This window comes from Phacochoerus africanus, chromosome 4, assembly GCF_016906955.1.
Source record: "Phacochoerus africanus isolate WHEZ1 chromosome 4, ROS_Pafr_v1, whole genome shotgun sequence".
Classification (NCBI taxonomy): domain Eukaryota; kingdom Metazoa; phylum Chordata; class Mammalia; order Artiodactyla; family Suidae; genus Phacochoerus; species Phacochoerus africanus.
This window is the reverse complement of record NC_062547.1, coordinates 141,167,867-141,228,814: the sequence shown is the minus strand read 5'-3', so window position 1 is coordinate 141,228,814 and position 60,948 is coordinate 141,167,867. Positions and strand designations below refer to the sequence as shown.

The window sequence follows — 60,948 nt, the reverse complement described above, 5'->3', positions numbered from 1 at the left end:
CTTCAAACACACTGACACTAGATGGGAACATCTAGATGAGGAGAGCGCACTCACACATCCAGACACACACACCAAACGTGATACACAGCGTCACACTACGAGTGATACATACCAAGTCACATCCAGAGATCTTGACACCGAAACAATAAATGCAGAAATAGGGCAAATTCAGAGGCATACTAAAATTCACAAGCACCTGCACTCACACACCTCAGGAACACACTTTTTGAAGGTAGATCTTAACACACAGGCGCAAATTATGAACATACGGTTCCCAGGCTAAGGGAAGAAAAACCCTGCCCATTGGCGAAATAAAAGAGTGAAATCTCAGGGTCCAAGAATTTCCTCCTCCATCATCTTTGTTGCACTGCACCCCATACATTCCTCTAATCCACGCTTCCTACTTGCAAATCCCGATATGCGTATTTTTTTTTCTTTTCTTTTTTTTTTTGGTCTTTTTGCCTTTTCTATGGCCGCTCCCACGGCATATGGAGATTCCCAGGCTAAGGGTCTAATCAGAGCTGTAGCCGCCAGCCTACGCCAGAGCCACAGCAACATGGGATCTGAGCCGCGTCTGCGACCTACACCACAGCTTAAAGCAATGCTGGGTCCTTTAACCCACTGAGCAAGGCCAGGGACTGAACCCACAAACTCATGGTTCCTAGTCAGATTGTTAACCACTGCGCCACGACAGGAACTCCTCCCGATGTATATTTTTAGTGATGCTAATCAAGGTACAACATACACTATGTGTAAAAAAATTTCCTAATATGTATACAATATATTTGAAATGGGACACACAAAAAAATAGTAATTTCTTCCCCTGGGGAAATAAAACGAGGGACTGAGGTTTACCTTTTTACTCTTACAAAACTTTAATCTTTAAGAAACCACACATTTAATATCTGCTAAAACTAAAGGGGAAAAAAAGTTCCCTCCATATAAGTCTTGAATCCAAGAGGGGTCCTCTTTAGCGCCATTTCATCCATTAAAAATTTGCTTTGGGGAGTTCCTGCTGTGGCACAGTGAGTTAAGAACCTGACTGCAGTGGCTCCAGCAGCTGTGGAGGCGCGCGTTCTATTCCCAGCCAGGTGCAGTGGGTGGCAGGATCCTGGATAGCCGCAGCTATGGCGTAGGTCACAGCTGGAGCTGGGATTCAATACCCGGACTGGGAACTTCCATATACCAAGAGTGTGGCTGCAAAAGACAAACTAAAAACCAAAACCCAAAGAACCCAACCTGCTTTTGGAGTTCCTTCGTGGTGCAGTGGGTTAAAGATCCGGCATCACTGCTCTGGCTTGAGTTGTTGCGGTGGCATGTGTTTGATCTCTGGCCTGGTAATTTCCACATGCCACAGGTGCAGGAAAAAAAAGTTGTCAGTTCAAAGCTCCAAAGAGGAAGGAGTTCCTGTCGTGACTCAGCGAGCAGTTAAGGAACCCGACTAGCATCCATGAGAAGGAGGGTTCGATCCCTGGCCTCACGCAGAAATTTAAGGATCCGCCATTGCCAAGAGCTGTGGTGTAGGTTGCAGATGAGGCTGGATATGGTGTTGCTGTGGCTCTGGGGTAGCCTGGGAGCTACAGCTTCCATTTGACCCCTAGCCTAGGATCCTCCATATGCACCCCCACCGGTGCGGAGAAAAGTCCAAGGAAGTAAAACTGGGCTGTTGGTCTGCCTGTCAATCACTTTAGCAGTCATTTGAAGATCTCTACTGGGAAGAAGGGTTTGGCTTTTCTGCCTGCTAGGCAAACAGTGCCAAGGAGATGGTGCTGCTTTACTGGTCGGTGGGGTATGATTGAATCAAAGAACCTGGAAGATAAACTATCAACAGGAGGCTAGAAAAGGCATGAACAGGAGGGAGAACAAAATCAGTAACAGAGTTAACATAATCTGTAGATAACTGTGACACTTAGAAGTGAATCATGGAGGAGTTCCCGTCGTGGCACAGTGGTTAACGAATCCGACTAGGAACCATGAGGTTGCGGGTTCGGTCCCTGCCCTTGCTAAGTGGGTTAACGATCCGGCGTTGCCATGAGCTGTGGTGTAGGTTGCAGACGCGGCTCGGATCCTGCGTTGCTGTGGCTCTGGCGTAGGCCTGTGGCTACAACTCCGATTCGACCCCTAGCCTGGGAACCTCCATATGCCGTGGGAGCGGCCCAAGAAATAGCAGAAAGAAAAAAAAAAAGAATAAAAAAATTAAAAAAAAAGTGAATCATAGAGATGAACTGAACTTGTTACTTAGTAACACAAGTTGAAAAATAACCTTGGGGAGTTCCTCTTGCGGCTCAGCAAAAAGACTAGTTAGTATTCCTGAGGCCAGAAAGACCCCCTGCTCAGTGGTTTACCGATTCAGTGTTGCCTTGAGCTTTGGTATAGGTCACAGACGCCGCTTGGATCATGTGTTTCTGTGGCTGTGGAGTACGCTGGCAACCTCAGCTTCAATTTGACCCTAGCCTGGGAACATCTGAACACCACATGTGTGACCCTGAAGAACAAAAAAAGCAAAAACAAAAAAACCTTTGATAAATTCTGGTTTAATCTGAACCAAAGTTTATGCTGTTTTTCTCACAAAGGGATGAGATCTCAATTCCCAGCTCAGTGATTTTACCATTGTGGTTGAGAGCTTGACGGGCCCAACTGTTCATGCTGTGCCTGGACGGGGGTGGTAATGGTCTTATGAAAGGAAAACACTAACAGAATGAAAGCTACGAAGTTTACCAATGAAGAGGAAAGACACTGCAAGGGAACTATCAGAGTCGAGTTTTAAAATACAGTAGAAATCGAGAGTTCCTGTCGTGGCACAGTGGAAACGAATCCGACTAGGAACCATGAAGTTGCAGGTTTCATCCCTGGCTGTGCTCACCGGGTTAAGGATCCAGCATTGCTGTGAGCTGTGGTGTAGGTGGCAGATGCGGCTCGGATCTGGCGTTGCTGTGGCTGTGGCGTAGGCTGGCAGCTACAGCTCTGATTAGATCCCCTAGCCTGGGAACTTCCATGTGCTGCAGGTGTGGCCCTCAAAAGACAAAAAACAAAAAAATTTTTTTTCAAAAATAAAAAACCACAGAAATCCATCTGTTTCGTTCTAGAAGTAACAATTCTGAAAGTTGAAGTGGGAATCAGGAGAGGATAGCAATGCTCAGGATGCCCATGAATGGGATTCCACTAAACTGCCACCTCCCTGCAAACTTTAGTTTTTATCAAAACGCATAATGTGTAAATCTTTTAAAACTCAAACACTCCATATATAGAGGAGAAACTGGACACATGTAAAGACACCTAACCACGTTCATAGCTATATAAACAATCAGGAAACTGAAAAGCAAAGAGGTCTCTTGTGGTACAGCTGGTTAGCTTTGGCACTGTCATCTGCAGCAGCTTAGTTTGCTGCTTGGGGTGGGTTCTGTGTCTGGCCTGGAAACTTCCACTTTCGGCAGGCATGCCCCCCCTTCCCAAAAGAACAAAAAACAAACTGAAAGCCAATCAACAGAGAATTAGCTAATTACAGTGTAACAGAATACAAGTGATGAAATAAAGCAGCTAGGACGGTAAGATTTGTAGGAAGTTGTAGATGTAAACGAAAGGTTTTAGCAGAATGGTGATACGGCCCCACAGATGCAGAGTACTGAAGCCCAAGGAAATTCCACTCCAATCTAAGACAAGCCTTCTCTTGGTTTTGCACAGCTCAGCTACTTAAAATGAATCATGTTTTCAATAGTTTCACCTACCATTACACCAACAACCATTTTAACTGCAATGCCCTTCCAAAGGCTTTCACAATACCACAAATTTAAGAGTGCACACATAAACACTACTTTGCCCTTGTGCAAAGGCAGGCCATTTCTGCTGCTACAGGTAAATCCCACTTGGATTAGGTTCATAGAACCAAAATATCAATGCTCCCATTGTTAGGAAGCACAATGAAAGGATCATTGAAATATCATTAAACCTGTATCTAATTGCAGTTCTTCACCCCAGGTCTACAAATGCTATTGGGGCATTTTTACCTGTTATACTGCCCCCTTTTCATTTTATTTTCATACTCCTGACCGTACATTTGGCTTTAGAGTTTTTAAACTGTATGAAAATCATCTGACAGAACTATAATTTCACGGAAAGGCCAGGGCTAAAATCTTAAGACAGTCTTTAAGAAATTACCCGACCGTCCTCTCACTGCAAACATTTTCAATCTAGCATCTCCTATCTTAAGTCTTTTACTTAATAACTAGTACCTTAACTGAGCTTTGGCTTGTATGTAGTATAAGTTCATAATTCAGCAAGTCAGATACAACTGGAGTGATGAGGTACCTACTTCCATTTGGCATTTACTTGAAACTGAAATTAGCTGTTCCAGACTTTTAATTTTCTGAACAAATAAAGGACTGACTTGGGAAAGCAGTACCTAGGGTTCTGAAATGGGTGCCTCCCATTAATGACTCTAAAATATGCTTTGCTTTGTTAAGAGTTCCTGCTGTGGTGCAGTGGGTTAGGGATCTGGTGTTACAGCAGCTCCAACTCAAGATTCAATCCCTGGTGCAGGAAATTTCATACGCCGCAGGTGCAGCCAAAAAAAGACAGATAGCTTTGCAAGGGCCTCAAATTTCCAACACTTCCCTTATTTATAGTTTGTAAGGGTAGCAAAACCCATACTTCAAGCAATAGTAGCTACCCAAACCAGGCATTTGATTAAAACTGCCTAGCAACACTTCAGCTACAGGTGTGAATAGGTAATAATTCTCTAAGTGTGGCCTCTACTCTTGACATCAACGGTAACTTTTGAAAAATGTAAATTAAACACCCACACTACACCTGACAAATTAAAAACTGTAGCAACATGGCTCAACAATGTTTAAATAAAGGCTCTGGAGTTCCCGTCGTGGCGCAGTGGAAATCAATCCGGCTAGGAACCATGAGGTTGCAGGTTCGATCCCCAGCCTCGCTCAGGGGGTTAAGGGTCCAGTGTTGGCGTTAGCTGTGTGTGGTGTAGGCCGGCAGCTGTAGCTCCGATTAGACCCCTAGCCTGGGAACCTCCAAATGCCGCAGGAGCAGCCCTAGAAAAGGCAAAAAGACAAAAAAAAAACAACAAAAAACGAGTGTGGCCCTAAAAAAGACAAAAGGCTAAATAAATAAATAAATACATAAATAAAGGCAGGCTCTGTGATACATGCTAACATCTGAGAACCACCAGCTTTAAGAATTCACAAAACAATTTTGCTTGTACAGCATGTTGCCTAAGAATCTCTGCCTTTACCCCTGACAGTCAAAGGCCTTGCGTCAAGAGTGCAAAGGCACTTTAACGCCGGCTCAAGAAACAGCTTAGGGTCCATGGCAGGGAATGTAATCTCAAACGCATTACCATAGGGTATTTGAGCTTTCAGCCCTACTAGGCCATATTCTGTGATCTAGAGTTTCTACAGAATTCCACTACACACTATGAGCCTCTTGTCACATTTTTACTCATGATGTTATCTTTCAGTTCAAAGTCATTTAAAAACACACTGTATACAAAGATGGACAGGAAATGTGTGTGCTCTTCCTCTTTTATAAACTTAATGCCACAGTAACACTTAATAGTGTTAACTTTTCTTGTCTCCATCTACCTAAGGAAAAGGAGTTAGGAAGTTCCCCTGTGGTGCAGCAGGGTTGATCCCTGGCCTGGGAACTTGCATACACTGGGGGTGCACCCCCCAAAAAAACCCGAAAAGGAGTGAAGAAATTCAGAGAATGGATATAATCTTTAAAAAAAGTTCCTTGGAGTTCCTCTCATGGCTCAGTGGTTAATGAACCTGACTAGTAACCATGAGATTGAGGGTTTGATCCCTGGCCTTGCTCAGTGGGTTAAAGATCCTGCACTGCCATGACTTGTGGTGTAGGTCACATGCAGCTTGGATCTGGCATTTCGGCGGCTGTGGTATAGGCCGGCAGCTACAACTCTGATTAGACCCCTTGTCTGGGAACCTCCATATGATGTGGGTACGGCCCTAAAAAGGACAAAAAAAAAGTTCCTTAGCATCATATATTTAACATCTTGAATGTAGGTTCCAGTGTACTCTATAGCCAGAAATTCACCTTCCTCATTAAGAAAATTTTAAATAAAATTAATACTTTTTAGGATACACACTACTACACAGCTGGCCAACTCAAGCCTCACCAGGGTTATTCTCAGATGCCAAATTTATCAATAGGTTTTAAAAAATGTGGGGAAAAAAAAAAAAAACACCCAAACATTAAGGTGTTTCTGAAAGTTCCCTTCACCCAGAATTAGTGTCCGATTAAACTAAAAGCTAAAATGGTGGTGGGCAAAATTTTTTAAACTTTAGTCAAAGTGGAATCACTTATTTAAATAAAGGTTTGCCATAATCTCGGAAATAGCTGTTACAGATTTATTTATTACTAGAAGCTTATGAGAGCCTGCTTTCTAAATACTATCAAATGAAGATATTAAACATTCTTTTCTATAACTTGGCATATAGAACAAATTAGGACCTAAGGAAAAAAGCTATCAACAGAAAACAATCAGGGATTCCACTGTACACATTAACAGTTTGCATAGCCGCTGTTAGTTAAAAGCTGCAATTAAACAAAAATGGGGTAATTAGTAAAGGCAAAAATTAAACTACAGAAGTAAACTGGCAAGGATTTTTTGTGCATGTTACATTTTAAAGTGTCATCTACCCTTCAGCATTAGATTATAAAATTTCATCCAATTATTTGATATATTCTTTAATGCACTTGGACCTGTTTCAAAGAGAACCCTTAAATTCTTATTTTTATAAAATTAAAAGTTCATTTGACAATAATCTCTTATATCAATAGTCTCAACATATTTTGAAAGGCTGGTGGAACTAATTCTTGCTATTACATATTATTTCTAATTCTATAGCTAAATACTTAGACATGTCTAAACATGAGTTTTTGCCATTTCTTCACCCTTATAGCGTTTTAAACTCTCAAGGTTTTAAGAAACCAAGAACAATTATGTAACAGGAACAAGAAATCCACCAGCACCAAAAGCTTGAAAACTCAGACCTTTAGTAGCAGTCTTTAGAACACTCTAGATTAAAAATGTAATTTGTTAAAGCATGCAAAAAAGTGTAACAGTGAATAAAAACCACACCTGACAAATATATTGGTTAACATTTCAAACATGTATAACCAATGAACATGGCCTATTTTTTTTTATTGGTATTCACTTCAGAAACTTGAATCCACAGATATAAGCAGTATATAACCAGAAAGTTACAAGTAAACACAGATTATACATGCAAATTTCTGTTCACAAAGGTCACATGTGCAAGTATATGAATTAGAAGCGTGCGTCTAAGATTATGGCCAAACTGTTTTTAAAATGTAGAAATGTAAAATTACATCTTGAAAAGATGAAGAGATGGTCTACACACTTCAAAAATCAAATGTTGCTTATACCAGATGTATGACAGCTACAGGATTCAAGTGACAAGCAGTAAGATTTCAAGAAATTAATACTGGTCAGAGAGAATGGGAGTATTTTTACAGTTCACTGAAAATACATTGACTACTAGAATACGAAATCTAGCAGGGAACTTAGGGGAAAAAAATTACAAAATCTAAAGCCAATTACTTAATATTTCTTATTACCTAAACAACAGCATGACATTAAAAGAAAACTGCACCTGTATTTTAATTACCAATCTCACATTAATGAAGTTCTCCAAAAATGAAACAAAACCAAAAAAGCTTCAAACTCCAAATGAAAAGTCTGCAAGGCTCAGGTTAAAATGTGGAATGTTTCAGATGAAAGTAATAAAAATACAACTGGTTTTGTTCTTTATTGAATGGAATCAAAACTTTTGACATTTCTTTGAAGCTTGGAACTACTAAATTTCATTTCTTTGAATGGTACTAACTTATCTTTCTTAGTGGTGCAAGTGTCTTAAGTAGCTTACAGAGTCAGTCTCTACAAAGTATTTCTGTTACCATTCTGATAAAACAAAAACAATTCTTCATTAACTTAACCGTATATGTATTTTTGCTATAACACTTAACACATGAACAGACATCTATTATTTTTCCACTAAACAAAAGAGTACAATAGCTTCTTCTAACTATCAGTAATGTATTTAAAAAAGGTTAACATTTAAAAACAAAGAACCATTATTTTCTTTGAAATTATTAAGCTTCTTGCACATCTTAAGCTTCCTTCTTCTGCCTGCGTTCTTCTGCCAATTTATTCAGAAATTTCTAAAAAGAAAATAGAAAAAAATGTACAAGGATTAAGTCAACTAAGTGAAACATAACAAATGGATTTACTCCAAAATAAAACACTCTTGAGTTTAGGGACTCGAGTCTAATATTCAACCATAAACTTATCAGTATTTCTAAGATTCAGTTATTCCTATTAGGCAGTGTATAAAAGTAAACTGGACACCACAGTAAGGCATGGGAAAAAAATGGTAAAATATGAAAAAAGGTTATACCAATGCGCAATTAAGACTTAACTTACAGAAATGAGAAAACAAAGACTGTTAATAGTCACAGAGAACTAACTGCTACCAAGAACTTAGATTTTGTTAAAATGACAAGTATTTTATTCATTGACACTTCCATTAGGCCAAGCAGATAAAACATATTAAATTGCTGCTGAAACTAACCACCGCCAATACTCTAGTAGCTTTATATTATAAATCAGTGTTATCTACTATAAAGAGTCATCTACAGGAGTTCCCATTGTGGCACAATGGAAAAAAGTCTGACTAGGAACCATGAGGTTGGAGGTGTGACCCTTGGCCTCGCTCAGTGGGTTTAGGATCTGGCGTTGCCATTGAGCTGTGATGTGTAGGTCACAGACACGGCTCAGATCTTGTGTTGCTGTGGTACAGGCCAGCAGCTACAGCTTGGATCCAACCCCTAGCCTGGGAACCTCCATATGCCTCGGGTGTGGCCCTAGAAGGCAAAAAAAAAAAAAAAAGTCATCTACAACTATGAGTCCTTTTTTTTTTCCCATGTGGGTATCTCAGTTCCCAGACCAGGGATTGAACCTGGGCCAAAATGGTGATAGTACCGAGTCCTAATTATTAGACTAGACCACCAGAGAACTCCCAATTACGAGTTCTTTAACTCAAACTTTCAAGTTTCTCCCCATTAACAATTTCAATAGTTAGTCATTATGCCACCTGAACAACAAATTTCAAAAAACCCACATAGAAAATTGATATTTTTGGGAGTTCCCGTTGCGGCTCAGCAGAAACGAATCTGACTAGGATCCATGAGGTTTCGGGTTCAATCCCTGGCCTCGATCAGTGGGTTAAAGATTCCAAGTTGCCACTGAGCTGTGGTAGTTCCCAGGTGTGGCTTGGATCCCAAGTTGCTGTGGCCGAGGCGGAGGCTGGCAGCTGTAGCTCCGATTAGACCCCTAGCCTGGGAACCTCCATATGCTGTAGGTGTGGCTCTAGAAAAAGACAAAAAAAAGAAGACCAAAAAAAATAAAATAAAATAAAAAAATAAAAAAAGAAAAAGAAAATTGTTATTTTTATGCTGTGCTTTATTAATTTATCCTTTTAATCTTTATATCCTGCTGGCCATAAAACTCACTGAAGAGTGTCATTAATAAGGGATAGGGGAGTTCCCGTCATGGCACAGCGGTTAACAATCCGACTAGGAACCATGAGGTTGCGGGTGTGGTCCCTGCCCTTGCTCAGTGGATTAACGATCCGGCGTTGCCGTGAGCTGTGGTGTAGGCTGCAGACGCGGCTCGGATCCCGCGTTGCTGTGGCTCTGGTGTAGGCCGGTGGCTACAGCTCCGATTCGACCCCTAGCCTGGGAACCTCCATATGCCGCGGGAGTGGCCCAAGAAATAGCAACAACAACAACAACAACAGCAATAACAACAACAACAACAACAACAACAAAAATAAGGGATAGGGCACTCGTCTCCAGTACCTTCCAAACTACAGCAATTACAGTCTAATAACCATTTGAGAATACTTGAGTAACTAATCATATGACAAAATTTGTAACATTTAGAATTATAAATTTAGGAGTTGCTGTTGTGGCACAGCAGAAACAAATCTGACTAATATCCATGAGGGTGCAGACTTGATCCCTGGCCTGGATCAGTGTGCCGGGAATTCGGTGTTGCCATGAGCTCTGGTGTAGGTCACAGACGCGGCTCAGATCCCATGTTGCTATGGCTGTGGTACAGGCTGGCAGCTACACCTCTAATTTGACCCCTTGCCTGGTAACTTACATATACCCCACCTGTGGCCCTAAAAAATAATTAAATAGGGGAGTTCCCGTTGTGGTGCAGTGGTTAACGAATCCAACTAGGAACCATGAGGTTGCGGGTTCGATCCCTGCCCTTGCTCAGTGGGTTAAGGATCCGGTGTTGCTGTGAGCTTTGGTGTAGGTTGCAGATACAGCTCAGATCCCGCGTTGCTGTGGCTCTGGCGTAGGCCAGTGGCTACAGCTCCGATTAGACCCCTAGCCTGGGAACCTCCATATGCCGAGGGAGCGACCCAAGAAATGGCAAAAAGAAAGAAAAAAAAATTAAAAAAAAATAATAATAATTAAATAAACATATGAATTTAGAAATTACTGAATTATCATTCCTTAAAGTGTATTCTATAAAGAGGCTCAATAGATGTTTCTAGAATTCATTAAACTGCTTAAGGCCCATCAATAAATAAGAATGTTATCTTCATTGTTGTGCTGGATCCACAGATCATACTATATACACACCTTTTAATTCACATAAAACTTATGTAATCTGCTAGTTTTCAGAAAAGAACTCTCCTCTTTTAGATTCAGCCTTACCTTTAATTTCTGATAATGAGGAAGGCTGCTGCAATGAGTATTCTTTGCAACTTCTTCATTTGTATAAAAGAGTGAACACAGCTTACAGTAAAACCCTGTTTTAGGTATCACATAGTCTATACCTAGAACACAAACATATATTCTTACAAATTCAGTAAACTAAAGATTTTAATAGTGTTCTCAAATCTTTTTTTCCTGTCAATATAATTTGAATGATATGATGTTTACAAGTCCAATATGACCTAAGCTAAAAGAAAACAAAAATCATGACATTGTTAACAGTTTGTACTTAATTGACATTTAAGGTCCCCACCTAATTGTTCTCTCAAAAAAGTTAAAATATTAACAGTTAAACAAAACAAAAAGCAAGTGATAGTCTCAAAAACCTTCATGAGGAGAAAAGAGAACATACTATGGAATGGTAACAAAAGGTAATACAAAACCAGGAAACATGTGGAAGAAAAAAGAATGTATTAAGATTTACAAACTGTCCTGCATAGAAGTAAATTAAGAATGTTATCAGAGCTTATGTGAGACCAATTTTTAAAATCTTCCTAAGAGTTTGGGCAGGGTGAGAGGGGAAGAACAAAGCCTTAAATCTCACCAACAGGAACATTGGGCTGATATGGTCCAATTCTATACTCATCTGGGATTGTATAGTCCTCCTTGTTTTCATCGCTTTGGCCGTCCGCATTTTCACTTGTATCTTTGTTAGGATCATCAGCATTCTCAGCAGATTCAGCGCCTGGTTCTGTATTTTCCTCATTTTTAATTCCATTTTCCAACGCTGCTTCGTTCTCTTGGTCAAGTTCCTCGATCTTGTCCACCTTAATTTCAACCAAACCATCATCATTTTTGTCACCAGATTTAAATGTCATGCCCGATTTACGAAGTTTCTGAAGTTCCGAATCTTCCTCATCACCAACCTCATCTAGAGTGACAAAACCTTCCATACTCCCTGGGAAACGACGCTGTTAAGAAAGACAAATTTACTCTGCAACAATTATCCTGCAGCATCCCTTCCATTTGCTTTACTTGAAGGGAAAGGGATAGCGTCTTTGTCTTTATTTTCTTAAAAGGGAAAAAAAAAAGCAGCTTTTTCCTTTCTCCCCCCAAAAAGCACTACTCTAAAACAAAAACAAAAAGCTACAAAAAACACTTAGCTTGTTATGAAAGCTAAATGATTGAGGACTTGCCTCATGCAAAGAGCAGAAAATAAATACGGGGAGATGTTTGTATTCTACATCTTCTGAGACCATTATGCTGCTAAGGAATCTATCAAAGAACTGATCTGTTAAAGTTAAGCTGAATGATGTCCTTTGGGAGAAAATATCTTAAAATACTCCTGTTTAGGAATTCTCTTGTGGCACAGAGAGTTAAAAGATCTGCTGGTGTTGCTGCAGTGGATTGTGGTATAGGTTTGATCCCTTATGCCTGGGTGGAAACTTTCATGTGCCACAGGCACGGCAAAAAAAAAACAAAACAAAAACAATAAATAAAATTAAGAAAGAAAGAAAGGAAGGAAGAGAAAGAAAGAAAGAGGGCAGAAATGAGTCAGACTAGGAACCATGAGGTTGCAGGCTCGATTCCCGGCCTCGCTCAGTGGGTTAAGGATCTGGCACTGCTGTGGAGAGTGGTGGCAGCTGCAGCTCCAATTCAACCCCTAGCCTGGGAACTTCCAAATGTTCTGGGTGTGGCCAAAAGAAGCAGGGGGAAAAAAAAATCAGGCTCTGGAGCATAATTGCTTAGGTTTGGGTTTAAATTTTAGCCTGGCAGAGCCTCCTTACCTGCCTGCTTGCATCTCTCACGAGTGTCTTTTTGCCTTTTCTAGGGCCGCTCCCGAGCCATATAGAGGTTCCCAGGCTAGGAGTCTAATCGGAGCAGTAGCTGCCAGCCTACACCAGAGCCACAGCAAAGCAGGACCCGAGCCACGTCTGCAACCTACACCAAAGCTCATGGCAACGCTGGGTCCTTAACCCACTGAGCAAGGCAAGGGACCGAACCCGAAACCACATGGTTCCTAGTTGGATTCGTTAACCACTGCACCACAACAGGAACTCCACAAGTGTCATATCTTAATAAACCTACTTCTTGCCTATCAAAAAAACACATAAAATTTGGCTCTGCCATTTATAAGCAGTATAGCTATAATTTATCAAATTTTAACATGCCTCAATCTCATTCATGGAATGAGATAACCAAGTATCTATGGTGGGAGTTCCCATTGTGGCTCAGTGGAAACAAATTGGACTAGTATCCATGAGGATGTGGGTTTGATCCCTGCCTGGCCTGGTCACTAGGATGGGGATCCGGCATTGCCTTGAGCTGTGATATAGGCTGCAGATGCGGATTGGATCCCATGTTGACGAGCTTATTTGACCAACCCATCAACACATGAAGGTAAATTATTAGTTTTCTATTAGTTGAATACTGCTTAGAAGGAACGGAATGTAATTACAAAAATCTCATTTCAAAATGGACCTCCTCTCCCCTCAACGTAAGGGGCTCCAAAGGCATTTTAATGTTCTAATCCTTAATGTAGTTGGTAGTCAGTACACCATGGGTTTTGTATTACTATTCATTTACCATATATGTATTTTTATACTGATATTCACCTTAAATGCTCTTATATGGGGCACGTAGTCTTAAAAAAAATAAAAAAAGGTTTAAAAACCTATTAAAGTATCTAAACAAGCTCACATTTTTCAAATAGGAAAAAAATCTTCCAAGTACAACCATTTTTGGCAAAATATTTTAAGTGTCTTGGGTCAGTTAACTTACTGAAAATTTCATATCCCTTTTTCAAAAACAAGCTAGGAGTTCCCGTCGTGGCACAGTGGTTAACGAATCCGACCAGGAACCATGAGGTTGCGGGTTCGGTCCCTGCCCTTGCTCAGTGGGTTAACGATGCAGTGTTGCCGTGAGCTGTGGTATAGGTTGAAGATGTGGCTCAGATCCCGTGTTGCTGTGGCTCTGGCATAGGCCGGTGGCTACAGCTCCAATTCGACCCCTAGCCTGGGAACCTCCATATGCCGAGGGAGCAGCCCAAAGAAATAGCAAAAAGACAAAAAAATAAAAACAAGCTAGATTATAAAGGCTGTCTCCTAGTTCTTATACACTAGCACTGCTAAACAGAAGCGCATGTAGTTTTTAAGTCTTTCTCCTTCAATTACTAAAAAGTTCTCTTTGTGAACCGACATTTTTCTTTTGCAATTTAGTCCTACTTAATCTATTCATTGCAGAGTTAGATTTCAACGTTTCCATATGGTTCGCATCTAATTTTTTCCTAATATAAATGACTAATTCCCTTTAATGTGACATTAAGAAAAATAATTTCAAACATTTATCTAATCCAGTTTTCAACTAAAAAAAGGTCAATATACAATCTTTCTTTACCTTTTTAAGCTTTTTCTTTGATGCTGCTGAAGCACTCGCATTTGCATCTTTTTTCACAGCTTTGTCTGAAGGTTCCTTTTTCCCATCAGAAGCCACATCCCCTAAATTAGCAAGATCTGTCTCATCTCCCACTGAACTGCCACTTTCTAGCAGTGCTGCTGCTTCTTCTTCATCTACAAGTAGCTCGTCTTCAGATTCAAGCAGCATGCTAGGTTCTTGTTCTGCCTGGTCATCCTTTGTATCTTTTTCACCATCTTCGCCTGACTTCTCTTCTTGTTCTTTACCTTCTGTTGTACTTTCAGTCTTCTGGGAACCATCAGTTTTGGATTTTTTATCACTTGGAGATTCTTTGCCATCTGGAGAGTATGATCTTTTCCTAAAACCAAAAGATAAACCTGAATTAATTCTCTTGAGTTGGAAAACAATAGTTTAACATACTAGTGTATATAAAGACACACACAAACAAAATGAAATTACCGAGATTTATCCTTTTTCAGTAAGTCAATGCCTCTGTTGGGAATCTAAAAGACAAAATTTTAGGAAGTTAAATAAACTTGTTAGAATTTGTAGAATGGGAGTTCCCGTCGTGGCACAGTGGTTAACGAATCCGACTAGGAACCACGAGGTTGCGGGTTCTGTCCCTGCCCTTGCTCAGTGGGTTAAGGATCCGGTGTTGCTGTGAGCTGTGGTGTAGGTTGCAGATACAGCTCAGATCCCGCGTTGCTGTGGCTCTGGCGTAGGCCAGTGGCTACAGCTCCGATTGGACCCCTAGCCTGGGAACCTCCACATGCCGCGGGAACGGCCCAAGAGATAGCAAAAAGTCAAAAAAAAAAAAAAAGAATTTGTAGAATGCATAACCATCCAATTAATAATTGATAACCATTCTTTTTTTTTTTTTTTAATTTTAGGACCGTAGCTGCAGCATATATACTTTTCCAGGCTAGGGGTCGAACTGGAGCTACAGCTGCCAGCCTATGCCACAGCCACAGCAATTCCAGATCCAAGCTGTGTCTGTGACCCACACTGCAGCTCACAGCAACGCTGGGTCCTTAACCCACTGAACCAGGCCAAGGACTGAACCAGCATCCTCATGGATACTAGTTGGGTTTGTTGCCACCGAGCCACAGTGGAAACTTCTGATGATTAATCTTTGTAAACAGTCAAGTTTTTTTCAATCTCTGTAACCAAACCTAAAAATTTAAACTGCCTACAGTTCATTACAACCCACATTTCAATAGAGCAGTGAATAATGTAAACATTTTTGGGAGTTCCCACCTGTGGTACAATGGGTTAAGGACTTGGCATTGCTGCAGCTGTGGCTCAGATTTGATTCCTGGCCTAGGAACTTTTCACATGCAGTGTATGAGGCCTTTTAAAAAAAAAAAAAGGTAACAGAACTCTGTTTAAATAGAACATTAAATAAAACAGATGTAATAAAAAGTGCTTTGTCAAGAACATCAATTTAGAAACTTCTGTACCAATGCCAGAAAAAAAGGTTACTTTCTTTCAATAACCAAATTCTATGTTCTTAGCCTATAAAATTTTTATAAAAATGCTGTGACTGGAGTTGCTGCCTTGGCTCAGTGGTAACAAACCTGACTAGGATCCATGAGGATGCAGGTTCGATCCCTGGCCTAGCTCAGTGGTTTATGGACCCAGCCTTGCCATGAGCTGTGGAGTAGGTCTCAGATGTGGCATTGCTGTGACTGTGGTATAGGCCAGCAGCTGCAGCTCCAAATGAACCCTTAGCTTGGGAACTTCCATGTGCTGCGGGTGTGTCCCTAAAAAGACAAAAATACTGCGACTTGAAAAGCATGAAAATAAGCTCTATGCTGATTTGAATCAAATACTACATACCCTCAGTACCAATTTTTTATATTTTTCAGACAGATCAACTTTTACACATCTCCCTTGAAACCAAAGGGCCTTTTTCAAACAGTGGTCGACCATTGCCATTGCATCTTCTCTGGTCTCCATCTCAATAAAGGCCTGAAAAAAAAAATTAGTGGGAACATTATTTTTCGAAGAATTGTATAGAACTTTAGATCTTTTTATTTTTTCTACTTGTTAGGAGCATTTAATCTAATACAGAGATAGCGGTAATAGATAACAAAAAAAATCAACCTATAAAATAAGGACAATCTGTCAGATTTAAAAGGTAGCTTTTCTAAATACAAAACCACCTATAAGAAGTTCTTCTGCAGTATACAGACGGCCAGTAAGCACATGTAGAAATGCTCAGCATCACTATTAGATAAATGCAAATCAAAACTATTATGAGATACCTCTTTGCACCTGTCAGAAGGGCCATCATTGATAAGTCCACAAATAACAAATGCTGGAGAGGGTGTGGAGAAAAAGGAACCCTCGTGCACTGCTGGTGGGAATGTAAACTGGTACAACCACAATGGAAAACAGTATGGAAGTTAACTTAAAAAAAAAAAAAAAAACCTATACACAGAACTACCACATGACCCAGCAATCCCACTCTTAGGCATTTATCTGGGCAAAACTTTCCTTGAAAAAGACACATGTACCTGCATGTTTATTGCAGCACTGTTCCCAACAGCCAATACATGGAAACAACCTACATGTCCATCGACAAGTGATTGGATTAAGATGTGTATATATACACAATGGAATACTACTCAGCCATAAAAGACAACAAAATAATGACATTTGCAGCAACATGGATCAAACTAGAGACTCTCATACTAAGTGAAGTAAGTCAGAAAGAGAAAGACAATTACCATATGATTTCACTTATATCTGAAATCTAACATATGGCACAAATGAACCTTTCCACAGAAAAGAAAATCACGGACATGGAGAACAGACTTGTGGTTGCCAAGGGGAGGGGGAGGGAGTGGGATGGACTGGGAATTTGGGGTTAATGGATATAAACTATTGCCTTTGGAATGGATAAGCAATTAGATCCTGCTGTATAGCACAGGGAACTATATCTAGTCACTGTGATGGAGGATAATGTGAGAAAAAGAATGTATGCATGCATGTGTGACTGGGTCACTTTGCTGTACAGTAGAAAATTGACAGAACACTGTAAACCAACTACAATGGAAAAAAGAAAAATCATTAAAAAAATAATACAAAAAAGAAACACATCTGGGAGTTCCTGTTGTGGCTTAGTGGGTTAAGAACCTGCCTAGTATCCCTGGCCTGGCAACTTTAACATGCTTAGGGTGTGGCCTTAAAAGGACCAAAAAACACACACACAAAAAAACAAAACAAACAAAGAACAAAACTTAAAAGTGGAGTTCTCTTGCAGCTCAGCGGGATAAGGATCCAGCCTTGTCACTTCAGCAGCTTTGGTTGCTACTGTGACATGGGTTTGATCCCCGGCCCAGAACTTCCACATGCTGCAGGTGCAGCCAAAATAAATAAAAAACTCTTAAAGCACTTTGATAATCTTTTCAAAAACTTCAACATATATATTACCTGACTTTTCATCCTCATTAGTATATAATTCTTTATTTTTCCATAAGGCTCAGCAAGCTTGAGGACAGCACTGTCAGAATAGCCAGAATGAGGTAAATTGCTGAGATGTATCACACGTCCAAGCTCTTGCTTTTGATCAAACTTCTGGTCTGGCTTCCCTTCAGGTTTCTTTAAAGGGGGAAAAAAAAACCTAGTCAAATATTCGTAGGTTGTGGGATGGAAATCCTATAAAATTGGATTGTGATGATCATTGTACAACTATAAATGTTAATAAATTCATTGAGTAATAAACAACGACAAATGTCGGTAGGTATGCCATAATTTTTAGTTAATAGATAACATTATTGTAATTATTAGCAAATAGTTAATAGGTTAGTAAATATTAAAATAATGCATTAAATGGTTGGTGATACAAATCTGAAAAAACAGGTTATTACCTTTATTCTTTTATACTTCTGGGATAAATGAACTCTCACTGGCTTGCCAAATACTAATGCTGGTGTGGTTGTATAATAATCCACTGCAGCCTGAGCATCTTCTGTGGTTGCCATTTCAATGAACGCCTGAAAATCCAAGAAATATTATTTCCAAAAGACACCAAACAAATCTCATGTTGCCCAAAGACTTCCTGGATATATTTAATCTTAAATAGAAAGTAGTTTTCAGCCATAAAAAAGAATGACATAATGCCATTTGCAGCAACATGGATGGAGCTAGAGAATCTCATACTGAGTGAAATGAGCCAGAAAGACAAAGACAAATACCATATGATATCACTTATAACTGGAATCTAATATCCAGCACAAATGAACATCTCCTTAGAAAAGAAAATCATGGACTTGGAGAAGAGACTTGTGGCTGCCTGATGGGAGGGGGAGGGATTGGGAGCTTGGGCTTACCAGACACAACTTAGAAGAGATTTACAAGGAGATCCTGCTGAAAAGCATTGAGAACTTTGTCTAGATACTCATGTTGCAACAGAAGAAAGGGTGGGGGAAAAATGTAATTGTAATGTATACATGTAAGGATAACCTGACCCCCTTGCTGTACAGTGGGAAAATTAAAAAAAAAAAGAAAGTAGTTTCAAGAATCTAAAAGCAAAACCAAATAAACCAACAATGCTAATTTATTATCCCATTAAAAATCATCTCAGATTTTATTAACTCCAAGATACTAAAGCTATCATTGATTATAACTAATGAATTTGAAATTAAAGCCTAGCACTATCTGGGTAAAAGTTTGAAATGGCTTTCCAAAGAATTATCCTTATACAGCTCTTATAGTAGTAACATAATAATAACGACAATGTTACTACTTAAGAACCACAACTTAAAAGTTACTAATAATCCATTAGTACTAGAATTTATTATTGATTGGTTAGTTCAACTATTGGCCTTTTCCTATACTACATTCCATATTGATGATTTAAGATCACATTAAGTTCTTTCCTTAACACAAAATTATGTAACCCTTTTAGGAACTATATTAATGAATAAATACCACACTTCACTCATACCTCATTAATTTTATTTAGAATCAGATGATTTGAAATAACTCCAAATGGTTCCACCAGCTGTAATAGTTGGTATCTCAAGTTTTTCCCTCGCTGGAAATCCATGATGTGAACAACTCGGCTAGTTTCCTATCCATTAGGGAAAAAAATCGAATTAGCGAGTCTCCTTGGAAGCAATATGAAACAGGTTATGAATTAAAACTTTTATAGTTTACAGTCAACAACAACATACTAAATATTTGAACATTCTGGAAAACTTAAAAATTATAAAGGAAATCAAATGTCACTGGAGTAAATCTCAAAGTTTCAAGAAAACAGTACTTGCACTGACATTTTTATTTTGTTGCCTTTTAGGGCTATACCTGCAGCATATGTAAGTTCCCAGGTTAGGGGTCAAATTGGAGCTACAGCTGCGACCTAAACCATAGCTCACGGCAATGCCCCTGACCCACTGAGTGAGGCCAGGTATCGAAGCCGCATCCTCATGGATACTGGTGGGATCCATTTCTGCTGAGCCACAACAGGAATGCCTATACTGATATTTAAATAAACTACTGCTTACATAACTGGACAGCCAAGTTCTTAAACTCTGAATTAAAAGTGAGATCTCTAAACTAGGGCAAATGAAAATAGTTTTAACTTTTATCAAATATGTCATATATAAAAGCCTGACGGTTTTCAAACCCTATCAACCTTCCTATATATTAAAGATTAGGACACATCAATTAGCAAGGATTTAAGTCAGACAGCTAGTAGGAGTAAAACCAAGAGTTTTGTTACTGACCACTCTGCCTTTTTGCATGTGTCTTGGTCCTTGCAGGTTTCCATTTCCAGCACCTTTATGAGGAAAAAGTATATTTTTCAGTCCTGTAATAATATATAGGCTATTTTAATTGAAAACCAGTCAACTTCAAAAAAAAAAAAAAGAAAAAGAAAAAAAAAGTACAAATATCATGAATACCATGTCTTTCTCATGCACTTTTTTTTTAGTTATATTTTAATGACATTTCTTTTACCTATCATCATTGAGTTTCTATGGTAAAAGCTCTTAGAGAAAGGTAACATGAGTTTTATAATCACCCAGATTTCCTCTTGGTCCAACTGCTGGTCCCCCAAGATGAAAAGAGGGAGGTGGAGGTCCCAGAATTCCTGGTGCTGGATTTGTAGATTGCTGCAACATGAATGGATCACCCCTAGTAATAATATAAAGACATAAAATATAAAGCATGATAAAGAGGTCCATCAGAAATAATTAAGATTTACTATTACAATACCCCTTGCATGACTATGATTCCAATCTTTGGGGGCATTTGTGGACGAAGTAACTAGGGAAAAATCGATAACAATAAAACAAATATTACTAAATAAAATAGTTTCTAAAAATTCTTTCACCCAGTGACTTTTATCAAATTCTCATATTCAATAAAGAAATGAAAAAAAATTTCATTTATGAAATCTTGAAAGTTTAACCTGAGTTCCTTACACTGATCTCTCCTTTACAAACCATAGTTTAAAAATTTTAACTTACATTGTGTGTCCTGTATCATTGTCAGGATTCCATTCTGGGTAGCTTTAAAAAGACCAGAAAATTAACTTTAAAATAAAACTGTCCTTTTCACAAAGTAGCCTTGTTTGGCCTTTAAAATAGAGATTATTTATTAGTAAAGTAACATGAGAGTCTAAGAGTTAGAAATATTACAGTTTAAAACATCATATAGATAGCTCCCCAAGGGAAAATTACAGAACTTCAAATTAATCCAAATAAATGAGAATAAACTTGTTCTTTGTTGCTTAAAAATGTAGGTAATGCATTATGCAATTAAGATTTTCCTGTATTTGTTAATTCACAAAGAGGAGAAGTGTCGCATGAAGGACTGGAAACACAGGCTATATAGGGAAACAAAGATTGACCATGGATTCTTTCTCCAATAAATACCAAGGCAGGGAGTTCCCGTTGTGGCACAGTGGTTAACGAATCCGACTAGGAACCATGAGGTTGTGGGTTCGATCCCTGGCCTTGCTCAGTGGGTTAAGGATCCGGCGTTGACGTGAGCTGTGGTGTAGGTGGCAGACTCGATTCAGATCCCGCGTTGCTGTGGCCCTGGCATAGGCTGGCAGCTACAGCTCCGATTAGATCCCTAGCCTGGACACCTCCATATGCCATGCAGGAGAGGCCCTAGAAAGGCAAAAAACAAAAAAACCAAGGCAGAATTGAGTTGTGGCACTAGATTGAAAGGACAGCTCAAACAGAACACAGCATATGTGAAAACTGCCAGTCCAGCGAACAACCAACAATTGGAACAACCAATAATCAGTATCGTGTGTTCAGGCAGGGAGATTCTTTCGGAATTCGATTTCATTCTAACAGCTTAATTTAAACTCAGAATCAAAATTAAAAGCAAAAAAATACACCCTAAAGGGTTTCCCCTGAAACTAACTTCTAATAATGTCCCTCTTCCATATCTTCTATATTCTCAGAGCATGTATTAGTGTTATTGAAAATGCTCTTATCTCTTTCAAGTATCAACCGCTTCAAGTCTATTAAAAATCCTTTCAATTTGTATTAAAAAGAGCCAATGTTTATTAACCCTAGAAACATATATATCTATTTTTGCTTTTTAAGGCTGCACCTGTGGCATATGGATGTTCCCAGGCTAGGGGCTGAATTGGAGCTGCAGGGGCTGGCCTACGCCACAGCCACAGCACTCAGGTTCAAGTCGCTAGTCTGTGACCTACACCACAGCTCACAGTTCACCCACTGATGGAGGCCAGGGATTGAACCCACATCCTCATGGACACTAGTCCACTAAGCCACAAGGGGAACTCCCTAGAAACAGTATTAAATAACAAAGTACCACTATCACTGCATCTAATATTCTATATACAATCCCAGATCTAAACACTGTTTATAATTAGCATTGCCTGGACAGCATCAACTATGCAGTAATAACAATGTGGATATACAAGTAAATGATGAACTCCCCCAAACCAATCAATGGCTGTTTCTGATTCACAGTAAGGATGCTTTAAAGGTATTTCAAACTCCTACATTTCAAGAAGAAGCTGGCATCGACGACTGTGACTTGCTCCATTGATATGTTGACTCCACTCCTGCAGCAAAGTAAATTAGTAGAATTAACAAAAATAAAACTAAGATATTTTTATTTGAACCACTCAAACTCTAGGATGTTAATCTACATGCATTATCACAGGCTATACAAACATCTGTCCATTCACTGATCACAATTACTTCAAAACCATTTCTCTGAATTCTTGTAGCTTGATCCTGCCCTCAAATACGCCATGCACATTCTTGGAAAAACTGGGTAACTTGGTTAACATACTAACAGACTTAACAGGGAAAAGACAGAGTTAATAAAGATCAAGAGTGGCAACTGACCTCGAGGATCAGTAGGCATATTAATTTCTGTGGTGGACCAAACTGAATTTTTATGAATTGTTTTTATAGAACTCTAAATATATGTGCTATAAATGTGAACAATTAGTTAAAAATATTATCTTTAAATTCACCCAGCCTTTGAGGTATGTTTCAAGTGTATTAAAGTCATAAAAAGCCAAGGTGATTCAACAAGAGTGTCTTTTCAAGAAAACGCTCCCCATTTATCAAAATACTAAGCTCCCAATTATTATTTCCCAAAAACAGAGAAACAAATTTCAGGAGTGTCCATTTCCAAATTTTAGAGAGGAAAACATTGTATTTCTTCACTATTTGCTCCTTTGTGATTATTTTAAATTTTAAAGGATTTAATTTTTTCCTATTTTATTCAAATAAATTTTCCTTTCTTTTGTTAAAAATCCACATCTAAATGATTAACCTTTTATGCAACATAAGAAAGAGGAATGAGGAAAAGTAGGCTCTGCTACCATATACTGCCTAGGCTCATTTCCCAAGGTGCCACTTACAAGATGTGAATCCTTGGTACAAATTATTTAAATTCACTGTGATTCATAATTCGCCTAAGGTTTTGTGAAAAGTCAATGAATTAATAAAGGTAACCTGCTTATCAGAACATTGCCAGACACATAAGAAGTGCTAAATGATAAGGAATTTTTAATTAAAAAGAAAGAAAAGAAACTATTACACTGTTTAAAAAGCTATATTGTTTTACAATTCCTGCTTTTCAACCATTATTGTTTCACAAATCCCCACAAAATATAAGGTAACTTTTCCAACACCCATACTACCTAGTACATCATATTTGGAACATAAAACATGGTCAGGCAATGTTTTAAAAAGGGTGTCTCACTTAGAGCTGAACCAGATTACAAGAGATACCATTCTGAAGCTTTCCAAAGTTACTTTATAAATGGGATTTAATTTTTTAAAATTTAATTTACATTTTAAGAGTTTACACACATTTCTATGCGCTAGTAAAATTAACTAAAACCCTGTGAAAGAGGTAAAATGGAACATATCCAAACAGAATGGCACTTCTCTGAACTTGGGGAGCTATCTTTCAAAGCTAGACTGTCTTTTAAAAATAATGGCCTATATAGCTCAGGAACTGGACGAGATCTCTCCAGCTGGCTCTACAATCAGATACTTGGGATGTAAAAGGTTTGTACTTGCAAAGCAACAGATCAGAGTTGTTGGAGGCCACTTTAAAAATGGCTGTAACCAAGAGGCGCCAAAGGTAAAGTGCACAAAATTCAGAAGCGGGATTAAACAAATACGTTAACTTAGAATTTTCTGAACTAAAAACATTCAGATTTAAAATATCCTTGAGAAGTAGTGTGTTGGGAGAGGAGGAGAAGTTATTCTATTAGGCATGCTTCTAATTAGTAGGAGATGGAAAGGCTATCTATCTGGTTGAACCAAGTTATTTATATCCAATCCCCCCATGATCTTATAGGTTCAAACTTGTGAAAGTGTGGCTGGTCTTTCACAGTACTACAAGTAAGGCCAAGATCAAAGAATCGGTCACATACCTCTCAAGCCCATCGATTACTAATCTGCACTACTACAGCTGATCTTTTACTATTTGGTCTAAGGCGAGATTAAGAGCCAAAGGGGTTTTTTAAAAAAACCTTTATCCTTGGATTCTACATTGAGGTTAACTCTCACGTCAGATTAATAAAGAATAAGGATTCACTTTTCAAAACCAGAAGTTCTACAGGAAAAACTACATCCACCTTGATGTCACTGAGATACCTAAGTTATAAGTTATATAAAGAAAGGATAATTTGGAGAAGCACATCTGGAATGGCAGAATAAAGGAGTAACTTAAGGGCTTCTAGAATACTAAAAGGAAAAATATGAACTCAAGTGACAAGACAGCGAAAGGGCTGTAGTGGGCAGTTTTCTTTAAGTGAAAGGAATTTTCAGGCAAGTTTGAGATTGTGTAGAAAAGCAACTTGACATTCTAAAATGACCTAGAAAGAAATAAAAGCAACACCATCACTGAAAGTCACTTAAAATATCAAAAATAATGATGACAAATTAGATGTTTTTAACCTAAAAGTTTATTTCATAGTAAGAAGAAGTTTTGATCATATAGACTATTTAACGTTAACACTTACTGAATAGAACAGATTTTCCAAGTTATGCAGCAATACCAGAGAGCAGGATAAAATGTTTTAAAATTTTTCATTATCTACTTCCACCACAGGAATTTCCCCTAAACTCACTGATACTTTATCAGCTATAAATGAGAAAGCTCCTTACTAAAAGTGAATATTTAATTATTTTTAAAATAATGCAGATATATTACCTATATTAAGGAAACTAAAATACATTATTAAGAGAACCCAAGTGCTTAAAAAAAACTTCTTAAAATTGGTTAACAATTTACATTTACCATAAATTTTGTCCATCAAACAAAGGGCTTCTAAAATAATTCTTAAATGTTTCTTAATTTGTGACAAAATAAAGAGTATAGCTAGGGCACCTGCATTTTTATGGGTTTTAGGTACCTCTTGCACTAGGTAGGGTGCCTTACTCTTGAATCCAAAATTTCATCAAATATTCAAAAACTGTTCTTTTGTCAATTTAGATCCATTTACTACCATTATTTATTAATATCCCTGTTCAGGAACTAAAGGTAGCAACATTTGGAGACAGAAGTATAACTACATATAAAAATAGAAACTTTTTTCTGAGTAAGTCCTTCTTGGTTTTCTTTTGTGTTTATTTACTGAACTTTTTTCCTATGTGTAAGCAGCCAAGTTAAATTACTGCTCAAAGTCATGAAAAGGAAATTTCCAACAAAAGCTTTTGATTTATGATGACTCTAGTAGTAAAGATTTTAAATAACCCTTACAAATCACTTTGAGACACTGCAACTAGCAATCTTTCTTGGAATTAAGAGAAATCTATTTGAGAATATTAAATATTGCCATTTCTGCAAACAGGCAAGAGGTAACAAAAAATTTTGAAGTTTAGTACTGAACTAAACTATATTCCAAGATATACGTAGTGTATCCAGCAAATCTGAAAAAAGACATCAAAACAGCTGCTAAGTACAATTTCCTAACTGCTATAAGTTATATCAATGAAAATTAACCTGAATATAAATTTAGCATTTGAAGTTATTTTATTTTGATGTGGCTTAAAGATTAAAACATTCATGTGTACTCAACCTATTTATGCATTAATTCAAGAGATTTTGTATTACAGAAATATATATGTATATTTAGGTAGGAATTGCTTCTTAAAGATATTTTTCAAAGTACTCTGTAAATTCAAACAATGTACGTCTCTTCTCTTAATAATATGAGACTAAAATCCTAAGATCCAAACACAGAAAAGGGATTGACTGGTAATACTTTTTAAAAGAGTAAAAATAAAACCTGTGATGACCTATGATTTAGTTTACTCAAAAATCAATACTCACTAAAAAATACATTTAAAAGGTATAGATATGAAAAGAAAATGTCCCTTCCTGATGTTACTGTAAAGGAAAAAACCTGTAACAGAAACCATCAAATCAGTTTCATGGCACCAGCATGTTCCAGTTAAGTATAGCACATCAGGAAAAATGGATGATTAGATTATACAGATCAAGCTAGCGGACTGCTATAATGTTGACTTTAAGTCAACTGCACTGTATTTTGGGGGGAAAAAAACCAGTGCAAATGATTAGCATTGAAAATGTTAAAAGAGAAAAGGACAACAAATTTAAAGGGGCATTTTGAAAAAGTTCCCATTTTGCCAGATGTGATCATTAAAGCAAAGGAGAATTAGATTTTTTTTTCCTCAAATGACTATACCAGAAGTCTAAACCTAAGTCAGAAAAAGAATATGCTTACGAGGAACACAGAGTATGATACTGCAGCAGTTGATTTTTCCCAAGTCTCTAAAGGGATAGATGCAATATGGGATAATAAAAAGTGAGTTTGGAAGTATGTCTAAGAAAGTTGTGGAAAAGGAGAAAAAAAATGATGAAAAATTTCAGTTACAGTATGAGAGTTTGTGTTAAAGGTGAATTAAAAAAGGAAGAATGAACTACTCTAAAATATGAAATATACTGAAAACACCAGGGCTCTACATTAACTCTTTCCCTGTAGCCACAGATAAGGAAAAAAGGAGAATTGTTCAAGAATACATCTTTACTACATACAAATCAGTTATTAAGACAGATGGAGAGCTGATATCTAGCATCCTGAATGGCAGAGCACATTGACTGCAAAAAAAAAAAAAAAAAAAAAAGACAAAAAGAATAAAAATACTTAAAACCATTCAACAAAGCAGACAAAAAACCTGCTTAAATATATGATTAAGAAGAACATATTGATGCCAAAAACCAACAAGATAATCCCAGTGGATGACAGTTTTGTGGCCAGAAGTAATCTAGGCAGATTGTATTAATGTAAAGCCCTGGTTTAAAATGCTCAAAAACAATTACCTTCCAAATAAAGTAAGTGTTCTCAAAAGCATAAAAATTCTTGACCAACTCAGTGTCATCAGACTACAGAATTAGAGTAAAAGATATAGGTAAATACAGAATAGGCACTACAATGTAAAAGAAATTAGAAGTATCTGTTGCATTAACTCACCTTATTAGAATGAACTGGCAAATCACATATAGAGCACAGATGGGGATAACCCTTCGGTAAGAGTCCATGGAAGTCTTCAATATTGCTACTTGGAGGAGCGCCCCTCTTTTTCTCAAAGAGAGATCTCTCTTGTAAGGGGCCAGGACCACGTCCCATTCTCTCATACTCACTGTCAAATTTATGATAGTTATGCGAGGTCTCACCAAAAAAAGAATCATCCCTACACCTTTCTCCATCTCTTAATCTGTCATCTTCATAATCCATTCTGTCATAATAACCAGATTCTTGAGAACGACTTCCATGGTCATAATCAAGCACTGGGTTGAGACTAGGACCACGATCATCAAAACTATCTCTTCTAAAGTGCCTTTTTTCTTCCCAATCGTCCCTAGGTACTCTGTATGGTGGCTCCCGTGTAGCAGATCTGCCATCTCTACCATAACTCAATGTAGGGCCTTCTTCAGTTCTCCTCCTTTTAAGCTGTAGAAGGATCTGGGGCAAATTCTCAGGAGTAATCTTGTCCTCTGGATAACGACTCAGTTCATCTAAGTCTCTAGCAGACAGACCAAAGCTGGCCAAAATGTTACTGGCCTGGTCTGCATCTCCACGGTGTTGAGAAGACAAAGGGAGCGGACCTCTACTTCCAATGTTAAATATAGACTGCAAATTATGGGAAGAAGTACTAGCAGAAGACAGTGCACTATGAGCTCCTTGTTGATTCAATGAAGAACTCATTCCAAGATTCATTAAACTAGCAAGGCGTGCAGTACCCTGGTTCATCCTTCCAAGAGATGCTGGCATACTTAAAGACTGGGTAGCAGCAGCAAGAAGGCCTATTCCTGCTGCAGACAGGTCACGCCCATGACCCTGCGAGTCCCTACCGAGAGATGACTGCTGGAATGACTTGGACATTGTAGAACTATCTCTTGTCTAGTTTATAGATTAAAAAAAAAAATTTTTTTTAAGATGGCCAAAAAGAAAGCTCAAACTAGAAAACTAGGTTAACTTTGCTTCAAAAAAATGGTAACGCCAAGAAAAAGGATCAATAAGGACTGTAGAATCTTCTTCAAGCTGAGAACCAGCAGACAACTCTGTAGAAAAATAAGCAATTTTAGTCATAAATCCCTTTAAGTAGATGCCGTTTTTTTAGAAAAAAAAAACTTATGCATCATGTTGATTAAAAAAAAAAACATTTTAAGATCTCAAACTTACAAGGAATTACATATCTTAAACAGATTTCAGATGTATGCAGAGCCTGCATAGATATTTAAAAAGTAGTCTTTCACACTAAAGTTTAACTATTAAAGGGAATTTCATACTGAATTTAAAAACATTTCAATTGAAGGGTTAGATGTCTGAGTACATCAAAATTTAGATAAAAATATAGATGGGTTTCTTCTTTTAGAAGAATAAAAATACACCCTATAGTATGATGCTTAAGTTCCAGTAGAAGACTAAAAAACAAAAAATCAAGGTCAGCAAGTCAAAGATGAATCAGTTTTATTCTGCTTTAGGAAAATGAAACCTATTAGCACTATCAGAAAGAACCAAGTAAAATCAAAAGTAAATGAAGCTTAGGTGTCAAGTACCTAGTATAAGACCTAAGACCAAACACAATAGTTGAGACCTTTATGCAGCAAAATCAAATTGCAGTAAAAGACAGATGTGAAGAAAAATAAGGGATTTCCTACAGTTTAAGGATTTCTGCACAAATTTAAGCTAAATAACTAACTGCCTTCTTATTGTCCATCCTACATCAGGCAGTTGCTTATTTCATTTCTAATCTCGTAAGGTAAGGAGAACTAAGTATGGTCAATACAGAAACAGGAGACCTCCCAAGAAAAAACCCAGGTACAGGAAGTATAGGTGATTTAAAGAAGTGAAACTCCCAAGGTAGCAGCCGTTAACATTCATTTAATGCTCTGGGCTATGGCCCCTCTAGAACTCAAAAACAGGTTAAAATGAAAACGAGATCTTGCTTACATAGATTTCTGTAAACTTTTCACAAGAATAGCCCAGTCACCTGCAAAATTTAAATTCTGAACACAATCCTCCAAGATGTGAAAATAATGAAATTTCCATTTTCTTTCTTAAATCATTATTTTACCTCAAAAAACTGTTACATAAGAATTTGCAAAGTATTTACGTATGATCTCATAAAACATCAGCCAAGTGATGTACACAATAAATGTCCCTGATGAAACAATTTTATAATCACAATTACATACAGAGGTTAATAAATCTTAAATTCTTTGCTACATAACTCTACTAGAAGGCACTGCTCAGTTAAGTTTCACACGTTTGATCACCCATAACCCAAGAAGTGTTAGTTTAAAATATTAAACTTTATAAATGTAAAAACCAGGCAATATTCAATAGTTACAAGTCTATTATGGGACTAATTCCACCAATGACAGATTAAAGTAAGGAAACACTGGACGAAAACAGGGTAGAAGTATAAAAAAAAGTTGCAGGCAAGACTGTTAGATTTTACAAAAAGATGTAACAAAGTTAAAAAGACACAGAAATGCTATCAGAGGTGACTGGAATTACAGAAGATGTTTTGCACACCAAGGAAGATGAATTTGAGGAAAGACACCAAAGAAACTAATTCTAGATAAGATCCACTATGTAAACTACTTACACTTAAAGATTTAATAAAGACAAGAGTAAGTGAACATTGTTGGATGAAGGTTTCTTTGATATGTCTTATAAATGCCACATAGAATGGCAGGTGAAATACTGTGTAAACATTGGTTAGGACCCTCTAAATACTCACGTATACTTAAAAAAAAAAAAATCAAAACCATTAAGAGGGTTTTTCGAAATCAAAATTTCACAGTATCAAAGTTACTATTAATTGCAACTTTGCCCTTCATTTGATAGTCAAAGCTTTGAATTATTGAAAAGCCAGTCTTTTGAAAGAATCATTCTTTTCCCTTTGGGAAATTATACTGTGGCATTATGATCATGTGTAAATTTTTTAATTTGATCATATTTTAAGGAAATGATTATTGCATTACAAAGATCTCAATTACTTTCCTTTAGAGCATATATGAAAATGGTGGATCTGCAAAAAGGAAAGGTTAAGAGAAGTAAAGGTAGAAGATGATAACCTTAAGACAAAAACAAAATGGATGTCAGAAAAACTAAGAAAAAGGGCAAGACAAACCATGTAAATCCCATGACAACTTGTAATTTATTAAGAATACCTTAATAATTTTGTAACTCAAGAATTTCAACTTAAAACGCAGTTTCACTCACAGACATGAGAATAGCATTACTGAAAAGGAACTTAAGTCAGACTTTTGGTTAAAACAAACAAAGTTCTTAAAAATCTTTTATTAGAACGAAGAAATTAAGAAAGGCAGACAAGACAGCACCAGTACAAGAGCATTTATAAAAAGTTCCTTTAGTATTTTTGGGCAATGGTAAATGTAAGATTAATAAGTCACTTTAAAAGGCTCCTTTAAGACTGCCTATGAAAGTACAATAATGAGCCATTTACTAATTTAAAGATTTTTCTGTTTAAAGATTAGCTTCTTTTACTGCCTGTTTTTTTACAGTTACAAAACTACCTTTTCATAGATGTTAATAAAGTTTGAAAACAGTTCCTTTGAGACAACTAATCTAGAATGTAATATCAAGACCCAATTTACCCATTTAAATTCTTTGTACAATAAATTCTAAACACCCATTAACGCAGAATCTTTCACTTCCAAAAAACAAGTACCTTCCCCCTCCCCCCAAAATCCGTAAACACTATTAACAAAAAGCATTATCCATAGTTAGGCTTCACAAACGTCATTTAACCAAAACCTGATATTCAAATTCTCAACTAAAATTCTCGTTTTTGCAAACAATTTGTTTTAATTTTATGGATGCACCTGTGGCATATAGAAGGGATTGAACTCAAGCTGCAGCTGTAGCAACGCCGGATACACTGCGCTAGGCCAAGGATGGAATCCATGCCTTCTCAGCAACCTGAGAAACCCAAGTCACTACAGTTGGCTTCTTAACCCACTCTGCCGCCACATAAGGACCTGTTTTGTATCAACAATTCTAAATAATTAATCTGGAACTTAAACCTAGTTCATGGTACAACTCTAAGTGCTACTGAAGATGCTGGCTTCACATTCAACACCTGAACAAATATCTGTATGTATGCTTAACAAATAAGTTTCAGTTAATAATACTCAACCCACATTCCATGCTATCTGATACTCTTCGACGAATTTATTTTCTTCTCCAATTAAAAGAAATGGAACTCGGGTGTTCCCACTGTGGCTCAGTGGGTTAAGGATCCAGTGTTGCCACAGCTGTGGCGTAGGCAAGCAACTGCACCTCTGATTCACCCAATAGCTGGGGAACTTCCATATGCTTCAAGTACGGCCATAAAAAGAAAAAAAAGAAATGGAATGCTAAAATACTTCAGAAAAAACATAAGCTTAACATACCCAGAAAGACTATGGAGATCAGAAACAAAAAAGTGTTCCACGTCTAGATTTCCTATGTAGGATTACCTTTTAGTCCTTTTACATACTCTTTCAGAGAGTTATTTAGCATAAGGTAAAATGAGCGTAAGCAGACTTAAGGTTTTTATTTTTATTTTTTTGCTTTTTGGGACAAAACCTGCAGCATATGAAAGTTCCCAGGATAGGGGTGGAATTGGAGCTGTAGCTGCCGGCCTATGCCACAGCCACAGCAACGCCAGATCCCAGCCCAGCCAAGTCTGATCTACACCACAGCTCATGGCATTGCTGGATCCTTCCTTCACTGAGCAAGGCCAGGGATGGAACCCGGATCCCCATGGATACTAGTTGGGTTTATTACCACTGAGCCACAATGGGAACTCCCAGACTTTAGTTCTTTAAAAGGTATTAGCCTATACCACAACCTCAGCAACACGGGATCTGAGCTGCATCTGCGACCTACACCACAGCTCAGGAGAATGCCGGGTCACCAACCCACAAGGCAAGGCCAGGGATCAAACCTGCATGCTCAAAGATACTAGCTGGAATCATTTCCACTGTGCCACAACGCGAACTCCAAAATAATCACTTCTTAAAAACAACTAATTTTAAGACAGTATAATCATAAAGGCTTGTAAAAATACTCAAAAAAGAAATATCCACATGCTAACATTACAATAACCCTTTTTTAATATACACATATATGTATGTGTGTGTATTTATTTAAAAATCGACAGTGCAAAACACAAGCCTCATTTAACAACAAAAAGACGTGCAAAATTTCTTCTTAAAACAACACAAACGAAAATGTGAGGAGAATGTTCTACCATTATAAAGAATAAATTTAACACAGCAAAGGAGACCATCTTCATTCCCAAATCATCTTACAATAACCCTTTAATCGCACATAAAAATTTAACAAGCAACAGCTGAAAACAATAGTTTCTTACACTATTTTCCCCTTCTAAATTAAAAACACAAAAGGGTGCAAGAGTATTTCATTATTCAAGTGAAAATATGCCAAATATAAGTAGCAACCAACAATACCAGTACATTAAAATTTCCTCACCATGTCACCAACAGTTAACTAACTATTAGTAAGTTAAAGAAGAATAACTGGGAAAGGTAGCTGCTTAAGTTTTGTCACCAATCACACAAAACCATTAATTGCTGGTCAGAACTTTAAACCAAGCATCTGACTCATGTCCAATTAAAAGTACAGGGTTAGGTTAACTACTCCTTATTTTATAATTTCTCACCTATTAATTTTTCTTTCTTTTTTGGCCTGAGGCATATTGAGTTCCCGGGCTAGAGATCAGATCCTAGCCACAGCTAGGACCTTTGATGCAGCTGTGGCAACCCCAGATCCTTAACCCACTGTGTGGGGCTGGGGATCAAACCTGCCTCCTGAAGCTCCAGAGATGGTGCCGATCCCAACCCATTGAGTTCCCACATTCATCTCACCTATTAATTTTATAATGACTTTATAAATAACATAGTTCCCATTTTAAAATAAGTAAAATTTCATTTTATTGTTAGCTTACATCACCGTATCTTTTCCCTGTACATATAAAGCCACAGCAACTCAGGATCCGAACTGCGTCTGTGACCTCTACCACAGCTCATGGCAATGCTGGATCCTTAACTCACCGAGCAAGGCCAGGGATCAAACCCATGTCCTCACGGATGCTGGTCGGGTTTGTTAACTGCTGAACCATGATGGGTTTGATTTTTAAAATGTTTTTTAAATGTTAAAATAATTAATTATGTAGAGTTTGAGCCACTTTAAAACCTTAAATTTAGTCTATGTTCTTTAGTGCCATAATTTCATCTCAGTATGGCGTGTCTTTGAGTGACTCAAAAAGTTTTTTTTTTTTTTTGAAAAAATAAAACCACTAATCAATTTAAATAAATCCCTTAGGAAATAAAGTCCCAGCTCTTTTTTTAATTGTAGTTGACTTATAATACTATATTAATTTCAAGGGTATAGCATAATAATTCAGTATTTTTGCAGATTATACTCCATTATAAGCAATTACAAGATAATGGCTATAATTCCCCATTCTATACATTTTACCGTTGTTGCCTATCCAGCTCTATTAATTTCAGTTTTGTACTACATGCCTCATCACACACAAAGATAAAAATATTAATACTTGTTTTCCAGCCTTCTTTGGCACACTTTATAGTTGTAAGTGCTTTAAGACTATTGGTCTTAATCCACCTGACAGATTCAACTTCTAACCCACTTCTTGATCCTAAGGCTAACAGTCCCTTCAGCTGCTAAAATAAAATCTTCATTGTAATCTGTAGAAAGGATTCCTTTATTAAGACTTGGAATATTTTTCTTCTTCCTAGGCTTAAATTTTTTTCCTAGTGACTTTACCAATTGGACATTAAATATTTTCAGATTTGAAGCAATACAGAGAACTGATTAGGTAAATTCATACTACAGGATGGAAAGTTATTCCATTTAATGGACAATTCTGACTCTTGACACATGACACTAACTTGACTCTCTTCTTTACTTAAAAAGCAAAGTTTGGAGTTCTCATGGCTCAGTGGATTAAGAGTATCTGTGAGAATGCATTTTCAATCCCTGGCTTTGCTCAGTGGGTTAAAGATCCGGCATTGCTGCAGCTGTGGCTTGGATTTGATCCCTAGCCCAGAAACTTCTATATGCCCGAAAAAGAGAGGGAGGGGAAAAAAAGGGCAAAATTTGTGGTTTTCCTCAAGACACCATCCATTCTGCACCCTTAAGATTTTCCCCTCCACTGGCAACTTTATGATCTACTCTCTTGGTTTCGACAAACATGCATGTAAATCCTGATATAATCTGAGATTTTTAGAGCCTAAATATCTGAACTGAATCCTAGTTCTACTACAAAATAGCTGTGTGCTCTAGGGCAAATTACTTAGTATCTGTTTGTCCTGTCATACATAAAGTGGGAATAAGGAGTTCTCTCTCTCTTTTTTTGTTTTAGGGATGCACCCTCAGCATACAGAGATTCCCAGGTTAGGAGTCGAATCAGAGCTGGACCTGCCAGCCTACGCCACAGCCACAGCGACACAGGATCTGAGCTGCATCTGCCAGCTACGCCACAGCTCATGGCAACACCAGATCCTTAATCTACAGAGCAAGGCCAGGGACGGAACCTTCACACTCATGCATTCTAGTCAGACCCGTTTCTGCTGAGCCACGACGGGAACCCCATCTCTTTATTTTCTTTTTAGGGTCACACCCACAGCATACGGAAGTTTGCCGGCTAGGGGTCAAATCGGAGCTGAAGATGCTGACCTATACCACAGCCACAGCCACGCTGATCCAAGCAACATATTCAACCTAAACCACAGCTTGCAGCTAGGCCAGGGACTGAACCCTCAGCTGCATGGATACTCATCAGGTTTTTACTCCACTGAACCACAATAGCAACTCAGGATTGCTCTTGTGGCACAGCAGGTTAAGCATCTGGTGTTGTCACTGCAGTGGTTTGTGGTGCTGCTGTGGAGCTGTTTCCATCTCTGGCCCAGGAACTCACATGTGCTGCAGGTGCAGCCAAAAAAATATATAATAATAAAATGGAACAAAAACAACAACCATTTCATAGTGCCTGGCACAAAGAAAGCAACTTAGTGATCATCTCCTTTAAGTAATCTGATCCTCACAACCAATGAGAAAACAAAATAGAAGGACTGACCCAGAGACATATACACCTTTCACTTGTACTGTACTCCCTATTTCACATATCAACTATAATATTTCATCAATTGCTACTCAAAGCCAGAACTAAAATTTGAACTTTTTTTTTACCCAAGTAGAAGTCAGCTTTAAAAGAACAGATTTAAAGACTGGTAGTAACCTAGAGAAATAAGATTGAAAAAGAAAACTGGATTCTACTGCAAGTGAACAAACAAAAGCTCTTCCTTTTCTATTTCCACTCTACCTTTAAATTACCTGCTCATTTTTCAGAAATGCAGTCCTTACCCCTCTATCTCCTCTGCCGTAGCCTTACTGGAGATACTCAGTCCTATCTTTCAGATGAACTTCTTGTATTCATGTTCACAGCTTAAAATACAAGACTCTTAAACCACTGCTCATTATTTTACCCTCTCTTCAAAAACATACTACTCCCTACTACTCACCACATGAAGTTCACACTATGGTTTTCAATCCCTTTCACATATATCCGTTACATTCTACTTCTCTAAATATATTTTCTACCACGTGTCAACATCTTAATCAAAATCTCTTTCTATGAACAGTTACAGAAACTGCTTAGTACTTGTTCAAGTAAAATTATTAGCTGTAATACATCTCTTTGTTCTCCATTTAACACTAGTAATTCTCTTAAGGCCCAGCACACCCCTTGACATACAAACCACAGCGTATACAAACATCCCAACTTTAGAAAACACATTAACAATACTTCCGACACCTTCTACCAACCAATTTCCAATGACTCCTCCTCCACTTCTGCGGTCTCTTGTTTAAGTTTAACCGCTTAACAGACAACTCTTTTTAAAGTATTAATTTTGCATCTCTTTTTCTCTTTTCCTTTCCTTCTTTTTGGCAGTGCTCATGGCAAGCCTGAGCTGAACCTGTGAACTGAACTGAACCTGTGCCACAGTAGCGATGCATGCCGCTACAGTGTCAATGCTGGATCCTTAACCCATTTCACCATAATGGAACTCCAATTTTCTAAAGCTTACACAAACTAGCTTAATATGTATGTACTGTTCTTACTTTCTTTTAAGAACTGATTTGCACATGAATTAAACCTGTATTTTCACTGCAATATAGATAGCATTATGGTATCTTGATATGCCATTAAGGTATATGGTACATACACTTAGCCATTTTGCAGAAGATGAACATTTAGATAAACGGTTTTCACTTTCCTGTCATTATCAATAATGCTGCTGTGACTATTTTTTGGTGTCTTCTGATGCTTAAGTGTAAAACTCCATCCTCCATTGTGCTTTTCCAGACTATCACAGTCCACACAAGGACACATAGCTAAGCATTAAAATTGTTCTAGTTCACATCTTTTCACAGCAAGAATATTTAAGTAAAACTGTTGTGGGAAGTGGGTGATCCCTTGTCTTTAAACATTAAACATAAGTTTACATGGGTATAAGCTCTTATCCTATATGTGACTATACCAAAAGAAAATGCTTAATACTCTTGTTTTCCCACAGAGGGAAAAAACCATACAAATCACCTTGAAAGATCAAAAAGTCATCTACCCTCATTAACAACCTATGATACTGCAAATCAAATATCCTGAGACTCCAGTATGCAAGTGTGCACTTTCCACACTTGCATCTACTGCCTACCCACTATGAATCTACTACAGAAATTCCCCCCTGCTTTGCTCTTCTTACCCAGCAGCATCTATAAATATAGCAATAGCTAGGAAGAATTATACTTCCAACCTCTACCATGGGAATCCTCTTTTTTTCCTACTAACCTGTTTCTGACTAAACTAGCACCAACAAAACACAGGCTAGCCACACTGTGGACAAAAGAAAGCCAGAAGTTATGGCATTTAAAACTTTCCAGAGAAGTTCTCTGGTGGCTCAGTGGGTTAAGGATCATCATTGTCACTGCTGTGGTGCGGGTTCAATCCTTAGTCTGGCAATTTTTGGAAGCCATGGGCATGAACAAAACAAAATTTCCAGTAAATAAAACAAAACAAAAATTATACCAATTAGCCTTAAGCTTTGGAATACTTTTTTGAAATCTTTAAATAAATTTTGTTGTTGTTGTTGTTGTTGTTATTTCTTGGGCCGCTCCCGCGGCATATGGAGGTTCCCAGGCTAGGGGTTGAATCGGAGCTGTAGCCACAGGCCTACGCCAGAGCCACAGCCAACGCGGGATCTGAGCTGTATCTGCAACCTACACCAAAGCTCACAGCAACACCGGATCGTTAACCCACTGAGCAAGGGCAGGGACAGAACCCGCAACCTCATGGTTCCTAGTCGGATTCGTTAACCACTGCGCCACGACGGGAACTCCAATTTTTAAAGTTTAAATTTGTTTTATTTTTGGCCTTATCATTGGCAGACGGAAACTCCCGATCCAGAGATTGAACCTGTGCCACAGCAGTGACAAAGGCCAAATCCTTAACCCACTGAGCCACCACTAAAGTGCAATAATTAAAACTGGCTAAAAAAATTTTTTTGGTCTTTTTAGGGCCACACCCGTGGCATGTGGAGGTTCCCAGGCTAGGGTTTGAATCGGAGCTGTAGCTGATGGCTTCCACCACAGCAAAGCAGGCCTGCAACCTACACCACAACTCACATCAATGCTAGATCCTTAATCCACTAAGTGAGGCCAGGGATTGAACCTGCATCAAGGATACTAGTCAGATTCGTTTCCACTGAGCAACGATGGGAACTCCTAATAATTAAAATTTGTAAGTAAAAAAAATTTAAGTTAGAATGTTTAAAAATTTTAAAAACTTAGTACACTTGCTTGACAAAGTTTGGGGTGGACAATACTAAACTGTGGGTGGAGTGGAAGGGTTGTAGACAGTGTAGGGTTTTATGATTTTTGTTTTTTAAATTTTATTGGGGGATAGCTGATTTACAATGTTGTATTAGTTTCAGGTGAGCAGCAAAGGGAATCAGTCACACAAAAACATCCATTCCTTCCCCCCCCCCCATATAGGTTATTACAAACTATTGAGTGGACTTTCCTGTGCTATACAGTAGGTTCTCATTAATCATCTATTTCATACAGTAATGCATATACGTTATTCTCACCCTCCCAATTCCTCCCTCCCCCTAACTAGACAGGGTGGTTTGGGTCCAAGGCCAGGGATCAAACCCAAGCCACAGCAGTGACAACGCTGGATCCTTAACCCGCTCACCAGGGAACTCCTTACAATTTTTAATGTTTATGGTTATTTCAAAGTTAACACGGTTGGAAATCACTTTAATTTAGAATTGCTGGAGTTCCCTAGTGGCTCAGCGGGTTAGGGATCTGGTGTTGTCACTGCTGTGGTGCATGCTGGATCCCTGGCTCAGGGAACTTTTACATGCCACATGTGCAGCCAATAAAAAAATAGTTTCTAGATACATGTGAGTCTTTTCATTGGATTATTAGGACAAAGAGGTCTGAAATGTCTGACAAAAAGGTTTATAGGTAGGAAAGTTGTTCAGTGAATAAAGGTAGAGCAGAAAAGCCATTGATTTGAAAGTACTTCATTTTGGAGTTCCCCTTGTGGCGCAGAGACTGAGCTGTGGTGTAGGTTGTAGATGTGACTCGGATCTGGCGCTGCTGTGGCTCTGGTGTAGGCCAACAGCTACAGCTCCTATTCGACCCCTAGCTGGGAACCTCCATATGCCGCGGGTGCGACCCCAGAAAAGGCAAAAAGACACAAAGAAAAAAAAGAAAGAAAAGAAAGTACTTCATTTCTTCCCAGTTAGTACTATATAGTCTACTGTAATTTTCCCATCATTACTCTCCTCTTAAAACACTGTTTTAAATAGCTGTATAGATTTCCACTTGATGGCCACACTCTAATTAGCAGATGTCCAAATATTGATGCTTTCAGATTTTAAAAATATGCTTAATAACCAACATTAACATTTATTTACACAAATCTTTGACACTATTCCCTTAGGATAAATCCCTTTAAGTGCAGTTCTTCCATTTTTAAACCTATTTACTGTAACATGCAGAGCCTGAATCAAGTATCCAATCAAAATGCAAGGGTTCTAGAACACACTGGCAGCAATGACATTAGTTAACTACATAACACCATTTCCTTGGTTTTAATTCTGTAAACTTAGGGATTTGAATTACCTGTTATTTCTAAAATTACGTAAAACTCTTTGCATTCTCTAATTGCTAGAATTAGTTTATATATCAATTTGCAATACTATTTAGCATTTAAATTTCCCTAAAAGCATTAGTAAAATTACTATGTTTAAAGACTTTAACATACACAATGTTCACGTCAAGGGTGGTTAAACCCTTCAGAATTAATCAGTTCAAAATGTTCCGTAAAAGCAACTCCACTTAACAGCCAAGAAGATTAATAAAACGTGCAAACTTCCTCTCTGCATAAAGCATACACTAATGTTATCAGCACCCAACGGCGCAAAGGAAGAAATGTAAATTTAAGGCACTTTGAACACAAACGCTTCAGGCTAAGATCTCTTTTCCAAACCTTACATAACCAGCCAGAGAACCTTAAGGTAGTTCAGTTCTTCAACTATGTTTAGGTTTAGTTAAGCAGAAGAGTCACGCACTGTTTTTGCAACAAAAATCTGTCCTCCCCGCCTTGAGTTCCAAAAAAATAACTAACGTTAAACAATTATGTCGATAGACTCTGTAGATGACTGAGCCATTTAGTTTTCAAAGGGAATTTTATTTGGAACACGTATGCAAATAACCCAAAATCTCATTTTTGCCCGCGGAGTACAACTGTTTAAACGTACCTGGAAGAAAACTGTGTTTTGCTGTTTAAAAAAAAAAAAAATCTTTAACCACGCTCTGGTCAACAAGCCCCAGCATCAATGCAAAATCTCACGACGACGACCTGGGAAATCAAGGCCTCGCACACTATTCCAGTGCGCTTAGGACTAGAATTTCGGAATCGCCACAACCGTTCTAGAAATAACTGGCTGGAAAATTGTAACTGATCCAACAGGACTATTCCACAGAATAGGGCCAGCGAGCACGATACACAGCTAGGAGATAGTCCTCCACCGTAAATGGGAAAAGTCCCTGCAGAACACAGAACGCGGCACAGCGCCGGCAGTGAAAAGAACAACGATGCCGCGACTCCAGCACAGTACCCTAAACCCTTTGTCTGGAAACCGGAAGGTCCCCACGCCACACCAGCCTCTCTCGAGGCGCCGAGACCGAGAGTATTTCAATAAAGAGGGAAGGAATGCGAGGGGACTCCCTCGCAAGAACCAACCTCCTGCCTCGCCGCGTACTGCACAAGGCTTTATCCACGACGCAACACGAAAAACAAGCGTTAACGTTTCATTTTTCGGCCATTTTTCCGCGACGGCGGGTGGGGAGGGACGGGGTCTGAGGTCCGGCTAAAATCGCGCGCGCATGTGTGGGCGGGGGACGGGGCCGTCTTAGGGGGCGCTACGAAACGATGCGCGAGGAGAAGGGCCAAGGCCGCGACACCGAGAAAGAAACGCTGCTCAAACGGATAAGCTTTTCCGAGTCTGCGAAACCCTCCATTTTGGAGGGCGCAAAACTAGAAAAAGCCAACATACCTGGGGCCGGCGCTCTCCGAGGCCTTCGCTAGCTTAACTAACCTCCCCAAACGGCAGGCCCCCTACGGACAGTCAGTCCCTCAGGCCTCGAGCGCTCCTCCTTTTCCCTCAACGCTGCAACCCGCGTGTAACGGGCTCGTTGTCCCGCCCCCGCCCACAGCCAGGTCAGGACGCAGGAAGCTTGGCCGATCGCCTGCCCTCGGCTCCCCCCGACGCTCCCACCGCACCCTGGGCCCTTGGCTGGCCCAGTGTCTCCCTCCGGGACCGCTCACCTCCGCCGCTCGAGGAGGCTGGTTGCGCCGCCACTGCGCTCCTAACATGGCGGCCGCCGATCAGGCGGCTCACATACGCAGCGCGGAGGGAGGCAGAGCGGGAGCGAGCAAGAAAGGCGCGCCGCCGGCTCCCCGAGGCCCTTGTCGCTGTCCCTGCCTCCTCTCGGCGGACACGGAGAGCCCCCGGCCACCCCACCCCGATTCTTACCCGCTTCACGCCTACCTTAAGAAAAGGGAGAGGAAAAAGGAGAGGTACCTCTCTCCAAGCGAGCGGGACGCTGAGGCTCCCACAATCCCCCGCAGCAACGGCGCTGGTAAGAGGTGGCAGCGGCGGCTGCTGCCCAAGAACAAACCCACTCTCGCGAGAGAGCTTGCCCCCACCCACCTCGGGTCCCGTTTCTGCGCGCGCCTGGCCCCTCCCCCTACTCAGCGCGCGCTCGTCGCTCGCGGCCTCGGCGGCGGTCGTTGTTCTTCAATCCCGCAGCAGTGGCGGGGACTGGAGAGCCGCAGTTTACGCGTTCGAATCCCACAAAGGATTTCTCCCAACTCGCCTCTAGATTGTATAGTGCAAATTTTAAATTAGGGTATGCGTTAGAAGCGAGTCTGGGGAGTGCCTGGCTTAGACTCGATTTCTGTCTTCTCTGGTGTTCTTTAATGATTTGCCAAGTAGTAGGTAGAGCGTGGAAGTGGGGACTGATACCATTGCGGCTAGTTTTTAATCTTAGCAGTTCCAAGCAGTTGGTCACTGAAAATAACGAAAAACCTTATCATCCTGAAAAGACGGCTGCTGGCATTTGGTGAATTTTTTCCCCCTGTTTTGAACACCTGGAGGCATAAGCAATTTCCAGGCCAGGGATCAGATCCGTGCCACGGCGGATCCTTAACCTACTGTGCTGGACCAGGGAATGGAACCAGGACTCCGGCGACACCTTTACCCTTATGCCACAGAGGGAACACCCATTTGGTAAATTAGAATGTCAACTCTTGAAACAAGTCCCCTATGAGCAAAGGAATATAGGATGTGTAAAAAAATCTGAGAATTGTAGATAATGCTGGAGGAAGGGGCCATTTGTCTGGGGTTTCAAGGTTTAATTTTATGGCCAAACCCATTGCATATGGAAGTTTGCAAGCCAGGGTTTGAATCCTCTTCCCCACTGCCCCAGCGACTTTCACAGCAACCCAAACCGTTGCAGTCAAGATTCTTAACCCACTGTCCTACAGCAGAACCTCCAGGTTTCAAGTTTAAATGCAAAGGGACAGGCAGTCACCTGACACCTGAGGTAAATTAATGAATACAAGGCAGATTAATAGCCCTCAAATTTTTAAGTTTTTTTTTTTTGGATTTTTGAGGGCCATGGCATCTGGAGGTTCCCAGGCTAAGGGTGGAATCGGAGCTGTAGCTGCCAGCCTACGCCAGAGCCACGGCAACGTGGGATCCGAGCCACGTCTGCCACCTACACCACAGCTCATGGCGACGCCAGATCCTTAAGCCATAGAGTGAGGCCAGGGATTGATCTCGCAACCTCATCGTTCCTAGTTGGATTTGTTAACCACTGAGCCACAATGGGAACTCCATCAAATTTTTAATTTTTAAAAGTGTGCTGAATCAGATTCGAGCACACTTTGAAAAATCCTTCTGGATCCATTGTCAAGATAGTGGAGGGTGCAGTGTTGAAGAGCAGACATGGAGAAAATTGAAGAGATCATTTAGGACAAAAAGCAAGTCTCACTAACTTGATAGGATATGGAAGATGAATGAATGAATGACTACTCTGTTTAAGGGAACTGGTAGAGAATTACCCACCCACTGGTGGCTCAGTGAGTTAAGGATCCAGCCACTGCTATGGCTAGGGTTAGATCGCTGACCCCTGAACTTCAGCATGCCCCCCCAGAGACCAAGTGAGTACATTTGGGAGAGGGGAGCAAAGATGTGGAAAGAGGAGAGACACAAATTGTATTGCCTTGCCAGCCAAAATATTTAAGGGATAAAGTGATCGACAGGGTTACGTGCTACCAGGAGGTCACACTAGGACTAAAAACATCTACACGTGGACATTTTCATTGCATTGCTCCCCAATAAGCGGGAGAAGTCAGACAGGAAGTGCTGAGTGTATGGAAAGCAGTAAGATGGAAACAACTGAATACAGAAAGTTTAGCTATGAAGAGAGGAGAAAGCAAGGTGGAGGAAGGCTTTTGTTTTACTAAATATGGGAGAGTGTTGACGACAATTAAAACATTTGCCAAAAGTTATCTTAGCAAAGGACTGGTTGAAAATAAACAGGTAGAGAAGGGATAATTCATACTGGATGCTACTCAACGAATGTGATCTGCATTTAGTGTAACAAGAGATATGGCAGATGGTTTTCATTAGGAATTAGGTGACTTCAATTTTCTGTGACTAAGCCATCTGTGGAGAGCGCCAGAGTTGCAGGAGGAAAAATACTAAAATAGCCTTTGTGAAGAGTTAAACTAATCCCACATCTCCAAGAATATTGTATGATTTTCTATAGGCTTTGAGAAAGCATTCCACAGAAGATATCAAGAACTGGGGTCGCTTGAATGAGCCCACTAGTCATTGGTATGAAATTTAAGGGAGAACACACATCTTTAGTGAATCTTGGGTCCTCCTTCAATGGAAACCAGATCAGCTTTCTGTTGATTCCAAATGATTTTGGATAAGAGTTCCATTTATGTTGTCCCCAACTTTGACTGGAAAAAGAGGTTCTGCTTTTCTGGAGAAAGAAACATGAATGCATCTTTGTTCAGATATACACTTACCATGCTTTTATACAAAGCTGTTAATGCCATTTGGTGATCAAACAAAGAAAAGGCAAACTTTTTCAGTTGAGTAATTATTTATTGGGGAATCTGGTTTGTGGGTCAACAGCAAAAGACATTGGAAACCACTGGAAATCATACAAGATTTCAGTCATTAAATACCTATTTCATGAAAAGCACTATACAAGGGTAGGGATACAATGATGGATATAAGACCAAGTACCAGCTCTTGAGGATCCCAGTCTGATGAAGACTGGACAAGGAACCTGGCCTCGAAGTAGCTAGCTATCAAGAAAGAGAGAGATCAAAAGCTCTATTCACATTCGGGTTCTTGGGAGTACGTGTGGTACCAGGGATAAGGAGGCTACGGGAGAACTTCTGCTGAGACTTTGAAAGCTCTAAGAGACAAGGTTGGAATAAAGGTTTAAACGCTAGAATAGTCTAGACTGGAGCTGAAAATGAAGAGCTTTTAGTGTTTTGAGCAGAGGAATCATATAGAGGGCATGTATTCTGACACCACAATCACTAAGTCAGCTGATAAGGCATTATTTTTTGTAAAGTTTCTTTGATAATGCATTATAATCAGAGAGTAAAGAACCTTTAATCTTGTCTTAAGAGATTAAGAAGTTTGCCTAAGGGAATGTAGCTAGAGTGACAAAGCCAGAATTTGAACTAGGTTGTACATAAATGCAAACCCATTTTTTTATTTTTTATTTGGCCACACCCTCAGGATGGGGACAGGATGAACCCACTCCACAGCAGTGGCTTTCAATAGTGGCAACAGAGGGGAAAAGGGTTTAAGGTTTTTAAATAAGAAATACAGCAATGTTTTCCCAACCACTGTTCCCTTACATAAAGGCAACTACTATCAACCATTTGTGTATTTTAAGGATCTCCTATTATAATTTTTTTTTTTTCCCCCATGGGGTTGACATGTAGGACCTCACTTCCCAGACATGGGATCAAACCTTGGAGAAAGCAGCAACCTGAGTGACAACAGCAGATCCTTAGCCCACTGAGCCAGCAGGGACCTCTGATTTAGATAGTGGACAGCTTGGAGAACATTTCTATCATTGCAGAAATTTTTATCCTACGCTGCTGTTCTACAACAGTGGTCAGTCAAAATTTCTATAGAAGGCCAAATGATACTTGAGGCTCCTGGGCCCATAGTCTCTGCCAGAAATACTCTGCAATTTAGCAAAAGCAGACACTGTGGGAGACCATAACTTTTTTTTTTTGCATTTTAGGGCCACACCCATGGCATATGGAAATTCCCAGGTTAGGGGTTGAATTGGAGCTGCAGCTGCAGGCCTACACCGCAGCCACAGCAATGCCAAATTGGAGCCGCATCTGTGACCTACACCACATCTCATGGCAATACTGGATCCTTAACCCACTGATACCGCCAGGGATTGAACCCATGTCCTCATGGATACTGGTAGGATTTATTTCCGCTGTGCCACAACGGGAACTCCTCTGTTTTCTAATAAATATAAATACTGGAATATCATTTAATTTTCTTTCTTTTTTTTGTCTTTTTAGGGTCACACCTGCGGCATATGGAGGTTCTCAGACTAGAGGTCGAATCGGAGCTACAACTGCAGGCCTACACCACAGCCACAGCAACGCTAGATCTGAGCCGCATCTATGACCTACACCACAGCTCACAGCAGTGCCAGATCCTTAACCCACTGAGCCAGGCCAGGGATCGAACCTGTGTCCTCATGGTTCCTAGTTGGATTCGTTAACCACTGAGCCACGACGAGTACTCCCTCATTTTCAAATGTCTCAAATTATCTTTTGATTGCACTTGGAATGTGTTTAAGTCAGAATATAGTCATTTTTAAGTTTAAAAATGAAACTGCAGGAGTTCCCTTGGTGGTCTAGTAGTTAGGATTCTGTACTTTCACTGCTACAACCCAGGTTCAGTCTCTGGTATGGGAAGTTGTCTCTGCACATGCATGCTGCAGTCTAAAAACAAACAAAACAAAACAAAAAAACTAGACTGCCCTCCTTAGAGATCATACCAATTAACCGTATAATGGAGTACCTGTTCCCCCGTTCCTTTGACAACTTCTCAAATTCTATTTGTAAATCTGGTTTCTGGGAAATGGAATTTTGACTTCAAATTTAATTGGTAAATGCACATCAACGTTTTCACTGTTTATATCTTATGCCCATTATGTATTGGGTTAATGAGCTTTTGCCTCTAACAATTGTATTAAAGAAAAATTGACCCTTGGTGCTCCCACAGTGATGCAATGTGTTAAGAATCCGACTTCGGTGGTTCCGGTTGCTGTGCAAGCATGGGTTTGAGCCCTGGCCCACTGAGGTGGGTTAAAACAAAACAGCAGTGCACAGCTCTGGTCTGCCATGGCTGTGGCCATTAAGAAAAAAACTCTTGGCAAACATTGGTTTTGAGATTTTTGCTCGTTTTTCCATATAGAATTTTAAAAATTCTAGACACATCCACTTTTTAAGAAATATTCATTTAATTTTTCCACTTAGAAGACAAAGTTCCTACATGATTAAGATACAGATTCCCTGTTTTGCTGCACCATTTCGTTTGTTTCAGCATCTATTTCTGTTCCATTCAGGGTGGTCTATTCAGGTGCCAGTACCATCCAGTCTTTTTCTTTAGAATGATCTGAGATTTAGTGGATATGGCGTGACTTAACCTTTTTAGGTCTCATTTGTGTTTGTCATTATTTCGACATTTTCTTATATATTTTATACATCTCCTTAATTATTCCTAGCTTAGTTTTCCTTCCACTTTATCTCTAAACATTACTTGCTACATCAATGAACTATTTTCAGTTGATACCCGTATCAAGTAAGTAAACTTACCATCTATTACTGATTTTTACCGCTTTCCCTATTTCTACATTTATTTTCTTCCACCTAATTGCCTTTGAATAATACCTTAGAACAAAGTTTTCTTTTAGTAGGAGCACTTCTGGGGTTTCCCTATGAAGTATCACACAGGCTTTTGGAGCAAGATATATTTTATCAGGTTCGAAATCTTGACTCAGGCATTTTAGCAGGTAGGGAGATTCTATTACTTGTACTGAGATCAATTATTTGCATTTATTCTTGATGTATTCTTAAAATAATCTAGGAATGACATTTCTATGTTATTATTACATAATGGTTTATTACTGTGTATCTACTAATGTCTTTGTGCCCCTTATTTGGCAGGTATATTTTTTGAGAATCCAACTTCTTTCCCATCCTCTAAACATGTAAATGCTAGAGGAATTTTTAAATGTCTTGAAATTCTTATTCTGACCCTCTCGTTGAGCCCATAACTTAATAGCTTAAGCATGAAGAACTTTATAAAATGTGATAAACACTACCAAAAGGCAAGACTAATGGTGGGGATGTGACCCATTAAGGCCTTCCAAGAGGCTCATAGGTGACATGTGAGGCAGAATGAATTGCTGGAGGCCCCTTTTAAAAGCAAGGCTAAAAGCTATGTCTATATATGTTCTAAATAAAGAACAAAAGGAAACCTCCTCAAGCTACAGCATTGGTGGCCAAAATGCTAACAGCCTGAAACAAGGTATATGGCATTTGCTAATAAGTGTAAGAGACCAGAAGTAGGAAGACAGGCATTTCAGTAGTTCCTGAATGATGTTAGGCTGAAGGAGGTGGATGATTGTGGCTCTAAGAATTAGTTGGAAGGGAATTACACATGAAAGCCCCAAACCAATCTCTAGCTATAAAGTCAGATTCAGTGACGACTATCATACTTCCTGGAACAAATGTGTGACCGTGGGCCAATACAGCCATGTACCTTGTAGGGCTGTTGAGACAATTAAGAGATGTAAATAATGAATTTAGCAATCATCTCTTAATTGTCTCAACAGCCCTACAAGAATGAATTTAGCAATTCTGGCACATAGTCAACATGCAGTGAAGTTGTCAATAGTCTTTCTATGGTCCCACATGTCCTTCAGTGTAACTACATAAATGTCCTAAAGTGACAAAGCCATACATTCAATTATTCCTTTTTTTTTTTTTTTTTGCCATTTCTTGGGCCGCTCTCGCGGCATATGGAGGTTCCCAGGCTAGGGGTCGAATCGGAGGTGTAGCCGCCAGTCTACGCCAGAGCTATAGCAACACAGGATCCGAGCCACGTCTGTGACCTACACCACAGCTCACAGCAACGCCAGGGATTGAACCTGCAACCTCATGGTTCCTAGTCGGATTCATTAACCACTGAGCCATGATGGGAACTCCCAAAGATTACTCACTTTTATAGAACTCCAGAGTAAATATGTTAAAGTTATCCATTTAAATCTAGTGATAAGTTTTACCATGGCACTTACTTGTCAGTGTAATGACTATTAATAAGAGAGATTCTGCAAGTTATAATTTATAAAGATGTTTCACCAATTTTTTTAACCATAAAGACATTTACACATTATCAAAAAATGTTTAAAAGGTCTCACCATCTGTTTTAGTTAACAGATGTCTATAGAAACAGTCATCTGTGGACTATAGCACCCATTACACCCTGGTGGTGTATTGTGTTAAGGATTTGGCACTATTACTGCTGTGTCTTGGGTCATTGCTATGGCTCAAGTTCAATTTCTGGCCTGAGGTATGACCAAAAAAAAAAAACCAACAACCAAACAGCAGGTTCAGTCACTATTCTAGATGCAAGAGAAAGAATAAACAAAGACCATAGAATAAGACATGTTGAGTATTAAAAATGGAACGTTCTTAAATTGTGGCGATGTTTTCTTAGGTCAGTCTCTCAATGCAATAAAAATAAAAGCAAAATTAAACAGTTGGAACCTAATCAATCTTATCAGCTTTTGCAGCCTAATGGAAGCCATAAACAAAATGAAAAGACAACCTATGGGATGGGAGAAAGTATTTGCAAATGATGTGACTGACACATCTAAAATACACAAATAGTAGTTCCCGTCGTGGCGCAGTGGAAGTGAATCTGACCAGGAACCATGAGGTTGCGGGTTTGATCCCTGGCCTCACTTAGTGGGTTAAGGATCCAGCGATGCTGTGGCTGTGGCTCCAGTGTAGGCCGGCAGCTGTAGCTCCAATTCGACCCCTTGCCAGGGAGCCTCCATATGCCGCCAGTGCAGCCCTAAATAGCAATAAAATACACAAGTAACTCAACGACTCAACAAAAATCCAAACAACCCAATCAAAAAATGGGCAGAAGACCTAAATAGACATTTCTTCAAAGATATAATTTCATAGCCAATAGGCACACGAAAAGATGTCCAACATTGCTAATTACTGGAGAAATGCAAATCAAAACTACAATGAAGTATCACCTCAGACTGGTCAGAACAGCCATCATTACAATGTGTACCAATAACAAATGCTAGCGAGTTTGTGGAGAAAAGGGAACCCTCCTACACTGTTGGAGGGAATTTAAACTGGTGCAGCCACTATGGAAAACAGTATGGAGGTTCCTTATAAAAATTAGAGTTGCCATGATTGAGCCATCCCACTCTTGGGCATATATCCAGAGAAAACCAATTTGAAAAGACACATTCACCTCAATTTCACAGCAGCACTATTTAGAGTAGCCAAAACATAGAACCAACCTAAGTGTCCAATGACAGAGGAATGGATAAAGATGGAATACTACTCAGTGATTAAAAAAAAAAAAGGAATAATGCTGTGTGTAGGAACACGATTTTGAAGGAAGCCAGAAAAAGTCTTGTGCTGTATGTGGAATCCAATATATGATAGAAATGACCTTACTTACCAAATTGAAGGAGTCAGACGTAGAAAACAAACTTATAGATACCAAAGGGGAAAGGGGATTGGGGACTTTGGGATTAGCAGATACAAAATATATACAAAACAGTGTATAGCACAGAGAACTATATTCAATATCCATCCTCTAATAAACCACAGTGGAAGAGAAACAAAAACCAGAATGTTCACAGAATCTAGGAGGCAATGAATTAAGCATCCCAGTTAGCATACGTACAGTTCATTGTTCTATCAGCTGACAGATCCTAGAAGCAACAAACGCTCAGTTCTCTACCCATAGAGCACCCATATCTTGGTTCCTCAACACCATTCTCCTGTAAAGGAACCATGACTCCTTGGATAAATGGCTGTCTCAAACAGCAGAGAGAGAAGATGAACCCGAAGCATCCTATACTACCGTAAAGTGAGAGGGGTTTAAAAACAATCACCCTACAATGATGGGGGCTTATCAAAGGGACCAGGAGACAACTATAAGAGCTCCCAGTGGCCAGAAATGGAACACTCTGAACGAAATTATATGTAACTGACAAAAAAGCAGAAAAGTCCACGGTAGTACAAATACATTTAATAAATGAGGAAACAGAGGAATTTCTTCTATAGAGTTCCAATCAACTGATATAGACACTCCACCCTCAAGAACACACCTCCACTGTTTTTAAGTGTGGGCTGCACACAGTGACTTTATTCCAAAGAGTACAGTGTTGGGGAGAAGGGGTAGCTTTACAGTGGAAAAACCTGCAAATAAGACCTCAGGCAAGTGATCAAAGATAACATCAAACAGTAATAAGTCAGGAGTTCCTTGGTGGGTTGGGGAGCTGGTGTTGTCACTGCTGGGGCTCGGGGGGCCCTGGCCCTGGAACTTCCACGTACTGCAGGTACAGCCAAAAAAACAGAAACAGTTACAAGTCATGTGGTTAGTATGTACTCTTGATGTGTGATGAGGATGGCACTTTACCTCTGCCGTTTCCTTTCAAAATCCCCTAATGAGTTCAGCCGAAATGAATCTGGCGAGTATCCATGAGAACAGAGTCAGGTGTTTGATCCCTGGCCTCGTTTAGTGGGTTAAGGATTCGGCATTGCCATGAGATGTGGTGTAGGTCACACACGCAGCTTGGACCCCACGTGGCTGTGGGATAGGCTGGTGACTACAGCTCCCTTTCGACCCCTAGCCTGGGAACTTCCATATGCCACAGGCACAGCCCTAAAAAGACACACACAAAAAAAATCCCCTAAGCCGGGGCTAATTATAAGAAAAACTCAATCCCAATTAAGTCTCTACAGAATGCTTTACTCAAAACCCACTGCGGTGCAATGGGTTAATGATGGGACTTGTCTCCGTGGAGGTGCTAATTCAATCCTCAGCAGAGCCCAGTCCACTGGCTTAAAGATCCAGTGTTGCTACACCTGTGGTCAAAGGTTCGGCTCAGATTTGACCCCTTGCCTGGATACTTCCCTATTCCTCTGGTGTGGCCATTCAAATATAAAGTATTTCCATGTGGGTTAGGTTAAGTATCTGGCATTATCACTGCAGTGGCTCAGGCCACAGCTGTGGCATAGGTTTGACCTCTGGTCGGGTAACTTCCGCATGCCATGGGCACAGACAAAAAATAGTGTTTCTAGCAGTAAAGTCAAAGGTGTCGCTAAGCAGTCATTCTAAGTATTACGGTTGCTGTTTTAATTCAGTGAAACTGTTTTCCAAGAGAATATTGATAGATCCATTAACTGGAGCTGTTCATAAAGCTCTAATTAAGCAATAAGAGTCACAGGAGTCACTGTCCGTCTTTTAGGTTCTTAATTAGTTGCTCTTACCAGGTTGTTTTCTTTTGTGTGAATTCCTAGGCACTGAGCCACCTCTCTGTGTCTCTTTGGGGCCTGCAGAATTTATTCCTTCGGGCTTTTGTTTTCCTGATTAAAATTGGGCATAATCCAGAATTGCAGTGCAAAAAGTTCATTGACAATAGTTTCTTCCAACCCTGAAAGGAGCAAATTATGGACAGGCCCAGAGATAGCACATGATACCTGTCCCCCTCCACTCATTCTGCTTTAAGTTTCCCTCTCGTGATGGTACAGAATGTGAAACTTGAGCAACACAATGAAAAGAGACATTTGTGTTTACTAACTGCTACCTATGGCAGGTGGTAGCAGCTTGGATATTTGGAGACCAATAGCTGTCAGTCCAATTTGTTTTCATGGCAGCATGGGGAAAGGGTTCTTGAGAAAGAAGCAGTGGATTAAAAACCTTCTCTGTAATGTGTTACCTCATCTTCTAGACTCATTAGGAAAGTAAAAAAAATAAGTGAAGTCGACAGGGAATAGTAGGTGACTAATTAACTTCACTTATGAAGTAGGAAATCCCATTAAATTATTCTAATGTGCATGATTAAGCCACAGAAACCTCTTGGGGTATTGAACACAGGCAAAAATACCAAATGAATTTTCCCCTTTAAGTAGCACCATAAGGGCCCCTCCCTGTACCTGGGGAGTTTTACCATCCTCAGGAAAGCAATTATGCCCAGAGGAACTTAAACCCAGATTTTAAACCCTGGCTCTTCAGGATATATAACACTGTCCTCTTTTCTTATGCACCATTCCATTTCCCTACCTAGGACGGAAAGTGTGGTCAGGCTCTGCTGGAAACTGAAGACTGCTATTCTTAGGACCTCTTCCTTGGGTATACATTAAAAGAGAGAACAATTGAGACCAAATAAACCTATTCAAAAAGCATACACAACAAACCCAAAACCGAAACGACAAAGAAGGACTATCCCACTATAAGATGATTGACCAAAGTCCCCTCACTCCTCTAAAAGATGAAGAGTTTAACATGGTAAAAGCTTGCTAGAAGGCGAAGGTATTGATAACATGTAATTTTTCAGGGACGCAGGTTGGTACTGGCCCTAAATCTATAACCAGTGAGCTAGCTGTAAAGGCCCAAGGCCTGAATTTCACTCTCTAAAAACAAGGGTTGGCAATTGTGTGCTGTCTGTTTTTGAAAGGCCCTCAATGGCTGGGGGAAAACTTTTCCTTGTGTCACTGAAAAGTTCATGAAATTTCAATTTTAATGTTCATGAAGTCTTACTGGAGCAATGAGTAATGCTCATTTTTGACATATTACCTCTGGCTGCTTGCATGTTGCAACTGCGGAGTGGGGGAGTTCCAAGAGGCACTATCTGGTGCACAAACCTAAAATATTATCAGGTCCTGTTTGCCAACCCCATTCTAGAACAGCAGTGTATAAAACTTCTGCTTTGGTAGAAATGACCTGGCCAATACGTAGTCAACTCGATACTGAGATGGAGAAATGGATTTTATTTGTCAATTTAAATCCACATAGGAGTTCTGGTCGTGGCTCAGCGGTTAATGAACCCAACTAGTATCCGCGAGGACAAAGGTTTGATCCCTGGCCTTGCTCAGTGGGTTGAAGATCCTGTGCTGCTGTGGATGCTGTAGGCCAGTGGCTACAGCTCCCGTTCAATCCCCAGCCTGGGGACCTCCATATCCCATGGGTATGGCCCTAAAAAGACTATAACCACCACCAACAAAAAGTCCATATATTGCACAGCAGAGATCTAGAAAATGAGGGTTTAATTTTAAGGCTTCGACTTTAAGCATTCTTCTCTACAATTCTAGTTCTATACATATATTTCTATATATATGTACTTCTAATTCTCTCTCTCTCTCTATATATATATATATATTTTAGAATTTTTTAAGTTTTTCCACTTGTAAAGAAAACCTCTCTCTTGTTTTTGCTCCAGTTTTACACTCCAACCACTCTCAGCACTTCTGACACCAGATGTGTGGTTTTCCCCATACCAAGCAAATCTGGTTACCTGTAAAGTGTCCTACAACTTAATTCTGCTACTATGTTCTCACCTAGAGAAGACTTCAGATCCTACAGGTTAAGGGCAGTCTCACAAGATTACACCTCCTCCACCTCAGAGGCCAATCCCAAATCCTGATTGGTAACCTGTACTTCTGACTGAAAGGCTCTAAGTCAGATTCCCAAACCTGCAACTTGGGTGAGACTAGTTTTTCCTGGAGGAGCTCAAAGAGCTCAGGAAAACAGTTTACTTACTGTTCACCAGTTTACTTTAAAAAGGATTCCATAAAGGATACAAATGAACATTCAGATAGAAGACATGCATAGGACAAGGCATGTGGAAAGTCGTACCTTTCTCCTAGTTCATCATCCGTCAGTTCTCTACACCCACACTATTGTAATTTCTCAAGGAGGCTTTATCACATGGGCATATCTTTAACTTCATTCCCAAACCCTCTCCCCTCTCCGGAGAATGAGTGTATCTATAGGGCATGTGTGTGTGTGTGAGAGAGAGAGAGAGACACTATCCCTATAAGAACAAAAGACATTTTATCACCCAGGAAATTCAAGGGGATTTAGGAGCCCATTGTTAGGAACCAGACATTGTAACAAAAGATGCTCCCCGTGCTCTAATCACTCAGGAAATTCCAAGGGTTTTAGGAGCTGTGCCAGGAACCAGGGGCAGATATATATAAAAAGTGTGTATGTGCTTATAAAATGTATGCATATATTTTTTCTATTATTTCACAGCACCCATCTGGGCTGAAGTTAACTAGGATCTACATGACAGAAGGACAGTATACATACATCTTTGGTGTCACAAAGGGCAGTCGGTCATTCCAGGTCCAGAGGGAGGGAGGTTTCTCACTCAGGTGAGGGCATCTAAGAGTCAAAGAGGAAAGGAATAATGCCGGGAGATCCTTAAGACAGGGTCATTTTCTAACAGTAAAAAAACTGTTTGCACCCAGACTAGGACCAACTCCACAGCAGGAGTTATTCCACTCTCGGAGGTGCAAAACACTGCCCCAAAGTCCTCAGCCACAACACCAAAACAGCGCTGGAGCCAATCCTCAGTAAAGACAGTGCTTGCTCTCCCAACAGTGTAACACCATCCGAGGCATCACACTAGCCTGGACAGCTGACAACCGCTGGATGATTCCTGAAACAGTTTTATCTGTTTCAGATACCCAAGTACCGCAGGTAGAAGACAGATAGAGGTGTCCCCATGAATTGAATGGCGTCTGCTGTCCAATCCTTTCAATAGGAAACAGGGAAAGCCATTTTAGCCAAGACTGAGTTCTCGCCACGTGCTGGGTACTGTGCTTTGGACTTAACGGCGAACGAGGCAAAATACACTATTCTTTCACTATCATGGCATTTGCAACCACCCCGCAATTTCCTCAGGTGGAATGATGGATAATCACAAAGATCCCACACGGCTTTAGATCATAAGCACCAAAATCCTCCTCGACCGTTCCCTGCCCAGAGGCCGACATTTGTTAGGGGCAAATACAGTTGATTTTGTTTCCCAAAGAACTCCAACTAATAAACTGGCCTGGCACAGAGCCAGTACTGGAATGCATAAGGACACTTACCTGAGAGCTCCATACCGACTGGCCACTGCCACTTATTTCCTCGCCTCAGGAGGGCCAAGGATGCCCTACTTTCAAGTCATCCTAAAAAGAAAAAGATTTCTGTGGTCATCATCCTCGCTCCTAAGGCTGCTTTTCTGTAGAGACGGAAACAGAGTGCTGTCTGCGTTTATTATTTACCACACTTTTTATATCCTCTACAATTATTTCCCATTGCTTGCCTTTTTTTTGCCTGTTACTTAAGCCCTCTAAATATCACTTGTATGAAGAATCCATATATGTGGAGTTCCCGTGGTGGCGGAGTGCTTAAAGAACCCGACGAGTATCCATGAGGACAAGGGTTCAATCCCTGGCCTCGCTCAGTGGGTTAAGGATCCGGCATTGCTGTGAGCTTTAGTGTAGGCCCCTAGCCTGGGAACTTCCATATGCCATGAGTGCGGCTCTAAAAAGACAGAAAAAAGATAAAGAAAAGGAAAGAATCAATACGTAAAAGGCTCTTCACAATGAACCTCTGCGGTATTCACTCAGCATTTAGCTAAGAATCCTTCTAAGGGAAAGCCAACTGAAAACAAAACTAGCTTTGATAAATAACTCCTCTGCCTCGCAACATCCCTCTGCACATACGAAGATGTCACTTTTCATAGAAGCAGCAACTAAGTCAGCCCTATTGGACAACCTCCAGCATCACCCTACGTGTTAAGTGTTTGCCTAGAACCGAGATGCATTCTCAGAAAATTAGCATTCCCACACCAAATCACTATAGGAGCTCCCCTGTGGTACAGGTTTGATCTCTGGCCTGGGAATTTCCCCATGCCCGTATTGCAGCCAAAAAAAAAAAAAAAAACCTAAAAAGAGGATTCAATATTTACTGCTACAATGCAGCAACACCTCTGCTTACTCTCGAATATCACTAAGAAATCAACAAAAATATACCATCAACCTAAAGCAGAAATCAGTATTACTGTAGTTAGGCCTAGTATCTAGAGTCCCAAGATGAACTTCTATTTTTTTTTTATTTTATTAATAAGCTAAAGCCAAATGCCCATAATTTTAAAGCAAAGTCACATCTCCCATTTCCTTATTATTATTATTATTTTTTCTTTTTGCCTTTTCTAGGGCTGCTCCTGTGGCATATGGAGGTTCCCAGGCTAGGGGTCTAACCAGAGCTGTAGCCACAGGCCTATGTCAGAGCCATAGCAACGCGGGATCCAAGCCGCGTCTGCAACCTATACCACAGCTCACGGCAACGCCGGATCGTCAACCCACTGAGCAAGGGCAGGGACCGAACCTGCAACCTCATGGTTCCCAGTCGGATTCGTGAACCACTGTGCCACAATGGGAACTCCTTCATTTCCTTACAAGGCATGGCATTCTCACAGGTAACTAGAGCTATGAAATCCCTTTACAAAGGGATTATCCTGACTAGCTCTGTATTATAGGGGAGTGGGAGCTGTGAACTTTGATTTCAGTGACTCTGCAAAAACCCTATTGATTTCCTGAGTGCTTGATAAAGACTCAAAAAATAAAAGGCCCAACTTTTCCTCTCTACTGAATATCCCTCCCCGGTTTGATTACCTTTGTTGTCTTTTCAAGGTGTGATTCAAGGAACTAGGCAAACCTGTCAGACCAGAACTATTCTCCAAGTTACATTCCTCCCTGCAAAGCCATGCTCTTGCAGATTTAACCTTAATGGATGAGTAATTATGCTGGCATCCTGGTACAGTTAACAACAGAGTTGGCATAAACCAGGCCCAGAATGCCAACCAGCTATGGGCTGCTGTTCTCCCAGCAGTGTAACACTTGCCTAGATACGCGGTAACCTAGGCAGCTGCCTACAGCTGGGGCCAAAGGTAGGTTAATGGGGTTGCACTCACCTGGGGCTGCATCTGCCCAAAGTCCACAGCTGGGCCCTCTGCAATCAAAGCACTCCAGGTTAGAGTCAGCCAAGTTAGTGAACTCTTGTGTGGCGTTCAAGATTCCTACCCTCAAAACCCCTTAACTTAGTGAGGCCTGAGCCCCAGAACAATCAGACAAATAAGACAATCAGACAAAATAAATAGTTCTCTGGATTGATCTATTTCATAGGTCATTTTCACTTGTATCTCACAGTAGTTCCACAGCAGCAAGTTAATAAGTATCAGGAAGCTTGGCTTTGTTGCTTAGCAGCCATGTGACAGTGGGCAAAAAACTCTCTGGACTTCAGTCTCCTTACTGATCGAATGGGGGTGTTGATAATAGTATATAGGGTGGTTGGGAGATTTAAATGGAATATAAACTAAGCCTATAGGAAAGCATCTCCTATAGACTGGGCAGTCAGTAACATTTGCTTTTACCGGCAGCTCCATCCCAGGCAAGGAGATGATAAATACTGGTAAGGAGAAGGGCAAGTTAATCCTGGGAAAGCCATGGGCAGTGAAAATTGGAAAGGCTGGTTAAAACTAGATCGACAAGGGCCTCAATTACATGAACCATAAAAGCAGCCTTTTAAAAAATAATTGGATGCAGTAAAGGATGTGAAAGGAACTGGAGGCAGTTAGGTTGCCATTCCTGCCAACGATCCAAAGTACCGGTTTAAAACATTGACCAAAATGTTTGCAAAATTTTTAATAAACATTCCTACCCCCTCATCCTTATAATTTACCTTATTTATGTAAGGTGAGGTTATCTAAGACTATATTCCCTGCCATCCTCGAATTTCACTCCTAACCAGCTGCAAACAATTTAGAGAAAACGAAAAAGAGAGGAAGCTCCTCGTCCAAATCGAAAAACAAATCTAAAAATAGCCTGCCCCCTTTCCGGGCTCGGGTTGAAGGTTCCGACCGAGCTCCACCCGAGCACGTGTTCCTCACAAACCTTCCCACGTCCCCGGCCCTGGTGCTTCAGGAGCATCGAGACTGGCTCTACGGGAGTCCGAGACCGGCTCTAGCGGACTCTCCCGAGACCACAAGGATGGTAGGAAAGAGGGGGCGACTACGATCCCCCAGCGTCTCTTGAAGATACCCTCCAAACCTTGGGTCACCAGGGAACGAACCCCGGTTTGCCCGGTTTGGTCGCGTGCCTCGGAAGAAGCCCTTCCACCGCAGCCTTTCGCCTATGGCTAGTAAACCTCCAAGGTGAGCTGACCCTACTTTGCCCTTACTCACCCTTGGTGTCGGGAGCTCGGGAGGGACACTCCGGCCCCGGCGGAGGCCGCAGGGGAAAGGGCAGCCGGTAGTCGGAAGAAGCCCCGCCCCGGGGCGGCTACGGGGCGGTCCTCGGTGGGCGGGGCTCAGAAAACCCGCCCAACAAGGGCGGGGTTAGGAAAATAGGGGGAGCTGTGGCAGAGGTGATCATACTCCCTAGGGGTTAGAACCCAGAAGAGAAAGGGTAGGTATCCAAACCATCGCTGTGTTGATGTGACACCCATCCATCCTTACGGATGGAAAGGGCGCTGGGTTTGAAGCTGCTAAAGGGAAAACCTGGCGTGTGGTAGTGAGGCGGTGCTTCCGGTCCGCCCCCACCGAGCTCGGCGGGTTCATCTCACACGTGTGGCGCCTTTCAGTTGCTGCAAGCTCAGCCCACGCTTTTTCCACCTCCCACACAGATCCTCCTTCTGGCTTTCTTCAGCAGTTCTGTCACCCGGCGAATGGATCGTCCACCCACACAGGTCACTTTGGTTTTGGGATCTTTCCAGGAGATTTATGTCCTTCACTCCTATAGCCTAACCTGCGGGACCACAGCCTTAGCTGAGCTGCAACAGCCAAAGAATACTGGCTCGCTCTTCCAAACTTCCTTTCACTGTGGCACACCCAGCCAAAGAGGCCACATCCTTGATCTGGACATATTGCTCACCAAGTTACCAGCATTTCTATTCGACACTAAACAACTAGTTCCCTTGCTAGTTGGAGTCAATATGATTCTGTCCTGCTGAACAGTTGGTGAAGCTGAAGAACAAGGGCTAGAGGAGCAAGACCCAGCAGCATTCCTAAATCCATTCCATAATTCTCCAAATTCCAAAGCCACTTCCCAGCCCCTCCCTAGCATCCTACTGGCTCTGCCCACGTATTGCAGCTGACACATTTGTCAGACAAGACCCTGGGAGTCAACCAATGCCCTTGTCATCTGCCAACAATTTTTTTTTTAATTTTAAGATTTTTATTTTTTCTATTATAGTTGATTTACAATGTTCTGTCAATTTCTGCTGCACAACGAAGTGACCCAGTCGTATATATATATATTTTTTTCTCACATTATCCTCTGTCATGTTCCATCACAAGTGACTAGATATAGTTCCCTGTGCTATACAGCAGGATCTCATTGCTTATCCACTCCAAATGCAAATAGTTTGCGTCTACTAACCCCAAACTCCCAGTCCATCCCCCTCCCTCCCCCTCCCCCTTGGCCATCATCTTTTCTGTAGGTAGTTTTATTTGTGCCATATATTAGATTCCAGATTTAAGTGATATCATATGGTATTTGTCTTTCTCTTTCTGACTTCACTCAGTATGAGAGTCTATAGTTCCATTCATGTTGCTGCAAATGGCATTATTTTCTTCTTTTTTTTTTTTCCTGTCTTTTTAGAGCTGCACCCATGGCATATGGAGGTTCCCAGCAAAGAGTTGAATCGGAGCTATGGCTCCCAGCCCATGCCAGAGCCACAGCAACGCCATATCCGAGCAGCATCTGCAACCTACACCACAGCTCATGGCAATGCTGGACCACTAACCCACCGAGCAAGGACCAGGGATTGAACCTGCAACCTCATGGTTCCTAGTCAGATTCGTTTCCCCTGCGCCACAACGGGGACCCCTAGGTCCCAATGTTTTATTTTGTTATTTCTGTTGTCTTGGGAGACTGACCTAAGAAAACATTTGTATGGTTGATGTCAGAGAATGTTTTGCCTGTGTTCTCTTCCAGGAGTTTGATGGTGTCTTATGTTTAAGTCTTTAATCCATTTTGAGTTTATTTTTGTTCATGGTGTGAGGGTGTGTTCTAGTTTCATCGATTTACATGCAGCTGTCCAGTTTACCAACATGTTTTATTATCTATTTCCTCAGGCATTTTATAATGAAAAAAAAAAAAAACCATGCTTCCTGTGCATCTCAACCCTCCAGACCTCTGCTGAGAAAGCCCAGAGTCCTGCTTGATTCCAGGAAGAGATCGTAGGCTATAAGGCCAGAGAGCCACTGAAATGACAAGAACACATTCTCCTCCGTTTTGATGGAGCTGGACCCAGGCTGTGGTAGGAGAAAAACTTACACAAATACAGTAATTAAATGTCTCCCATGATCAGTGCTGGGCTGCTAGGCAGCTCTGCTTTGCAGTTAAATAGGAATGTGGCTGAAGCCTGCCACCATAATGAGAGCTCTCATCCAGCTGTCACAGTATGTTCATAACGGAGGGTTAGGAGAGCCATAAAGCTTGGCAGATTGGGTGGGGAATTGTCCCGCGGAGCTCTGCTAACGGAGAAATTGCATTGGCAGCTCATATATTTTGCTTTCTTTCCTTTCAAACACACAAAAGGGAGAAGGCAGAGCTACCTTGAGGATTCGTGTAAAGAAAAGATGAGGTTTGTATGAATGGGTGCATGTGTGCTTTTAGAGCAGAGGCAGGAAGTAATTGAGACTAGGAAGATGCTAGGGCCTTTGCGGAGGGAGGGACCAAATGCCCTGAAAACAGCAGAATGCACGGACCAGACTGTTACCAAACTGGGGTTCAGGTTTGGCTTCTCATGGCTCAAAAGCCAGTAATTTTTTTTTTTTTGGTCTTTTTAGGGCCGCACCTGCAGCATATGGAGGTTCCCAGGCTAGGGGTCTAATCGGAGTTGAGGCCATGGGCCTACGCCAGAGCCACAGCA

General features: G+C 40.2%; 1 protein-coding gene and 1 non-coding gene across 14 annotated transcripts; both read right to left on the bottom strand.

Moving 5' to 3' along the window:
• Positions 1-7,780: 7,780 nt before the first annotated feature.
• Positions 7,781-58,333, bottom strand: MATR3 (matrin 3). Of its 13 annotated transcripts, none has more exons than XM_047778750.1 (18): positions 58,256-58,333; positions 56,987-57,024; positions 55,116-55,196; positions 54,328-54,402; positions 27,170-28,260; positions 22,203-22,264; positions 20,682-20,723; positions 20,234-20,346; positions 19,938-20,020; positions 19,157-19,282; positions 18,078-18,203; positions 17,641-17,808; positions 16,042-16,173; positions 14,662-14,705; positions 14,185-14,560; positions 11,393-11,615; positions 10,789-10,910; positions 7,781-8,217 (listed from the first exon to the last, which is right to left on the bottom strand). In XM_047778750.1, the coding sequence occupies exons 5-18, from the start codon at positions 28,079-28,081 to the stop codon at positions 8,167-8,169; spliced, it is 2,580 nt and encodes an 859-aa protein (XP_047634706.1). In that variant the 5' UTR covers positions 28,082-28,260; positions 54,328-54,402; positions 55,116-55,196; positions 56,987-57,024; positions 58,256-58,333; the 3' UTR covers positions 7,781-8,166. The 13 variants fall into 13 exon arrangements, with proteins under 13 accessions (XP_047634706.1, XP_047634701.1, XP_047634707.1 ...); XM_047778745.1 differs by having other exon boundaries at positions 11,393-11,759; positions 19,938-19,990; XM_047778751.1 differs by having other exon boundaries at positions 19,938-19,990.
• LOC125126576 (small nucleolar RNA SNORA74) lies at positions 54,474-54,673 on the bottom strand. The gene has a single exon (XR_007134685.1). It is a non-coding gene; the product is annotated as a small nucleolar RNA SNORA74 (small nucleolar RNA).
• Positions 58,334-60,948: the final 2,615 nt, after the last annotated feature.

Bases quoted from the DNA above. Each gene is read 5' to 3' on its own strand.
- MATR3 (XM_047778745.1), bottom strand. From the start codon at position 28,081: ATGTCCAAGTCATTCCAGCAGTCATCTCTCGGTAGGGACTCGCAGGGT. The intron at 20,724-22,202 runs GTAGGAGTTTGA...GTCTTTTTAAAG, and splicing joins TGCCAGCTTCTTCTTGAAAT to CTACCCAGAATGGAATCCTG. The intron at 19,991-20,233 runs GTGATTATAAAA...TTCCTCATAAAG, and splicing joins TGGACCAAGAGGAAATCTGG to GTGCTGGAAATGGAAACCTG.